General features: G+C 42.0%; 1 long non-coding RNA gene across 1 annotated transcript; it reads right to left on the bottom strand.

Moving 5' to 3' along the window:
* Nucleotides 1–34424: 34424 nt before the first annotated feature.
* LOC134299117 (uncharacterized) lies at nt 34425–55638 on the bottom strand. The gene is made up of 4 exons (XR_010006254.1): nt 55534–55638; nt 54880–55115; nt 40408–40468; nt 34425–36312 (listed from the first exon to the last, which is right to left on the bottom strand). It is a non-coding gene; the product is annotated as an uncharacterized LOC134299117 (long non-coding RNA).
* Nucleotides 55639–72089: the final 16451 nt, after the last annotated feature.

The raw sequence follows: 72089 nt of genomic DNA, 5'->3' as shown, positions 1-72089 counted from the left end.
CTGTGGAAAATGCTGTTTTCTGTATAAAACAATCATGTGAAAATTGTATGTGGAATAACTCCAGAACTGCAAACATTCTTATCAGTCCAGGTTTCTTCTCATCAAGGTTTCTTTACAAGTCTTGACAGAAACATTATTTTCCTTTTAAATAATGTTGTTTCCTGTGCAGAAAATGCTGTAATGGGGATTTGCACATGATTTATCTGCAAAGAAAATATCATTTGCACTACAGAAAATAACGTTTCCATGAAGAAATTAACAGTTCTCCATTAAAATATTGTGTTTATGAAGAATATGTTTTTTTACTATGCAGAAAAGACTATTGTCTACACAAAATGATAATATAGGCAGTACCCAAACACATATCTGATTTACAAAAAAAACCTCATAGTTAAGAACAAGGGTGAGACAACAGTAAGTGAGAAATCTGTCCCAAGGAAGGAAATTCTCTCCTGAAAGAGTTATCATGGGGAAAAAATGTTTCACTGTAGCTTTATCACCAACCCTTGTTTTCACAATAAGCTTTTTTTTTCAAAATCCAATTTTCACAGGGACAGAAAGTGAGGTGAAATCTTCTGAACAGAGACACAGACAGCAAAACAAACTGCACAAGGGCATTAACCCTTCCCTATGCTATACAAAGCTTATATGTGAATATCTATATCTATCTATCTATCTATCTATCTATACACACATATGGCTGGAGTTACATTAAAAATGTACCTGTTCCAACTTACAAACAAATTCAACTTAAGAATAAATCTGTAGAACCTATCATGTTCGTAATTTGGGGACTTCCTTTATATGATTTTTACCTAGAATAGGCTACAAACTGAGAATAGCTTCAGTAAACTGTGTTTTTTGAAAACTTTTGTCCAACAGTGGGAAAAAATCATTGCTAACTTGGAGAAGATACTTCAAGATCAAGTTATGTATTAGAGGATGGCAGGTCTAGAATAACCTTGGCAGGGATGACAGAATTAGCAGATATAAGAAGGAAAAAGGGAATCAGATTAGTAGACATGTCAAAAAATAAAATAAATGCAAATTCAGAACCCAGAGAGTTCAGTGATCAAGTTGCACATAAAACAAAACAAAAAAGCTAAGAAACAGTGTCAGACAAGGAGGCAATAAGAGAGGAACAACCTTGGTGAGGATGAAACAAATTAGCAGGGATGAGAAGGGATTGGAATCATAACAGGCAAAAAGGTGAAGCACAGAATCTAGTCCAGAAAATTCAGAGAGCAAGTTGTACAAAAACCAAAACAAAACAAAACAAACCAGTAGGCTTGCTCAAATAATTCGATTTCCCCGTTACCCGTTATTAATTCGTTATTTTCGTTAGTTTTGAAGCAATATACGGCATTGGTTGTCCACACGTCTGGATATCGCGGTTTCGAACTGCGACTGGCCGTTTTTAGTTATGTCGTCGTTTTTTTTCGTTTTTAAAAAAAGCTTTTGCAAATCACCCAAACTTGTTTAAGTGCACTGGGGCAACCTAGCGTGTTGTTTGCACCTTGTGGCCAATCAGAGAGCACGTTTAACCAGGGGGAGGGGCTGGTAGGACGTCCTGAATGAAAAGAGCAAGCACGGAGCCTCGTGGCTCATTTGCACCGGGAATCTGGAGAGGGTGGAAGGGAGATTCTGCGCAGGCAGGCAGGCAGGCAGGCAAGATTGCTGCGTCACAGCCTCCTTGGCTGTGTCTGAGCTAGAGCTAGGCTACAGAAGACCTGGAGAAAAGGTTGGGTGGGTGAGTTTGGGTGGTGTGGGTTTGGAAACTGTTGGGTGTTTCTTTTTTAATTTTTTGCAAAGGGCCTGTGGGTGTTTTTTTCCTCACGAGATTGGCGTTTTCCATTTTCCCACCCGGCCAGCAATTTTTCTGCTGCGCCATTTTTTCTGTAGCGGGCGGGGTGGGCTTTCTTCTTTCTTTTTTTCAATGCAAAAGGGTTTTTGGAAACAAGGGAGCCTGATTTGGCCCTTGCCTGCTCAAGCAGGGCAGTTTGTCTGTGCCAGGGACGCTGTCTGTGAATCAAAAGCCAAGTTTGGCCTAAGGATTGCACCTCCCATAGTCCTTTGTAGAACTACACCTTTTTGGGAAACAAGGGAGCCTGTTTTGCCCCTTGCCTGCTCAAGCAGGGCTGTTTGTCCGTGCCAGGGACGCTGTCTGTGAATCAAAAGCCAACTTTGGCCAAAGGATTGCACCTCCCATTGTCCTTTGTAGAACTACACCTCCTTTTGGGGAAAAAAGGGAGCCTGATTTGGCCCTTGCCTGCTCAAGCAGGGCTGTTTGTCCGTGCCAGGGACGCTGTCTGTGAATCAAAAGCCAACTTTGGCCAAAGGATTTCACCTCCCATACCCCTTTGTAGAACTGGAAAGTACAGGTATCCCCTTGTAAACGAATAAAAATAACTAAAACTGAAATAGACGGTTTTGCGGCAGTTAATAGACCCTAAACAGAACTCGTTGCCAATCAAGAAACAAGAAATATTTTCCACCACTTACACAACACCTTTCCATCCCCCCATCTGTCTCCTGAAAACACTCCCGTTATCATGAAGCGTTCAGCTGTACGCGGGTCTGGGGGAGCAAGTCCTGCTAGTGGTAAAGCCACAGCCAGGACACTGTGGGGGGCCAAAAAAGTTAGGGTGGGTCCCATCCGTCTTGAACGCCGAACTATGGGAGTGGGTGGACTTGATGAAGAAGCCGGCTGTTCGAATGCAGAAAGTTCACAGCCCTCCACCCGGAGCCAGTTGTCGTATGGAACTGAGACCACAGGACGATCAATGGAACATACAGGTGTAGCCGTCCTGGAACTACAGGTGGTGGATAGTGAGGATATAGATAACCCCACCCCTCCACCTGCTACTGACAGTGAGGAGGAGGTAGAGGAGGTTGTACCATCAAACCAAAAACTTTCTCTAGCTGACGAAAGGGTGCCAACGACTCCTATCTCTGTGGGCGTCGCCACAGTGGCTGTGGGGAGGCCAAGGTCTTATATTTGGGACCATTTCCATGTCCACTCTCAGTGTGCTACTTTGGCAGTTTGTAGACACTGTGGGGCAAATATCAGCAGAGGCAGAGACCTGAGACATCTTGCGACCTCGGGGTTGAGCTCTCACATGAAGCGACACCATCCCTCGATATCGGTAGGAGGGGGAACTGCAAGCCCTTCCAGTGGCAGCCTTAGCACACAAAGTTCTCCTGGTGAAGATGGTGGAAGGCAGACACAGTCCACCTTGGAGGATTGGGCCATTCCATTACCCAGAAAGAAAACGGGGGAAACATTACTCACACCCCAGCAGATAACCCAAAGTGTGGGAGAGATGATTGCCCTAGATCACCATCCCTTCCGCCTGGTTGAACAAGAAGGCTTCGTACGCCTTATGAAATGACTGTGCCCCCGATACAAAATCCCCTCCCGTCACACCTTTTCCAGAAAAGTTATTCCCGGCTTGTACGAGGGCTGTAAGGAACGCATTATCCAGATGTTGCGTAGCGCCATGGGAGGACACATCCATTTTACCTCTGACATTTAGTCAAGCTTGGGAGGAGGCCATTCCTACCTCTCTCTCACGGCACATTGGTGGGAGAAGGAAGGCAGTATGGATACATCCCATCGTTGGGCACTCCTCGTGTTGGAGGTAGTTGATCGTGATCACAAGGCAGAGACCATCTGCAGCTATCTGGAAAACATTATGGGGGAGTGGATGCAGTGTAGGCCGGAAGAAATGAGGAGGGGCTTTATGGTGACTGACGCTGGGAAAAATATGATCAAAGCGGTTGAAAGTTCCGGGTTTCAGAATGTGTCCTGCATGGCCCACTTGCTTCACAATACCGTCAAGGAAGGTTTAAAGAGCCCGGAAGAGCAGCCAGCCAGCAACGCAAACATCGCCCTGCTGATCGAGCGCTGTAGAAAGATCGCGGGCTACTTCCACAGGAGCATCAAGGCAGCCCGGCAGCTGAGAGAGAGGCAGAGCCTTGAAGGCCTCCCGCAACACAAGCTGCTCCAGGACGTCTCAACTCGGTGGAATTCAACCTTTAAAATGCTTGAACGCATGGTCGAGCAGCAGAAGGCGGTACACGGCATCTCCCTCACATTGGTTGCGCCTGTTAGCAAACTTGTTCCTAATAAGTAAGAGTGGGACACCATCTCCCAGCTAGTAGACATACTAAAGCCATTCAAACATGCCACTGAGACCCTTTCGGAATCAAAAGCCCTTCTTAGCCAGGCAGTGCCCATGGTCTTGAGGCTAAGGAGGCACCTAGAAAGACTTGGGGCCGGTCGAACACTGGACTCCCTGGCAGGACCGCTGACACCGCCGGCCCAGGAGGTGGTGAGGAGGTTGTCCTTTGCTGTACGGAAACGCCTTGAGCCACTTCTTTCCAGCAAGGTCCATATGCTGGCGGCCTTGTGTGATCCCCAGCTAAAGTACAACGTCTGCCCAAAAGACTTTACCGTGTGGAAGGCCCAACTAGTTAACCTTGTAAGGGAGGTCTTTGCTGCCAGGGTGGAGGAAACGGGCACAGCGGCCCCTCTTCCGGAAATGCCTGTCACCCCCAGCACTAGCGCTAGTGGCGAGACAGAAAGTCCCGGGGAGCCGGTAGGGGTTTGCCGTAGGGATACGGATCTCCAGCAGCGACCAGGAAACGTTTTTTTTGCAGAGACGGTGGCCATTCTTGCCTGCTCTGAAGAATCCTCTTTGCTGGCTTCTGCTCAAAAGGTAGACTCGGCCGAATGCTCGGTCAACAAGTACTTTGAGGAGCCTCCTGAGATAATATCTTGTGATCCATTGGCCTATTGGGCTTCACGCGAACACATGTGGCCGGATCTGTCACACGTAGCCCGCCAGTTCCTCAGCTGTCCTCCCACGAGCGTGCAGAGCGAAAGGGTCTTCAGCCTAGCGGGAGATGTAGTCACGCCCCACCGCAGCTTGCTGGACCCGCAAACAGTTGAGAAACTGGTTTTCCTGAAGGCCAACCTTCCCGTGTTGAATTTCCCAGATTTGGATTTTGACACCGACGGCTCATAGAGCAATAGTTCTCCTTTAAGCAGCTCTGCTTCAGAGTAACTTTGGCTAATTTTGTGGGTGGCCGGGGGGGGGGGGGGTTGCCCCTTTGGACTCTGTCCCAGAACTCTCTCCTGTAACCTACAATGCTTTCCTCTCTCTTTTCCCTTCCTTTCTCGTCTTTATCATCACTCACCGTTGCTCACTGTTGTTTTTGGTTTCATCAATCACAAGGGGCCGTTTCCCGAATCATTGAATCATGGAATCATAGAAAAGTAGAGTTGGAATAGAACTCATGGGCCATCGATTTCTCCCCCAACTAAGACGCAGGAAGTTTCATTTAAAGCATCCCCGACAGATGGCCATCGAGCCTATGCTTAAAAGCTTCAAAAGAAGGAGCCTCCAACACAGTCCGGGGGAGACAGTTCCACTGCCGAACAGCCATCACAGTGAGGAAGTTCTTCCTGATGTTCAGGTGGAATCTCCATTCCTGTTGTTTGAAGCCACTGCTCCGTCCCGTTGTCTTCAGGGCAGCAGAAAATAAACTTGCTCCCTCCTCCCTATGACTTCCCCTCACATATTTGTACATTGCTATCATGTCTCCTCTCAGCCTTCTCTTCTGCAGGCTAAACATGGCCAGCTATTAAAGCCTCTCATACTGCTTGTTCTCCAGACCCTTATTCATTTTAGTCGCACTCCTCTTGACACTTTCAAGCTTGACCGCATCTCCATTTATCTGCAGTGCCCAAAGTTGGACACATTATTCTAGGTGTGGTCTGACCAAGGCAGAGTAGAGGGGGAGCATGACTGCCTTGGATCTAGACGCTATTCCCCTGTTGATGCAGGCCTAAAGCCCATTGGATATTTGATCTGCCGCAACCCATAGTAGGCTCATTGTTATCTTGTTGTCCACGAGGACTCCCAGATGTTTTTCTCACACACTGCTGTCAAGCTAGGCGTCCAAAAAACAGTCGCTTGGATTGCCATTATCAATACCGAAGTGAAGTAGCTTTCATTTGTCCCTGTTGAACTTAATAAAGTTACTTTTGGCCCATCTCTGTAGTCTGAAGTTACAAAACTTTTTCTCTCCTGTAATACTGACGCTGTAGAGGTAGAAGGATTTTCTGTGGGAAATTAGTCCATAAAAGCCAAGGTAGGAAATGCTTCCTCTTTGAGTTCAGTACGGATTTCATTCAATTCTCTATTTTTCTTTTTTTTGGTCAAAAATTATTTCCCTCATGAGCCAGGACTGTTTGGTCTTCTCCAGATCCTCGGAGTTCCTGTACAGAAAGAGCACTGTTATATTTGATGTGGATACTTCGGATAATCATTTTAGGTGAAGGAATACGCCAGACTCACACTTTTCTGAGATATCTGTCCATCTGAACCTTTGAGGATGTGTTTTGCCACAGGGATTAATACTACACCTCGACTTTGGCCAGCACTTCTCTAAATTTTCATCTTTCACTGTTCCATCGGCTTGAGCGGGCGTGGTCGACGCAGTGGCCACTGGACGGCCGCCTTTGGGTCCCCTAGCCCTCTGCCCGCTTACGCGGACGGCGGCGTTTGCCCGTCAGGGCGTGTGCCTTTGCGGCTGCTTTCGAGGTGTGGCCGCAGGTTACGTCGAGTGCGAACTGCATTTTGCTGGCTTGTTGGTATAACTCAGAGGGTGGAAACATCAAAGACAGTGGGACACCTACGATTTTGCCCAAATTACTCCAAATGTAAACCTTGTGTCCCATCACCCTGAAAGGCTGTGATTGACGCTGTTACTGCGGAACGGCCGCCTTTGGTTGTTCTTGCCCTCTGGCCGCGCACGCGGACGGTGGCGTTTGCCCATCAGGGTGTGTGCCTTTGCGGCTGCTTTCGAGGTGTGGGCGCTGGTTCCGTCTCGTGGGAACTGTTTTTTGCTGGCCTGTTGGAATAACAATAGAAGAGGGTGGAATGATTAAAGACAGTGGGACAGTGTCCCATTCACCTATAAAGGCAGTGTACTCAACGTTGTGGCCGCAGAACGGCCGCCTTTGGGTCCCCTTGCCCTCTGGCCGCGCACGCGGACGGTGGCATTTGCCCGTCAGGGCGTGTGCCTTTGCGGCTGCTTTCGAGGTGTGGGCGCAGGTTCCGTCTCGTGGGTATTTTTTTTTGCTGGCCTGTGGTTATAATGATAGAAGATGGTGGAATCACTTAAAAAATTGGGACACCTTGGCCTTTACCACTTCTCAAAATTGTCTTCTTTCACTGTACCATTGCCTTGAGCGGGTGTAGTCGACAGTATTTGATGAAAATCTTCCGCAGACTCATAAGTAGAGAATCAATCCACTCAGAAACTCTGTTTTGCTATTAAAAACAATTACTTATGTCTTCATGTTCCCTTTTGAATCAACATTTGTGCTTTGTTTCTACTTTGGATTCATTACTACTCCATTACACACAATATCTTTCATTATTGTACTTCCTCAACTTTACTTTAACTGTATACCAACAGAAGTCATTTCCCTCTATCCAGCTCATCTGCTGGAGAACTGTAATAACACCAGAAATACACACAAGTCTTCCCTGAAGTGCAACTCAATGGAAACATGAACCCAACATCTGAGCCTTAAAACCTTCCTCTTCCAAAAAGCCTTAGAGGTCTGTGTGGTCGTTCATTGCCTTGAATTGGTTGCCAGGCCAATAGTATTTCGCACTGCATTGTTTTTTAACTGTCAAACTACCTCCTCTCTATTCAGCCCTCGGACCCGTGCCGTGTTTTTACACCAATGTTTTTTAAGCTGGTAATGCTGTATGCTGACTGTGACTTCAGTTATATTTTATGTCTCATTGACCCAACATTTCCTTGAATACAGAAGAGTCTCACTGATCAAAGCTGAACGGGCCTACCTAAGCTTCAATAAGGAAATATCTTGGATAGGACTGGTAGAAGAGAAGTGTATTACACATCATTATGATTTCCCTAATAAAGCACCAAAAATTCATGTTATACAACCAATGTGACTGAAGAAGCCGTTCAATATGCAGTAATGTTATGTTGTTATTGCTTAATTTATGAATTTGGCTGCAAAATATCACGATATAATGAATCGTTGACTAGTTTTACATAGGCTAGACGGTTTGCTGTCATGGAGTGTGTCTTTGTGTCATGGGTTGTGGGGAGTGGGCGTGGGGCCGGCCAACGGTGGCTGGCCCCCCTGGTCTAAGGGGATTGGGCCCACATTTCAAAAGCATATGTAACGAAAGCATGCCCTTCCCCATGTGGGTTCTGTGGTGTGTGTGTGGGGCCGGCCAACGGTGGCCGGCAACCCTGGTCTGATGGGTTTTGGCCCTCATTTCGAAAGCAGACGGAAAGTAAACATGCCCTTCCCCGTGGGTTGTGGGGTGTGGGCGTGGGGCCGGCCAACGGTGGCCGGCCCCCCGGGTCCGAGGGGCTTAGGCCCACATTTCAAAAGCAGACGGAAAGTAAGCATGCCCTTCCCCGTGGCTTGTGGGGTGTGGGCGTGGGGCCGGCCAACGGTGGCCGGCCCCCCGGGTCTGAGGTGCTTGGGCCCACATTTCCTGGTTTTTTTCTTCTCTCCATGTCTCTGGGATGCGTGCCGGCCAACTGTGGCCGGCCTAGTATTTTAAGGTATGGGCCTTGCCGGCTGTGGCTTTTTCTTTCATTTTTTTTCTTTTGTTTTTGCTGCCTGTCGGCCTTCGTGGTCATGTTTCCCGCGTTGCACCGCATCCCTCTTCTCTTGCGGCTGTCTTTCTTTACCCCTTTCTGCGATATTGCACAGAAGCCTCCTTGGGGGCGGCCACTCTTTCTTCCTGTCGGGGAAGCGTGCCGGCCAACGGTGGCCGGCCCAGTATTTTAAGGTATGGGCCTTGCCGGCTGTGGCTTTTTCTTTCTTTTTTTTGGTTTTTGCTGCCTGTCGGCCTACGTGGTCGTCTTTCCCACGTTGCACCGCATCCCTCTTCTCTCGCGGCTGTCTTTCTTTACCACTTTCTGCGATATTGCACAGAAGCCTCCTTGGGGGCGGCCACTCTTTCTTCCTGTCGGGGAAGCGTGCCGGCCAACTGTGGCTGGCCTAGTATTTTAAGGTATGGGCCTTGCCGGCTGTGGCTTTTTCTTCCTTTTCTTTGGTTTTTGCTGCCTGTCGGCCTACGTGGTCGTCTTTCCCACGTTGCACCGCATCCCTCTTCTCTCGCGGCTGTCTTTCTTTACCCCTTTCTGCGATATTGCACAGAAGCCTCCTTGGGGGCGGCCACTCTTTCTTCCTGTCGGGGAAGCGTGCCGGCCAACGGTGGCCGGCCTAGTATTTTAAGGTATGGCCCTTGCCGGCTGTGGCTTTTTCTTTATTTTCTTTTGTTTTTGCTGCCTGTCGGCCTTCGAGGTCGTGTTTCCCGCGTTGCACCGCATCCCTCTTCTCTCGCGGCTGTCTTTCTTTACCCCTTTCTGCCATATTGCACAGAAGCCTCCTTGGGGGCGGCCACTCTTTCTTCCTGTCGGGGAAGCGTGCCGGCCAACGGTGGCCGGCCTAGTATTTTAAGGTATGGGCCTTGCCGGCTGTGGCTTTTTCTTTCTTTTCTTTTGTTTTTGCTGCCTGTCGGCCTTCGTGGTCGTGTTTCCCGCGTTGCACCGCATCTGTCTTCTCTCGCGGCTGTCTTTCTTTACCCCTTGGTGCGATATTGCACAGAAGCCTCCTTGGGGGCGGCCACTCTTTCTTCCTGTCAGGAAAGCGTGCTGGCCAACTGTGGCCGGCCTAGTATTTTAAGGTATGGGCCTTGCCGGCTGTGGCTTTTTCTTTCATTTTTTTCTTTTGTTTTTGCTGCCTGTCGGCCTTCGAGGTCGTGTTTCCCGCGTTGCACCGCATCTCTCTTCTCTTTCGGCTGTCTTTCTTTACCCCTTTCTGCGATATTGCACAGAAGCCTCCTTTGGGGCGGCCACTCTTTCTTCCTGTCGGGGAAGCGTGCCGGCCAACTGTGGCCGGCCTAGTATTTTAAAGTGTGGGCCTTGCCGCCTGTGGCTTTTTCTTTCTTTACTTTTCTTTTGTTTTTGCTGCCTGTCGGCCTACGTGTTCGTGTTTCCCACGATGCACCGCATCTCTCTTCGCTCGCAGCTGTCCCTCTGTACATCTTTAGGCAATTATGCTAAGATCCTTCCTTTGTGGCGGGCCACTCTTTTTTCCTCTCTGGGATGCATGCCAGCCAACTGTGGCCGGCCTAGTATTTTAAGGTATGGGCCTTGCCGGCTGTGGCTTTTTCTTTCTTTTCTTTTGTTTTTGCTGCCTGTCAGCCTACGTGTTCGTGTTTCCCACGTTGCACCGCATCTCTCTTCTCTCGCGGCTGTCGTTCTTTACCCCTTTTGGGCGATTTAGCACAGAAGCCTCCTTTGGGGCGGCCACTCTTTTTTCCTCTATGGGATGCATGCCGGCCAACTGTGGCCGGCCTATTTTAATGTGTGGGCCTTGCCGGCTGTGGCTTTTTCTTTCTTTTTTTTTCTTTTGTTTTTGCTGCCTGTCGGCCTACGTGTTCGTGTTTCCCACGTTGCACCGCATCTCTCTTCTCTTGCGGCTGTCGTTCCGCACCCCTTTGGGCGATTTAGCACAGATGCCTCCTTTGGGGCGGCCACTCTTTTTTCCTCTCTGGGATGCGTGCCGGCCAACTGTGGCCGGCCCATTTTAATGTGTGGGCCTTGCCGGCTGTGGCTTTTTCTTTCTTTTCTTTTCTTTTGTTTTTGCTGCCTCTCGGCCTACGTGGTCGTGTTTCCCACGTTGCACCGCATCTCTCTTCTCTCGCGGCTGTCGTTCCGCACCCCTTTGGGCAATTTTGCACAGATCCTTCCTTTGGGACGGGGTCCTCTTTTTCTCTCTCTCTCTCTCTCTCTGTACGGGATGCATGCCGGCCAACTGTCGCCGGCGCAGGATGGGGTCTTTGATGCTGAGATAGACATTGGGGTTCGGATCCCCACGGGGATTTTTTCTTTCTTCTTTTTTCTCCATCTTGGACATTGCGGTTCGGATCACAACGTTGATTTTTTCTTTCTTTTTGCTCCAATTTTTCCCACTACCCCTGCCAGTGCTTTTAATGGATACTAACCCTCATGTGTATCTCAGCAGCTGAGCTGCTGCTTTAGGGAAAAGGGTCAGGGGTGTGGGATCCATGCCCCCATGTCTATTTCCGCAGTTTAAGCCCATGCCCTGCTGCTTTGGGGAAAGGGGCAGGGGTGGGAGACGGGCCACGGTGGACGGCTCCCCAGGGGAGTGGGATCCAAGCCCCCATTTTGCCATCAGGCAATAAATCAAACCAACGTCGCAGAAATCTTACATTTCTTGGGAGGGGAGGGGCTTGACCACTGGGGTATAATGGCCTCCAATATGGATGCCTGGGGAAAGTCATTGCGCATAGTGGCAGGCAGCAAAATGTGTCTCTTGGCCAATGGCCCCCAATGCCCTAAAATTTTGACAGATTTACGGGCACTGAAACAATGTTACACAAGTAGAAGAAGGACTTTCACAGTGATGGAACCCCTATTGAATGAACAGGAAATAACAATTCAAAAGCAGGAACAGATTTTTTGCAATTGGTAGTTTTTTTATATGAACTATAAAATTGCACAATAAATCTAAGGAAAGGGCAAACGCTCTGCAATTTAGCAAACAAACAGGGTGGATTGTGTTCTCCCACTGTACCAAATTTGATCAGTATAGCTGAAAAAATGAGAGCAGGAGAGCCCCTGAACTCCCCCCCCCCGGGGCTGTTTTTGGGCGACTGCGAATTAACGAATTAATTTTGAAGATAACGAATTTTTGTTAATTTCGAATTTTTTGGGGGGCAAAATTCGGAAATACCTTCAAAAACGAAACGCTGCCCCCCTCTAGTTTTGAAACGAGTTTAGAATCAAATTTTTCGTGGATCGATCAAGCCTACAAACCAGCTAAGAGCAAAGGAGGTGATGGTGGGAATGAAGAAAATTAGAAGAGAAAATAGTTGTCATTTCACAGTTTTGTGCACAACTTTAAATTGGCATTCACTAAATGTTCTACTTTGTTCACTAAATCCACAACTTTGGATGATCTCCACAAGTTGTGTGGCTAACACTGCTGCATATAGTTCTAGGTATGGAATTGTGTGTCCATGTAATGGCGCCAACTTAGCTTTTCCCATCACAAACCTAGGTGTGGCTGGTCTTCTTGAATTACTTTAAGATAAGTTATTGCTTTATTTGAAGCTGTGTCTGGGTTGTTGACTTGACTGAAACAGGCACATATTTTTGTGGGATGCTGACTTGTTCTAAAGCTATAAGGGAAGATTTCCAATTTTCCCACATATATCACTCTTGTTCTGATAAAGGGTGATCCCAATGTTTTATTATTTGGGTTAGCTCTCGCATCAGAATATTTGCATTGATCAAATTCTGGTAACTTGTGTTCTATGGACCTTAAATGTGCATGGCACATCACAATTTTCCTTGTAGGGATCTGTTTTTTTATCTTTAGGTATGTACTGATATTATATGAATGTTGGTAGCATAAACTGTTTTGTGCCATTGATAGTCTGTAGGATGAATCCAAGAGCTACTAGGTAAAGTCTTTGAGAGAGAGAGAGACAGTCAGTTCTGGCCGAACTGAGGCTCTTGAATATCTATTTCTTCTTATTGTTGCTTTCTTGTATAGTGTTCAACTGTCTCTAAGATGGTCTCAATATTTAACTTTGACTGAATTTGAATACAGTTCCAACTGGACATGCTATTTTGTAGACCCTCCTGCCCTCCTCTCTTCACCTTCCAGTCACAAAAAGGCTGACTCTTCTAAGAAGCAAAAATGCCTTGTCTGCAGCTTCACCACTGAGGGGATTCTAAAAGGGGCAGGACAATGGAGGCTTCAAAAGCAAAGTGGTTTTCTAGACTGACCCCCCAGAATCTGTACATAAAATATTAATTCCTCCAACTAAACTAGCTTAACTAGGGGTAAACAGTGAGGGTCTTCACGGTGCACAACAGTTATATGCCAAATATAATACAACAAGTAGAAAAACAAAACATAAAACACAAATATAAGCTGGTATCCAAATCAAATTAAAACAATTAAAACCATGTGACCATTACATGTGTATTCAAATTAATATTAATCCATCAGGTCATATCAGCTCGTATCTTAGGATGGGCCAAATGCTTGATCCCACAGCCAGGTCTTCAGCTGCTTCCTGAAAGACATGAGTGAGGGGGCTTCCCTAATCTCCCTTGGCAAGGAGTTCCACAGCCGCGGAGCCACCACCGAAAAAGCCCTGTCTCTTGTACCTGTCAACTTCACCTGTGATGACAGTGGAACTGAGAGCAGGGCCTCACTCAAAGATCTTAATCTGTGGGACGGCCCATAGGGGGAGATACGTTCTGAGAGGTAAAGTGGACCAGAGCCATTTAAGGTTTTGTAGGCCAAAGCCAGCACTTTGAATTGTGCCCAGAAGCTAACAGGCAGTCATTGGTGATGCTTCAACAGAGGAGTTGTATGCTCCCTGAATGGTGCTCCAGTTAGTAACCTGGCTGCGGAATGTTGGACTAGTTCCAGCTTCTGAACAGTTTTCAAAAGCAACCCGACATAGAGTGCATTGCAATAGTCCAAACGAGATGTAACAAGAGCGTGGACCACTGTGGCCAAGTCAAGCTTCCCAAGGTATGGGTGCAGTTGGCGCACAAGTTTGAGTTGTGTGAAGGCCCCTCTGGCCACCACTGAAACCTGGGGTTCCAGACTCAGTGATGAGTCCAGGAGGACTCACAAACTGTGAACCTGCGCCTTTAGAAGGAGTGCGACCCCATCTAGCACAGGCTGTAACCCTATGCCCGGTTCGACCTTGCGACTGGCCAGGAGAACCTGTGTCTTGTCTGGATTCAACTTCAATTTGTTCACCCTCATCCAGTCTGACACAGCAGCCAGGCACTGGTTCAGGATTTGGATGGCCTCCTTGGATGCTGGAAAAAAGGAGTGATAGAGTTGGACATCATCCGCGTACAGATGACACCGAACTCCAAAACTCCGGATTATCTCACCCAGCAGCTTCATGTAGATGTTAAACAACAGAGGGGACAGTATTGAACCCTGTGGGACTCCACAAGACAACGGTTGTGGGGTTGAACAGCTGTCCTCTATCAACACCTTCTGGGTACAGTCCTCAAGGAAGGATTGGAGCCACTGCAGAACAGTGCCCCCAAGCCTTATTCCAGCAAGGTGACCCAGAAGGATACCATGGTCTATGGTATCAAAGGCTGCTGAGAGATCCAGGAGAACCAGCAGGGACACACTCCCCCTGTCAAGATCTCTGCGGAGATCATCCACCAAGGAGACCAAGGCTGTCTCAGTTCCAAGCCCCGGTCTGAAGCCAGACTGTGCCAGGTACAGATAATCAGTTTCCTCTAAGAATCCCTGAAGTTGGGAGGCAACCACACGTTTCACGACTTTGCCCAGAAAGAGAAGATTGGAAACAGGCCAAAAGTTATTCCAATTAGTGGGGTCAAGTGATGGCTTCTTCAACAGCATTTTTATTGCAGCTTGTTTAAGGCCAGCTGGAAGTCTGCCTCCCGGAGGGAGTTGTTCAAGACCACCCTTACCCACTCGACCAACCAACTGGTTCCCTCCTTCTTTCTGATCACAAGGGTGTCTCTGCTGATATCATAGAATCATAGAATAGTAGAGTTGGAAGAGACCTCACAGGCCATCCAGTCCAACCCCCTGCCAAGAAGCAGGAAATCGCATTCAAAGCACCCCTGACAATTGGCCATCCAGCCTCTGCTTAAAAGCCTCCAAAGAAGGAGCCTCCACCACAGTCCGGGGGAGAGAGTTCCACTGCCGAACAGCCCTCACAGTGAAGAAATTCTTCCTGATGTTCAGGTGGAATCTCCTTTCCTGTAGTTTAAAGCCATTGTTCCATTGTGTCCTAGTCTCAAGGGCAGCAGAAAACAAGCTTGCTCCCCCCTCCCTATGACTTCCCTTCACATATTTGTACATGGCTATCATGTCTCCTCTCAGCCTTCTCTTCTGCAGGCTAAACATGCCTATTTCTTTAAGCCGCTCCTCATAGGGCTTGTTCTCCAGACCCTTGATCATTTTAGTTGCCCTCCTCTGGACGCTTTCCAGCTTGTCAACATCTCCCTTCAATTGCAGTGCCCAGAATTGGACACAGTATTCCAGGTGTGGTCTGACTAAGGAAGAATAGAGGGATATCCTGACTTCCCTGGATCTAGATGCTATACCCCTATTTATTCAGGCCAGAATCCCGTTGGCTTTTTTAGCAGCCGCATCACACTGTAGGCTCATATTTATCTTGTCCACAAGGACTCCAAGATCTTTTTCACACATACTGCTGTTGAGCTAGGAGTCCCCCATTCTGTATCTTTGCATTCCATTTTTTCTGCCGTAGTGAAGTATCTTGCATTTGTTCCTGTTGAACTTCATTTTGTTAGTTTCAGCCCATCTATCTAATCTGTTAAGATCATTTTGAATTCTGCTCCTGTCTTCTGGAGTGTTAGCTATCACTCCCAGTTTGGTGTCATCTGCAAACTTGATGATGGTGCCTTCTAACCCTTCGTCTAAGTCGTTAATAAAGATATTGAACAGAACTGGGCCCAGGACGGAACCCTGCTGCACTCCACTTGTCACTTCTTTCCAAGATGAAGACGACGCATTGGTGAGCACCCTTTGGGTTCGTTCGATTAACCAATTACAGATCCACCTAACCGTAGTTTTGTCTAGCCCACATTTTACTAGTTTGTTTGCCAGAAGGTCATGAGGGACTTTGTTGAAGGCCTTACTGAAATCCAGGTAGGCTACATCCACAGCGTTCCCAATATCAACCCAACTCATAACTCTATCGAAAAAAGAGATCAGATTAGTCTGGCAAAAAGAGATCAGATTAGTCTGGCATGGGATACTCACCACATCCATAGCAGTATGGGATACTTACCACATCCAGGAGCTCTCACAGAACTCAGTGGCCTTGTTGGAGCAGCTTTACTTACTTACTTACTTACTTACTTACTACTACTTAGGCGATCCCTCGACGTTCGAGGACGATAGTCTTCCAACCTTGGTATCTTGGGCGTGTGTTCTTAGGTGACTGAAGAGACCAATTCTTGACCCGCATATTCTCCCGCAGTGAGGACATCGGTTTCCAGGTGGAAGGCGGTCCCGGTCGGGGTTAGCTTGACGCTCCTTCCTCTTGGCACGTTTCTCCCTTAAGCCCTCCGTTCGTGCCTCTTCGAACTCCGCAGCACTGCTGGTCACAGCTGACCTCCAATCAGAGCGCTCAAGGGCCAGGGCTTCCCAGTTCTCAGTGTCTATGCCACAGTTTTTAAGGTTGGCTTTGAGCCCATCTTTAAATCTCTTTTCCTGCCCACCAACATTCCGTTTCCCATTCTTGAGTTCGGAGTAGAGGAGCTGCTTTGGGAGACGGTGATCGGGCATTTGGACAATGTGGCCAGTCCAGCGGAGTTGATGGTGTAGGAGCATCGCTTCAATGCTGGTGGTCTTTGCTTCCTCAAGCACGCTGACATTTGTCTGCCTGTCTTCCCAAGAGATTTGCAGGATTTTCCTGAGGTAACGCTGATGGAAACGCTCCAGGAGTTTGGTGTGACGTCTGTACACAGTCCACGTTTCGCAGGCGTAGAGCAGGGTTGGGAGGACAATGGCTTTATAAACAAGCACCTTGGTCTCTCTACGGATGTCCGGGTCATCAAACACTCTCTGCTTCATACGGAAAAATCCTGCACTCGCAGAGCTCAGGCGGTGTTGTATTTCAGTGTCGATGTTGACTTTTGTGGAGAGGTGGCTGCCAAGGTAGCGGAAATGGTCAACGTTTTCTAATGTTACACCGTTAAGCTGTATTCCTGGCTTTGCAGAGGGATTAGCTGGTGCCTGTTGGAAGAGCACTTTGGTTTTCTCGATGTTCAGTGAGAGGCCGAGCTTCTCGTATGCTTCTGCGAAGGTGTTTAGAGTGGCTTGTAGGTCTTCTTCTGAATGCGCACAGATTACGTTGTCATCAGCATATTGGAGTTCTATAACAGATTTTGTGGTGACCTTGGTTTTGGCTCTCAGTCTGCTGAGGTTAAATAGCTTGCCATCTGTCCGATAGATGATTTCCACTCCGGTGGGAAGCTTCCCATCAACAAGGTGAAGTATCATAGCGATGAAGATGGAAAATAAGGTGGGGGCAATAACACATCCCTGCTTGACGCCTGATTCCACCTTAAATGGGTCACTTTGGGAGCCGTTGCTGTCCAAGACTGTTGCCATCATGTCATCATGGAGGAGCCGCAGGATGTTCACAAATTTGTCAGGGCACCCGATTTTTTGGAGGATGGTCCAGAGAGTGCTGTGATTCACTGTGTCGAATGCCTTTGCAAGGTCAATGAATGCCATGTACAGAGGTTGGTTTTGTTCCCTGCATTTTTCTTGGAGCTGTCGAGCAGTGAAGATCATGTCCACTGTTCCTCTGGAGGGACGGAAGCCATTCTGGGATTCTGGGAGGGTGTCTTCTGAGACAGGGAGAAGGCGGTTTGCAAGGATTCTTGCAAGGATTTTCCCGGCCGAGGTTAGAAGGGAGATACCACGATAGTTCCCGCAGTCTGTTCTGTCCCCTTTCTTGAAAAGGGTGATGATGGTGGCATCCTTGAAGTCTGCTGGGATTTTCTCGGTCATCCACACCTTTTTAATGAGCTGGTGGAGTTGTTGTATCAGCTCAGGTCCACCCTCTTTGAAGATTTCAGCAGGAATCCCATCAGGACCGCTGGCTTTGTTGTTTTTTTTGTTGGCTGATGGCATTGCTGACTTTTTCCAAACTAGGCAGTGCTGCAAGCTCATCCCTGGTTTGTTGTTGCGGGATTTGTGAGAGGGTCTCTTCGGCCACATTGGAGCTGCGATTCAGCAGGTTCTGGTAGTGCTCTTTCCAACGTAGTGCAATTGATGTTTTGTCCTTCAGAATTTTGGTTCCATCTGATGAGCGTAGGGGCTGTATGCCATGGTTTCTTGGTCCGTAAATGATCTTTGTGGCTTTGAAAAATCCCTGAGCGTCATGGGTATCTGCAAGGTGTTGGATTTCTTCAGCCTTCTTTGTCCACCAGATGTTCTTGAGTTCTCTGGTCCTTCTTTGGACCTCAGCTTTTGCATTGGCATATATCTTTTTCTTGGCGGCACAGTTGGTGTCTCTCTGCCATGTTTGGAAGGCTTTCCTTTTGTTATCAATCAGCTGTTGGATCTCTTTGTCGTTATCATCAAACCAGTCTTGATGTTTCTTAGTTAGGTATCCAATGCTTTCTTCGCAGGCTGTGATGATGGAGGTCTTCAGTTTGTTCCAATGTTCCTCAACATTTTCGGGGTGTTCTGTGGGTAGATGATCTTTGAGTGTTGTTTGGAGAAGGGCTCATTTGGAGGGCTCCCGAAGGGCTTGGGTGTTCATTTTGCGCCTTGTTTTTCTTCGTTGGAGTCTGCGTTTGGGGACGATCTTGATAGTCATCGTGGATCGGATTAGCCTGTGGTCTGTCCAGCAGTCATCAGTACCTGTCATGGCTCTTGTGAGAAGCACATCGCGGCGGTCTCTGGCACGTGTGATAACATAGTCCAGGAGGTGCCAATGCTTTGACCGAGGGTGCTTCCATGATGTCTTGAGCTTGTTTTTCTGGTGGAAGAGCGTATTGGTGATGACAAGGTTGTGCTCTCCGCATTTGGTGAGAAGCAAGATGTCATTCGAGTTGCTGTTTCCGACCCCGTCTTTTCCTATGATCCCTGGCCACAGGTCAGAGTCCCTTCCGACTCTTGCATTAAAGTCCCCCAGGAGGATGATTTTGTCCTCCTTAGGTATCTCCGATAGGATGGTATCCAGCTGACAGTAAAAATTTTCCTTCGTCAGCATCTAGAGTTGGTGCATAGGCGCATATTATGGTTGCCTGTTGGTTTTTGGCAAGGTTAATTCGGAGGGTTGAAAGTCGTTCGTTGATGCCAGTGGGTGCTTCAGTCAGGTGCTTCACCAGGTCGTTTCTGATCGCAAAGCCAACTCCGTGTATTCTTCGCTCTTCTTCAGGCACTCCCTTCCAGAAGAAGGTGTAGCCTCCCTTTTCTTCCTTCAGCTGTCCCTCTCCTGCTCTCCGGGTCTCCTGAAGGGCTGCTATGTCGATCTTAAAGCGTCCCAGCTCCCTTGCAATGAGAGCTGTCCTGCGTTCGGGGCGTTCGCTGTCAGTGTTATCTAACAATGTCCGTACGTTCCATGTTCCAAAGTTCATTTTTCTTTTTTGGCCGCAGAGTGGTGACCCCTCTGGACGCGGCAGTCCAGTCAGGGTAGGAGAGGCAGACTATGTTTAGGGCACCTTTTCTAGCCCCTTCCCCGTGTGGGGTGAGCAGAGCGGATCCTAAAAAGGGCTGCTCAGTCATGGATACAGCTGCCGGACTACTCAACTGCCTCGGTCCTTGAGGTAGAACGACTGAGTCCATATCCACCGCCCATGTGCCAGTCTGTGACTAGGGGCTTCCAGAATTCACAGTCCTGCCCCCGTCGCCACTCGCTGATCGCCATGGGACTTTTGTAGGTTTGTTTTTATTTTTGTTGGAAGACGCCTGTGCGTGATTTTTTTTTAATGTGTGGAGGTCGGTGCACGGCCGGTCAACACACAGTCTTCACAGAGTGAGGTTCCAGCAGTGGTGTGGTTAACACAACGACAGTGGCTTCTCAGTCTGTTGCAGCCTTCTTCCGCCTTCACAGCCGTTGTAACATGTGCCATGTTATCCTCCGCCTGCTCCACCGTTGAGGTCTTTGGGTCTTCGGATTGTGCTTGGTCTGGAACCTCCCCTGCGGCCACTCCTGGGAGTGCATCACTCCAGTGGTTGTGCCCACAGGTTCATCGGAACACGCAAGCCCCCTCACCACGGCAAGGTGACAATCCATCGAGGGGGATTGGAACAGCAATAGAAACATGAATGGTAACCTAAAAATCCACCAGTAGCAATGCGATCTTGGCCCAGTTGGATCATATAGTGGTGCAGTCATTAAAGGTAGGCTTGCAAGACCTTCATACACAGTGCCTCTTGTTCTCTGTCTGTCTGTCTGTCTGTATCTTGCAATTACCCTTGCATATGTTGCCAAGATAATTCTGATACATGCAATCCTGTAGTGTGACACAGCCACCAGTGTCTTTGGATCTCTCACTGTTTCCTATTTTTAAATTAGTATATGGGTGATAATACCATTGACTCCCTAACATTTCATTCAATTCCCCTTTAAAAAATATAATAATCCTTAGACACTTTTGGCTGAACAGCAACCTTATAATTTAAGTTTTTGCCTTGGTAAGAACTGGTGGCAACTCTATTATCCTCATTGCTTCACAAAAGTGTTTATGTACTATTACTGTTATGAGTTAGACGACAGCCAATATAAATAACTCAGTTTATTGCAAAAAACAACACAAAAGAGCCTAAGAAGCAACCAAAAAAGGGCTCAAAACATTTTCTCTTCAGTGTGAAGTAACAATGTCCAAAAAGAACTCGAAAAACCCAAACTCAGGATATAATCTGGATTATCCTGGGAAATAATCCAGATTAAAACAAATTTAGTTGAAAAGCCTGGGAACTTGCTCCACCTGCTGGTTGGAGCTAAACAAACACAGGAAAGCTACCAGCAATTACCCACAGTGACCAATGGCCACACAATGCCCCAAAATGTAGTTAAAGCTAAACCACGTTGTAAAGGAGAAGTCACAGCTGCCACATCCGGTCCGCATCGCTAGGAAGAAGTCACAGGCATCGAGTTCCAGTCCAAGTCATCAGGGAGAAGTCACGGTCATCAAGTTCCAGTCCAAGTCACCAGGGAGAAGTCACAGTTACCGAATTCCAGTCCAAGTCGTCAGTGAGAAGTCACAGTCACTGAATTCCAGTCCAAGGTAAACACAAAGAGCCAAAGCAACGGAGGCAAGCTGACAGGTCCCAAAGCAGTCTTCCAAACACGTAAACAGAGATCCCAAAAGCACCCAACAAACACCTTGCCGATTGCAAGGCCACATTAGCAACAAACTTACTTTTATTTACAAGTCCTCCTTGTAACGCCCCATCCACAGCTGAACCTTGGTGCTGCAAATCCTCATCATAGCTGGAGCCGCCCAACACTCCATTTCCAGCTGCTGCCCCTCTACGATCTCTCCAGCAAGTCCACCTTCTATCCAAACCCATAACTCCCCAGGATCCATCTGTATCTTTTCTGTGCCATCCCTCAAATGTACCACTGCTTGTGGGTTCCTCAAGAATCTCCCGGATCTCCTGAACCTTAGTCCACTCCATCACTTCATTCCCAGAGTCTGACATCCCATCCTCCTGACTCCCAGACCCATAATCCCCTTCAAAGCCCTCAAAGGTATCATCATCAGTGGACTCCATAAGTATTTCCCGGATTCTCTTCCTTTGTTGCTCCTCATCAGAGTCTTGCTCACGAGCAGTTTTCCTGCCTCTTCTAATACAACTAGTAGGATCTCTACTCGAAGACTCCATCACAACACTTACCATACATCAAATTATACTTCCAACAGCCTAGTGGTAACTGTTGTATTGTGGAGTGAGCTGGTAGACACAAGTCTACCACAAGTCGGTACTGTCTTGCAGCAGCTGGAAATACTGAACGCGAAACTTGACCATCTCTTCAAAGGAATTTCCCTGATTGTGAAATATCCTTCTCCTACAGACACTATAACAACTATACCAACCAGGCTTATTAACTTGAATGAGGAATTAAGCACTCCGGAAGGCCAGGGAGGAATTAAGCTCAAGGAGCAGAAGGTAGTCGTCGGATCAGGCCTTGGAGTGACTGGAGAGGAGGGTGGGTTTTTATCTGGGGGAGTGGGTCTGGGGAGGGTGGATGGGAAGGAAATCAACAATGTCCTGCAGAAGTCGAACAATGAGCTGCCCTCTGAATTGGTCGGACAATCTTTGGATACTTCCTGCAATTCTCAGCATCTTTTACAAACAAATAAGGTTGCAGTGGAAGTTTCAGACTCATTATTGAACAGAGGCAGGTGGACTTCTAAGCGAGCAGTCCAGATATCCCTTGCACAAATTTTATCCATAAGCTGGTCGGAGGTAAAGATCAAGACTATCGACTGGCTTTGTAGAGAGTATCAATCCTGGAACCGCTCCTTATCTCTTATCATTGGCTTGGAAGATAAAATATTAAGGGAAAAATTGTTTTTGTGTGGGCCCAAACTGCAACAATGGGGCATCACTCTCAGGAGGGTTCTAGTAGACCCACTGATTCGCCCCCTCGACATCGGGCTGAGCATTGATATTCAAGATTCCCCAACTCTAAGTCAGACTTGTTCTACCTCCCAGGCCCACAACAAGACCCCACTCTTGCTTAGTCACCTTCCTATTCATGATGATGCCAAATCAACTGTCCCCTCTCTCCCATCAGTGGAGAGAAGCTCCTTTTTTAAAAAAACAAGTACCTTTGGAGGCTTTCCTTTCCAGGACAGCTGACTAGTCCCGGTAATTGGCAACTCCACCCAGTTCTTCCATCAGGGGGAAGAGGGCTCTCATGGAGGTGGCCCCATTGAGGTGATATGGGGGAGGAGAAAGCACGGTCACTATCAACCCAGGGAGAAGCGCAACAGAGTTTTTGCGACCCTGGAGAGGTTTAGGTGTGGTAGTCTTCAGGACAGACCCCCCAACCTTAAGGTCCTGCTTCTAAACGCCAGATCCGTCAATGGTAAAACAGCTGTCATCCAGGATTTGATCCTGGATGAGGAGGCGGATCTGGCATGCATCACCGAGACGTGGCTGGATGAGCTGGGAGGTGTGAATCTCACCCAGCTGTGTCCTCCAGGTTTCGGGGTGCATCAACAGGCCAGGGTTGGGGGGCGGGTAGGAGGAGTTGCGGTGATCTTTCGGCAGTCCATCGCCCTGATCAGATGCGCCGTTCCGCAATCCCCGAGGTTCGAGTGTGTTTTCCTGAGGGTGGGAGCCCGAGACAGCTTGGGGATTCTGTTGGTGTACCGTCCACCCCGCGACCCAGCAGTCTCTCTGTCCGAGCTAGCAGAAGTGGTCTCCAATGTGGCCCTTGTCTCCCAACAACTGATAGTTTTGGGAGACTTTAACATTCATGCTGAGACCACATTGACAGGAGCAGCTCAGGATTTCATGGTTGCCATGACAACCATGGGGCTGTCTCAAGTTATATCTGGGCCCACACATCAGGCAGGACACACCTTGGACCTTGTTTTTATTGTGGACGGTGGGACAGTCAGAGTGGAAGAGCAAAACATTCTTCCATTGTCATGGTCTGACCATCATCTGATCTGTTTAAGTATCGCCGTGCCTTCTAACCTCCGCAGGGGTGGTGGACCCATTAAGATGGTCCGCCCCAGGAGACTGATGGATCCGGATGGACTTCTGAGGTCTCTTGGGGATCTTCCTGTCCTGGAGACTGGCGATCCTGTCGATGTCCTGGCTGATCGCTATAACAGTGAGCTATCAAGGGCATTGGACACGATCGCTCCCGAACGTCCCCTCTCACTGCGTAGAATCGCGTCGACTCCTTGGTTCACCGAGGAGCTGGCTGTGATGAAACGTAGGAGGAGGGGACTAGAGTGCATCTGGAGGAAATCTCAGGACGTGTCCGACCAAGCACGGGCTAAAGCCGCTATTAAGGCTTACTCCGTGGCTCTGCGAGCAGCCAGGAAAGATTTCACGACTGCCCGCATAGCGTCTGCAGCCAACAGGCCATCGGAGTTGTTCCGAGTTGTTGGGGAGCTCCTGCGGCCTCCTGAGGCCCAGGGGTTTCCTGATGACTTGGCAACTCGGTGCAGCGATTTCGCGCACCATTTTGCAGGCAAAGTTGCTCAGATACGCCGTGAGTTGGACTCCAGCTTAACTGTGGTCCCAGCGGAGGTAACCGAGGTACCTGTCTGTGCGATCTTATGGGATTCTTTCCGGCTTGTTCTTCCTGATGACGTGGAGGGGATTCTTGGGTCTGTGAGGGCGACCACCTGCGCTCTGGATCCTTGTCCTTCTTGGCTGGTGAAGCTGGCCAAAGATGGGTTGTTGGATTGGTTTGTGGCTATTATAAATGCCTCCCTGGTTCAAGAGTCAGTTCCATCCTGCTTTAAGCAGGCGGTAGTAAAACCATTATTAAAAAAGACCTCGTTAGACCCATCTGTATGTAACAACTACAGGCCAATTTCCAACCTCCCATTTCTGGGCAAGGTTCTGGAGCGGGTGGTTGCTACGCAGCTCCAGGAGTTCCTCGATGACACCGATTTTCTGGACCGCTCGCAGTCTGGCTTCAGGCCTGGGCACAGCATCGAGACGGCTTTGGTCGCCCTGGTGGATGACCTCCGCAGGGAGCTGGACAGGGGGAGTGTGACCCTGCTGGTTCTCTTGGACATCTCAGCGGCTTTCGATACCATCGACCATGGTATCCTTCTGGGGAGGCTCGCCGGGATGGGACTCGGTGGCACAGTTCTGCTGTGGCTTCGGTCCTTCCTGGAGGGCCGTTCCCAGATGGTGAAGCTGGGGGATACCTGCTCGGACCCCTGGCCATTGACCTGTGGGGTCCCGCAAGGGTCTATTCTATCCCCCATGCTATTTAACATCTACATGAAACCACTGGGAGAGGTCATCCGGAGTTTTGGAGGGTGTTGCCATCTCTACGCAGATGACACACAAATCCACTACTCATTTCCATCTAACTCCAAGGAAGCCCCTCGGATGCTGAACCAGTGCCTGGCCGCTGTGGCGGACTGGATGAGGAGGAACAAGCTGAGGATCAATCCTGACAAGACAGAGGCCCTCCTGGTCAGTCGCTCGTCAGATCGGGGTATTGGGTGGCAACCTGTGCTGGACGGGGTTGCACTCCCCCTGAAATCACAGGTCCGCAGTTTGGGGGTCCTCCTGGATTCAGCGTTGACGCTTGAAGCGCAGGTGTCGGCGGTGGCCGGGAGGGCTTTCGCACAACTCAAACTTGTGCGCCAACTGCGACCATACCTCGTGAAGTCTGACTTGACCACGGTGGTCCATGCCCTAGTTACCTCTAGACTGGACTACTGTAATGCGCTCTACGTGGGGCTTCCCTTGAAGACGGCTCGGAAATTACAACTGGTCCAACGCTCGGCTGCCAGATTAATAACTGGGGCGAATTACAGGGAGAGATCTACTCCCCTGTTTAAGGAGCTCCACTGGCTTCCGTTCATTTTCCGATCCCAATTCAAGGTGCAGACCATCAAATATAAAGCCCTAAACGGTTTGGGACCCACCTACCTTCGTGACCGTATCTCCTACCATAAACCTGCCCGATCTCTGCGATCGTCAGGGGAGGCCCTCCTGTCGCCACTGCCTTTATCCCAGACCCGCCTTGTAGGAACTAGGGAGAGGGCCTTTTCTGCTGTGGCCCCCCGTTTATGGAACTCATTGCCCATTGAAATCAGGCAAGCCCCCACTCTTTCAGACTTTAGGAAAGATCTAAAAACATGGCTCTTCCGATGTGCTTTCGGAGAGTAACTGTTACATGCTTTTGTTACGCCCCCATTATTTATCCTCTAGACTGTCTGCTATCTTTTCCTAGTTCCCTGTGGTTTTATTCTTATCCTTTTTCTTATCCTTTTCTCACCCCGAGTTTTAACTGAGTGTCAGTGCGGCCTGCCCTGTTATACTGCTCTTTGGATTTTGTGTTGTACTGTATATGATTCTTTATTGTATTGTTGTAATTGTATTATGATATGTTGTTTTTATATTGTGTTATATTGTATTTTTCCCGGGCATGGCCCCATGTAAGCCGCCCCGAGTCCCCATTGGGGAGATGGTGGCGGGGTATAAATAAAGTTTTATTATTATTATTATTAAGTATCCACTTCTTTTGTTTGATGGCTAATCTTTGCCCATATTACAAATGCTGACTTTGTAGAGGCCTGACAGATCAGGTAAATGTTACTAATGCAAGCATCAAGCTGGAAAACCTGACAAATATAGACAAGCAAAGTCATCCAGAAACAATATAGGACAGTCATCTCCTTGTTTCCAAACCTTATCTCTCAGGAGATTCAAGGGTTGCTTCCACTTGAAATAGCAAACATTAAGGTGTAGAAAAGACACAAGCAGCTAATGGGCAACTTGTCACGGCTTAGTGTTTTTTTACAAGCACGAAAGAGAGAAGGAGAAAATGTATGATTTTAACATCTATCCTATTTGTGTGATTGCTAGAAGAATTATTTATACAATTGAAATATTTTTGAAGAAAACGTTAAAAGATTTTGAAGAACTGACTTAATTTTTTAAAACATAGATTTTTAATTATTTTAATTTGTTTTGGGTTTTTTTGTTTTTTAGGCTATATTTTTTGTTTTAGTTAGTAAGCCACTTTGAATCTCATGTCTGACAGAAAGGTAAAATGGAAGAAGAAGAAGAAGAAGAAGAAGAAGAAGAAGAAGAAGAAGAGCAAATATTTTAATACAAACAAATATTGAAATAATTTTGTAGTACATATGACTGAAAACTGTTTTAAAATAATTGTAATTTTATCTTTCTACTGATGAAATAAAAAATGTATAGATCCAATCTCTCTAATGAAATACCCCCTTTGAGAGTTTGTCTTCCAATAAAGATGAAGTGGACCTATCTTTACATAAGCCACAGCAGATGCCTGATAGGCAGTCAAGTCCTCTTTCAGTCAAGCAAGTCAGGTCAGGTTTTGAGATGGAAAAGAAGCTGAATTAGAGGACCTCCAAGCCCAGGGTGAAAGGAGAGAGTTGGTTATCTGGCTCAGAATACATCATGGCAGATTGTGTGAATAGCTGCATTCAAGGCTTTTGGAGGAATACAGTTATGGAGGACTCTCCCTAAATACTGCCTGGGATCAGAGTATTGGCAGAGCAGGCTGCATATATAAGGAGATTAAATTCCACAGTCACCTTGTTGAGTACAATTTCAGTCTTTTTTTGACAACTCAACTTTTGCAAGTTTGCTTAATGAATTTATGACTCTTGTAATGTTGAACCATTTGGAATCTTGGAACCCTGTCTCTGATTTATGGCTTTCTTGATCCAAGACTGTTTTAACAGTGGATATCTATTGCTTCCATTGCTTCTGCCTTGGTAACTCTAAATCTTGATTAAAATTGAGAGCAATCATAAGGCAATCTTATTTACAAAGAAACACCTCGCAAAAGTAGAGCACTTTTAAGAATATTTTCAATAGTGTTGAAGAGTGTCCCAGTTTGTGAGAGACAAGATGAATACATCATTTGCTGAGACCTCTGAAGGACCTCATGGATCCCAGCAGACGATGTCAGTGTTTTCATCTGGCTAATGGAGGCTTCTTCAGTTTCTTTTTCCTCACCTCCCACCTACTGCCAGCTCTTGAATGGCAACAGCAGGAAGCTGCAGTGACTAAACAGTGAGTCTGAACAAGGAGTTAAAAAGAGAGATTTAGCATAGTTCAATATATTGAACTATGCCACCTCATACAGTATTGGGACAGTGAATCAGAAGGAACATGTCTATGCGATGAGTCCAAGTATCTCCAGATTCTATGCATTTCTACACAGCACAGAAGTAAGTGCTACCACATTCATTTTTACTTACTTTTGAATAAATGTGTTTTTATTCATGAAAGATAGAGAAAATAGAGAGCAAGGAGCTTTACAGAAAAAGACTGAATATTTAATTCAAGGGTTGTAAAACCTCAAGTGAAACTCTTAATTTTAATACATATAAAAAGTACAAAAAGGAAAAGATAAAAGCATAAAGGGATTATACAATAAAATGCTTATTATTCAGAAATAATTAAAATTATGAAAATAAATTATGAAGAGTATAAGACCTCACTTAATGTGAAAATGTGGCATCAAGAGAAACTTTTCTGAAGTTTCTATTATCCCTGACTTTACTTCAGAATGCTTCAGTGTTATTTTGTATCATTCTTGGGGTATGAACATAGGTCATATGAACATAGTATCTTATAATATTTGTCCTGTAATAATGATGATAATAATAATAATAATGATAATGATAATGTCTCCAGTCTACATTTCATTAATAAATCTAAAGGGTGAAAAACAGACAAATAGACAGCACCAGAGGTAAATAAATAGGCCACACCATGTATAATTAATTCATACAACACTTAATGCACAAACAATAATTAAAGCATCTTTCATCTTTGCATTTGGCATTGATAAGATATACTCTCTTAATGATATTCATTTATTTTGCATTTCAATATGGATTTTTTTTATCATTTTCTATAACATTTTGTGGATTTCTACACAAGATTCTCTTATTACTACTTGATTAGGTGAACTCAGAAACTATGAAATGTAAAGCTGTAGGCCAGATTGTACCACCTAGCCCTGAGTCCCCTGTTGGGTGAGAAGGGCGGGATATAAATATTGTAATAATAATAATAATAATAATAATAATAATAATAATAATAATAATATTCTTTGGGCTGACTATATTGAAAGATCTTTGCCTAGTCAGCAGAAGAGCAGAGTGGTAGCAAGCCTTACTTCCCATAAGAAAGTATTTAACAGCTTGAAAACAGCCACTGAGAAGATTGGCCCATTTGTTCTCACCAAGTAGTTGATGAGATGAACAAAATGCATGTATATGTATGAGTGATAAAGAATTATGTACCAATGATTATCGACATACATCTCTATGAGAATATGGCAGCTTCACATAACCTGTTTTCATATCAGTAAACAAAGAGCTAGCAGGTAACACAGCAAGTGAAATGGCTATTACTTGTTCTGCCTACATATAAGGTAAGTGGCACAACTCAATAAATTACATATTTTGTGATGTGGGTGTATTTAATATAAAGCCTTCCTGATGTCATCCTTTGATATATGGGCAAAAGCAATATGGAAATGATACTGAGAAAGCAGCATGGTGTGAGTTTACTCATGCTAGGCTTTAATCTATGCATCCCTGGCTCTAAATGTATGAGTGTTCTTGCATATGATTAAGCTGCTGATGGATTTGTCCAGAAGAGCAAACAGACTACATTCAATTCAGTGACTTTCTATCACTTCAGAAAGAGATCTTTGAGACATTGCAAATGACATTTTACAGTATGCCTATGGGACAGAGACAAAAGCAACAAGCCTTTCAATAAAGCAGTGTGAAGCTTGGCATCACAAAGTAGGAAATGGTGTTCAAATAGTGTAGAACACTAAAATAATGGCCCTAGCTTAAATATATTTGTACGCAATTTTAGGGAGCAAAATATCCTGGGCTGGTCCAGGATCTAAAGAATATCTAGGTGTTAGTGGGGGGACTATTGTTTCTTTGTGTAATTATTCAAAGGAAAACCAATGCTATTGCATATGGCCAGCTCTAAACAAGGAAGTATCCACCCAAACAGAGTAATTATTCTACTTGTGTGGCCCTTTCCTTGTTAAGATATTCTACTTGGGTAGATATTTCCTTTTTCAGAGCTGGCCTCACTAAATAAGGCCCTTTCTTCCCCCACTGGCAATGATTTTCTGTAATGTTGTGATTGGAGGAACTGGGTGGGTTTTTTTTCACTTTCTGGAAAATTGATGGATGGGAACATTGCTATGGATTTATTCTGTAACTGAGAAAATGATGTGTAAGGTGTTATGTTTGGATGGAATTGACTATCCTAGCAAGGAGCAGCCAGGGGTTGACAATTTCCATTTTTCTCTGGTCTGTTCATGTTTGTTTAATGGACTTATTCAGACTCATTCAAGAAAACTTGAAGTCAAAGTTTCTTGCCTCTTGAATTCTCAGCTGTCAAATTGCTGGACTCTAAGAGAATTTCAGTTCTTCAGGCAAATAAAAGCTGGCAAAAACAGTGAAGAAAAGCTAACATGAAAGTTATTGCTAATTCAACCTTGCAAATGAAATTCTCCCCAGCATTGAGAAATGTTCCAAGTTCTGAAATGTGATAAAATGGCTAGTCTGACAGCTTTGGTCAGATGTCCAGGGGTGATCCTTGAATACTAAAAGTGATGAGATAGAAAAGAGTGTGGGTGTAGGATAGGTGATAATGCAAAATCAGATGAGCATCAAGAGGCTATTTTAGAGTTTTCTTTCATTTCATTCACAAGTCCAAAGAAGCAATCCTCTTATATGTTCATGTTATGAGTGATACTGTAGTATTACATTTGCCAACAAATGATCACATCTACTAGTATTCTTTGTCATATTCCAAAAAAAATCTCCAAAATTATTGTAATAAATAATAATACAAATATAATGGCATAATTCTTTGTTAATCAGTGTACGAACACTGAAAATTATGCAGTGATACTTTAGAAAAGGGATGAACATCACAATATGCATGGGCTGTATGCAAACCCCCAGGACATTATATTAACTTACAATGTGTCATTTCCTGCTGCAAGAACACTGTGAAAAGAATCATACCACCAGCAACAAGGAGCGTTTGAGACATTTCCTTCCAAAAGAAGACACTTGGATAAATGGTATGGTGTAGGAGGGAATTCTGGCATCTGCTTATGTCATAGAGAGCTGACACAGAGGCCAGCAATTTTTTCAGGCATTTGTCAATATGTATCTCTTAGTTCAGGAAGATGGTCTGTCTGACTCAAGCTAATAAGAGGAATATGCTGCAGAAAGAGGCAATTAGGTTGCAGATAACACATTTGACAAAAAGAGGCATTTTGGTTACGTATAATGCAATTAAGACTGGTTATCATTCTGCTTTTTAAAAGATAATGTTTGATAATGAATACAGTGAAACCTTTTAACATGAAGATTAATAAGAACATGAACTGGAATTATGGGTAAATATATGAGGAAGAGGTATGGACCAGGCATAGATAGATTTATCCAGTTTTCCAAGATAAAGAACATAATTTCCTTTAGCACTTTGAAACAAATAGCTCTCCCTACCAGCCCAAGAATGCAGGACAGTTTAATTGTGGCATGGGGGGGGAGTGCCACTGTACTTAGCTTCATACAAAGATTTGGAGTATCATCTGCTTGGCATGAAGTCTTGTGATGGCCAGATCAATCAGAAGACTTTCAATGAAATCTTAATTTGAGGTGCTGAGATCCCAGAAATAATGACTGATGCCACAGGGGTTAGCAGGCCTTCTCTCTAAGTCAAGGAACATTCCTTGATTCTGCTTTAAACATTCATTTTCTTTCTTTCTTTTTTCATCACAATGGCATCACCACTACTACCATCATCATCAATCATCACTTTCCTTTAGTTGGGGAGTCCCGTGATTATTGTATAATGTTTAGCTGTTATTTGTCTGTCTTTTTCAAGCACATATAAGCTGTCATCTCTTTATCATTTCCTAGTAATGCATGCTGTGCAGTCACACTTGGTGGCAAGAAAGACCTAGAGAGAAAGTGGAATGCAAAACTTTGGTGGCAGTTGGTGGCTTAAAGGAATATATCTTTAGATTTGGGTAAAAATAGTACACTTCGCAAATATAAGAGCAATCTCAGTATCAAGACACAGCAAATTATTGAGAAAATAAATCTCCCACTCTCCTCCTCCTCCTCCTCCTCCTCCTCCTCCTCCTCCTCCTCCTCCTCCTCCTCCTCCTCCTCCTCCTCCTCCTGCTTTATCTCCCCAAAGGGACTCAAAGTGGCTCATACAAACAACTCATAACAAGAAAAATCTGGTATTGATATTTTGTAGTGTCTCACACATTTTAATATATAACTGCAATATATATTTAATATAACTACAATCCTTTCTTACTCTGGAGGAATATTATATTAAACTCCATAGTACATACTTACTTATGAATAAGATAGTATAATAATAATCCATATGATTTTTTACATGCTATAAGTGAGCTACATTTTGTGAATATAAATGGAATGCTAGCTGAATGTTGAGCATTCTTCATCTGGAATTCCAACATTCAAAATATTCCAAAATCCAGAATTGTCCACATGGGCAGCTGAGATAATAACATCTTTGTTTTCTGATGATTCAATATAAACAGTTTTATGCACAATATTATTAAAATGTTGTATAAAATACTTTCAGGCTATGCATCCAAGATTTATATGACACATATATGAAATATGTGTTAAGAACTGGTTTCAAGCTCCAAGATATCTCATTGTATCCATTTATACCAATGAAAGTATTCCAAAATCAGAGAAAATTCAAAATCCAAAAGATGTCTTATCCCAAGAATTTCAGATATAGGATCTGTACATCTATTTGATTCATTAGAGATAGATGAAAGTGACCCTCAGATAAAGTTTGTTTTGGAAGGAAAGCAGTCTATGTATACTTTCCACATTCTACTTCCAATTCTCCATGTTGATGCCAGAACTGAATTGTGGGCAATTGCAGCCTCCATCCAAGAAAAAAAAATATTTTGCATTTGTGAGATAACATGGGTATCAAGTGTATAATATTATAACTTCTTTTTTACTCTGAAATGCCCAGGACTGGAATGGAAATAAAATTGGAAAACTGGAGTGAAAATAAGGAAGGCCTTCTCAAGTGTAGGTCAAACTGACTGGGAAAAATCTCTCTGGAGCCCTTCTTTTTTGAAACTACTCTTACTCCTTCTAAGACAAGACTCATCTTTTGTCCTTCCATCATAACATGGTCATGTAGAAAATGGTGGGGAGTGTGCGGGCACCTGTCAGCTAAAGGAGCCTTAGGATACCACAGAGGAGGCTTGCACTATGAGCAAGCTACTGGAATATAGCCTGCAATGAACCTCAATTTTTTTCAGCCTCCTGTCAGCCCTCTATTCTCACACCAGCCACTACACGGTTGCAACGGGTTGAGATGCAACAGAACACAACTGAGATTGAGGAAACAGTGGAACTGACTTTGTTCTTTCATTGTTGCCTATGTTCTTCTGATTTTGACACTGGTAATCCTCATTCCTTTGCTTGTGAAAAAATGAGGATCAACTAGGCATGTATGGAGTGAAGGAGCAATTTCCTATGTACATGCATCCTCACAACAGGAATCAGGAAATAGTGTACAACGTTCTTGTATCTTTTTCTACTCAAATAAATTCAGACGTAGGCACACAAGAGTTGTTTTTTAGACTTCTGCTTTACAGCTGCTTTTCAGCAAGCAACCTTTTCCTTTATCTACGACGAATTTTAAACTGTCTGAGATGCAATTTCCTTTATGAATAATTTTGATACAGCTGGCTTTTTGACTAAGCAAGTTTCTTCTACAGTTTAAATGATGTGTGCCCTATGAAATATGGGAAACCATGTGGCAAGCTAGAATCAGATTGATGGAAGCAGGTTATTAATCTCCATGTCAGTTAAGAAATGGCATTGCTTATGTTCTTCAATAAATGGGGAAAACATAATGCACACATTAATTTATCCTCCCCTCCCAACATCTTAGGGTGTCCTTCCTTCAACAAGGATCACTCTTCATTACAATTCTCAATTAAAACCCTCAAACTAGGCAATATTATAGCAAATATGGTATTATGTGTGATTTTTTTTTTAAAAAAAAAGCAGGAGTAGGTAAATTGGAGACCTATATGCAATGTGATTTCCCAAGTCCATTATTGTGCTCCTTAGCCCCTCCACAATCCCCAAATGCCTTTTTTCTGATACCTCCCACCCTCACCAGGTCTTGAATGATAAATGAGACCCTTTGATATTATCTAAGCAGCCACCACTGGTTTTTAATCACATATTGGAGTAACACAGCTGGAAGTTACTGAGGAACCCTAACTTGCACTTTCCAGCTCTGACTTTGCAACGTTTTTCCCAATCCTATATGCATGCACATTGATCCAGGGAAATAAAAAGAGAGTGTGGGGAAGTGGGGATCTTTAAATGAAATTTTATATTATAAGAAAGCTACCTAAATTGGCAAGAGGGTGTATCATACATGAAGGTGCCTTCTTTCAGGCATACCTACAAGAGTTACAAAGTTACTAAAACAAATTAGGTATACTCAGCCAAGGTTTAAGAACCCCTAATGTGTTCACCTGAACATTCCTATTCTACTAATGATAGAGATGGAATTCTGGGTTTGGCTGTTCATGGGAGCTAGGGCTCTGGATATTTATTTTGCTTGATGAAGCTGCTTCTATGTGAGGAAGAGTACCTCAATCCTTTGTCTCCAATTGTCTTTCTCTAACACATCTTATATCGTCTTCATAGAATCATCTCAAAGTTTCCCCAAGCTGATCATCTTCATTGGTCTCTTCATTCAGTAGTATCCCATGATCACCAATTCTTTCATGACACTGACCCCAATAAATGTAACTTAACACATCCTTAATCCTTTTTTAATCTATAGAGGGAAGAATATATCCATCAAGTTGTTTTGCCCAGATAATGGTGAGACTCCATTATCATACACTCCAAATTGCTTTGACTTAATTCCCCAAGGGCAGCAACTCACATAATAATAATAATAATAATAATAATAATAATAATAATAATAATAATAATAATAATAATAATAAGTATCATCATCATCATCATCATCATCATCATCATTATTTATACCCCACCACCATCTCCCAGAGATACTCAGGGCGACACACAAAACACTCAAAGTGTAAATGCAAACTACAACAAGTACAAAACAAAACATAAACATAGTCAGCATAAAAACATACTCAATATAACATCGTAAATTCACAGTACCCCCTAGTAAAAACAATAAATACAGCAATTGCTGTTGGTAAAACAGTAATATTGAATCACACAATTGTAAAGTGCTAAAGAATCTGAAGGTCCTCATATAATTCATTAAAGAATCTAAACATAGTCAAAGGCTTGTTGGAAAAGCCATGCCTTAAGTGTGTGTGGAAGCTTTGGAGGGAGGCAGCTAGCCTGATCTCCCTTTGGACTATTTGGTGTTTGTCCCTGTAAAGAAGTATGATGACAGGGATGGAATCTTTTTGGATCCCACCGCTGCCACCAAATTGCGAAGGATTCAACTTCTACCTCTATGTATTCCACTTTTCAATGTTGTCGCTGCTACCACCTTTGAAAGATACTTTGCTCAAATAATAAGCAACAATTGAAGAAACAGTAACTTGTTTATTTATAGCACAAAGCTTGATAGTCGCAAGAATGTTATATCTTGAGGTGAACGATGTTACTTCTGTACAGTAAGTGTTGCAAGATTTCTCAATAGTTTCTCTGAGCTTAGTATGGTATCAGCTTTATATGACTTGTTTCTTTCAGTTAGGAATACTGTCCTTCTTGAACTTAGTTGATCTGTACACGATCAAACTTGGACTGGGGAGTTTAACTGGTTAACCCTAGTCCTCCTTGACTTAGGGATGTAGCCTCAGCTCTTTAGTTATCCCTACTAAAGGCTCAGCAACTTTAATTTTAGCCCTTCTCCGCTAAAACTCTCTAGCTGCTCAACTTCTTCCCACAATCTCTTCTCTCGATCTCACTCCTTTCCCACTGAACAGAACCAACTGCCCTGGTCAACCGACAAACTCCAACTGCCCAATTCCAACTGCTAAATTTGAATTCTAAGGCTTCCACCAGCAAGGTGAAGCCACGCCCCTTTTCCTGGCCATGCCTTAGAGGCTCCCAGCTTCTGTATAAGAATAGCTGAAATATATAACCTTAAACAGTCAACCTAAACATAGCAATCATGAATAAAACACAATGATCCTGACATCTTTACAGTCCCCATCATTATTATATGTGCTATTTAACATTAAAAATAACTAAATACCAAATCCAGAAGTGGACTTAAGATCATAGAATTGGCAGAGACCACATGGGCCCTCCAGTCCAACCCCCTGACATGCAGGAAAAGCATGATAAAAAACCCTGACACATGATCATCCAGCCTGTTTGCTTTTTTCAACATATGCATGTTTAACAGGCTTTTCTCCAATATTGTGTTTCAAAAGAGGCTTGCAAATTAACAAAAGCATAAAATATCAGTAAAATAAGACCATCACCCGTCTACCCTCCACAGACCCACTGCAGTTACTTGCCATTGTTAAATGGAATTTTAGACTTTTCTAAGAAAATATTTATAGAGATGTGTTAGTTATGATAGCTAGAAGCATAGCCTCTAATGAAACACATCATATTGCATATCTGTTGTGATGAAGAACATGACACTTTTGTCCATTCTTACTCTACTGCTGATCAGTTGTTCAAAAAAGAAATATTTCTAGTCTCTGTGTGTATTCATGGATCTGCTGCTTGAGCAGAAAAAGTAGAAGATAGCACCAATTAATTCTGCCAAATAGCTTTTCCAGCAAATGCTCATATATTTAAGCTTCTTGAGTACAGAAGATTTCTTGTCTTCTCTTCTGTGAATGCTGGCAGCAGCTCATTCTGCTCTTAAGCTTTAATGAATCAAAGCAGCTGTTGATCAAAAAGAAGTTAATAAATGGGTGAAATTGAAAAGAAAATTATAAAGTGAATACCTAACACACTTTTAGTGTTGAACGTTAAATATTTAATAAGCAAACTGAAGTTGAAACAGACATCATCAGTTTCACATTATTTGTGCTAAATAGGCCTTTTTTCTCTCCCCTGCAAGCATGTGAGTTCTATTTTTGAAAGTTTCTGAAGTACAAAAGTTGTTGTTGTTGTTGTTGTTGTTATGTGTCTTCTTGCTTATAGTGACCCTAAGGTCATTTTATTACAGAGTTTGACATCCTATGGGGATTAGAGAATTTGACCTACCAATGTCCATCTAATGGATTTCAGTGGCTAAGAAAGGTTTCAAATCCTGGTCTTCTAGAGTTCTGATCCAAATCCCAGACTACAGATACACATTACTTCATATATGTATAAGCATTTCAAAGAGTATATTTTGCCTTTCCATTATGTCATTACCCTGATATATAAGTTATTTCAGTAACATATTCTCCTGAGAGCTAATCCCTTGCCTCATCCATGCTTGTGGTATATACCACCAAGTGTCAAAGGTTTTAATGGCAAATAATTATCTGCTTCTGTCTGAATTTTCTGCTACTATCTGAGTTTCAGAAACTCAACTGATTCCTAGGGATGAAAATAATATTTAAGAAAAACTCCAAAAAGTGTTTTTAAAAGTGTTGCTTGCCAACTGTGAAACAACAAAATCCTGGATATGAAATAATCTTTTCTCCTCTTAATTCGTGAAAAAATGCACATGGGAAAATAACACTCCTTCAGATAAAATACTTCTGTGTGTGTTAATAGTAACCGGAATCTAGTTGGTGCATTACAACAACAATTTCACATTTGCCAAGTTTACACCTGGTGAGGAAGACATTTCTTGCCAGCTTTGAGCAACTTGGTGTTCCAATGCCTTGTTTCCTTCATGTCTTGTTTCCTTCATGACTGCTATGCATGTCACCCTTTTCTTTCTGTTGCCATCATCTATGACAACATCATTTACAAAAACCTTCTCTGATGTACTTCCTAATTCTGGGGAGCCCAGCAACATTACATAGCTGAATCCTTCTCTGGGTTCAAGCCCTTTGGGTTCAAGTCACAAACCCAAAAACCTTATGAAACAGGAAATAACACTTTCAAACCAGGAACAGATTTCCTTATTCTGAGGCCGATGGGCATCTGTCAGGAGTGGTTTGATGATGTGCTATGATTTCTGTTCCTGATTGATAATTGTCACTTCCTAATTGTTTCTGTCACAAAAACATGTCAAAACTTTATTACACTGTCAGAACTTTGTCTTTGCGCAAGTGACATCGTGCTATAATAGCACATTATGGTTTGCTGGGTGTCTACTGTCCACCAATTTCACAGTTTCAGCCAGAAAAACAAAGTTTCTGAAGTATAACAATAACTTTCAAAGTAAAGACAACCCAATGAAACAGGAAATAAAACTTTCAAACCAGGAACAAATTTCTGAATTTATTAACAAAAGGCTTTTATATAAACTATGAAAAATTGCCAAAAATCAAAGGATAAGGGAAATGTTCTGAAATTTGGTGAGGTAACCGTACTAAATGTGTTTTACCACTGTAGAAATTTTTATCAGGATAGCTCAAAAATGAGGGTGGGATTGTCCCCTAAAGTTCCCCCCTCAGTGCTGTTTTTTGCTATTGCGCATGCGCATCTGCCATCAATGAATTAATTACAAATATTCAAAAGTTTTGGGAAGTTTTGACATTTTTTCTTCAAAATTCGTAAATGACTTTAGAAACCAAACACCAGCGCCCCCTACTTTCGAAGAGAGTTTAGAACCATTTTTTTTCCAGGATCGCACATGCTTAGTAGGCAGGCCAGTGAAGTTCTTTGTTGCTTTTTTCATTGCTCTGGCTTCCATTTCTGTTTCTCGTCCATCCAGGGATTCTTTTACCCAACTCCACTTTAACGGTTATGGCTATATCCTATGTAGTCCTGGGATTTGTAGTTTGGAGACTTAGTAGGGTTCAATAGCAGAAAAGTCTAAATATCCATCCATAAACTACAAGTCTCAGGATCCCATGAAATGGAAATTAAATTGGAACCATGATACTATAATGTTGTACATTTTACAATGTATTTAATAGTCTGGTTTTCATTTGTTTGTTTACCTTGCAAGTGAAAGATCCATGGTCTAAGCATTGAATAAACTTGGTAAACCTGTAATGTTGTAGTGAGAAGGGGCATCATTATTGTGACAATCTAAGCATTGGATGAGGAAAACAGATTAGTTCCCTCTTATGTATCCAGCCGAAAGAGAGGCTCAATTCTAAGAATATGTGTAATGCAGCAATGGGGGAGAGTGATATTATAATTTTATGCTACTTAAAAACTCACACAGAGTACAGCCCTGCCCCCGAACTGAGTTTATCACTAAAAATAACAGCTGCAATATAGAATGAAAAGTCAACATTGGATGGACAAAATGGAAATTAGCAGCAGCTGCAGAAACAGTTTATACAGCTTGTGGAGTTTATCAGTGGAATAAAATACAATTTCCATATTCCAAATTATCCAGTTCGCTTAGTTCTTCATTTTCATTGTAGCCTTCCCTATAGAATCATAAAGGTGCAAGAAAGGTGCTTTAAAACCAAATAGACTTTGAGCAGTCTCTAACAGGTAGAGAAGAGATAAAGCTTCTATATTTTTATCAGTTTTGAGTCAGCCAAGCTAACTTGACCTTCAGCACTGAATTCAACAAATGCACACAGGTGACATATACAACTCCACCTGAAAAGGTCAGGTAAGCTGCTAGCACACTTTTCCTGCTGAGGCACCTGTAGGTAGCTGCTGAATATATTTACTATGTCAAAAGCCAAATGCATTTGTGGCATGAGGGACTTCATGGCAAGAGATGGGGTGTTTTGAAATCTGCAATATATGTCACTTTGGAGTCTATCATGCAGTGGGGATAGTGTGAGTTTTCTTAGGGGAACTTAAGTAGCATCAGAGAAACTGGCTCTATTTTTCAGTCCTGGGCCCTGAGAAGCTTTTTGCAGGTTTGTAGCTGTGACAGATTTCAGAACACATTACTGCCAATCTACTAATGTTTCCTGACACTATTTTTCTTCTTCTTCTTCTTTTCATTCTTTTTATAAGAGACCTAAAGGAGTCAAAACCTTTCAGAATATTATTTTGGACTGCTTGTGTCACAATTCATTTCACTTTCAAACAATTATGTCATTTTGATGGATGGGCAAAAGGGCACACACTCTCACACACACAATTCTGGTCATCATCTGAAGCTGCAATGGTTTACAAGGAAAGTGCTTGTCTCAAAAATCTCATTCTGGAGACAATCATAATTGTCAATCCATTATGGTGCTATGGTAATTAAGGGGAACTTTTTTATTTTAAAAATGTAGTTAAAATAATTTTTCTTCACCCGGTAGCAAACAATGAGATCACCCAGTCAGATGAGTATTGAAAGGGCCACTTTATTATCTATTTAAATTTAGAAACGTTAAGTTTCATGATCAGCAGGATGAGGAGCCCAAAGTGCCTAAAGGCAACCAGTGGCTGCTGGTAATGTTTCCTCTTCTCTCTTATTAATTGACAAAGTTCATAAACTCCAGTGCCAACCACCATTTTGGCCCTGCACCCAGCCAGCCATCAATAAAGGCCTGAAAGACCTTCCCCCTCATATTCCATGATATAAATTTAAAGTGTATCCTGATCAACCTCAATGATAGCCTCTTTTGCAACTCCCTAGGCCCCATGACTCACAATACTGGAAACTTTTAAACAGAGGCTGGATGGCCATCTGTCAGGGATACTTTGATAATGCTTTTCCTGCATGGCAGGGGGTTGAACTAAATGCCCATGTGGTCTCTTCCAATTCTATGATTCTATGAAGCTTAGAGACATGTCATTTACCAAATAGCCATGAAGAAGTGCTTACCATCACCGCCCCATCAATAATATCATCTAGCTGTCAATGAATGTATAAACATTCAACTCCCATACAGATACCGAAAGTCCATTTAGGAACAGGGAAGAGCAAGCAAGAAAATAAATGGGGAAAGGAAGACATATTCTTACCTGGATCTAAGAAGTGACCAGAAGTTGCTTGCACTTCCTAAATGGTGGAAGGGTGGATCAGCTAATGAGAAAAAATGGAGAATTGATTATAGACCAAGCTAGAAGTGTCCTTAACAGAGGAAACTCCGACAACCAACCTCATCACATTGAGAAATTAACCCCGGATAGGACACTTCAGCCTCTTTTCAAGCATGGAGATGCACGGAGCTCATCATATTTTGCAAGCTTGAAAAGCGGCAGAAATGACGTGAAAGGAGGGAACTCTGAACACAGGTCAGCAATCGTGTTCAGAACTCCTGTCTCTTATCACATTTTACTCCCATGTTTACAACTGAAAAGCAGGTGGGATGGGAACCATCATTGTTTCCCATCCTGTTTCATTGCCCAACTGTCAGCAATGGTTTTAACCTGGATCACTGTCTTGTGTATCATTTATTATTATTACAATTCTTTGATGATTAGTCACTTTTGACCATATCGAAACATGTAAAACATACAATATGTACACACTTACGCATACATACAATAAAACCATGTAAAGATACAAAACATCCTGACCTGTGACCTAATAACCCGCTCCTAGACAAATACAGAGTAAAAAGGTTAAAATTAGTAATTTCCTAAGGTAAGGTTTGAACGAGGACAGGGGTAAGTAAAACAAGTGTCTTGTCCATAGTAAATTTTATGTTTGGATTTTGTTAATGACAATAATGTATCAGCTCTCAGCTTCCATCTTCTCACGAATGGCTAGCACTTTTTGCGTAAAAAGGGCCAGTTTTAAAATAGAATTTTTATCTGAACCCTGTAGAAGGATATGCAATTTCTCCTTATTCTCTAAGTGAGTATGATTCTCCAGCAGAGGGTCTAAATAGAGAGATTGAATCCTGGTGTAGTAGGGGCATTTTAAGAAAAAATTTTCTGAGTCCTCCACTTCTGCATCTACCTCACGACACCCACTGGTTCTCTTCGTATAGGTGATATTCTGATGTCTACCTAGCTTGGACTTAATGTTGAGCTGCTCGAATCTAGCCCGGGTAAAAGGTTTTCTAATATATAATGGAAGAGTCAAGAAGAGGTCGGTTTGCATGCCCACGTTGCATTTAAATTTGGCCAGGTATGGAGTGGCTCTAGCTTGCGCTATGATCATAAGATCATTTTGTGCAGCAATGTCGAGGGCCTCTTAGGTATACAATTGAGCACACTTTAGCCCCGAAATTTATTAGCTCGTGTGGGGCAAAACCTATCTTACTGACAGTGTGACCGAGTCTGCTTAGCCATGATGACCACTCTTTGTGGTTTTCTTGTTCTAATAGGCATATGGCTGGGAGTCTATGTGGTTGCATTGGTCTTATTTTGTACCACCAACTGATCTGCCTCTTCAGGATTACTGTGGAAATTGGGGGTACTCCCACCTCTGCTCTCACAGCAGCTGACAGGGATGATCTCTCCACACCTAAGCCAATTTTCAAGTGGCGAAGTTGGAATCTTTCTCCCAATGCCAGATCTTGATCCCCCCATATTTCAGCTCCATACAAAGCAATGGGGAACACCTTGGCCTTGAGAACCTTCAGAAAGGGACGTAAAGATCCCGGGTAATTATGATTACATAATTTATGAATTGCCTGCGTCTTGTGTATCCTATGTGCTTTGATGCAGAACCATAGGATCCCAAGGAAAGAAATTGTTTTAAATTGGTGTCAGTCTCCTTTAACGCACAGTGCTTGGGGCAGGGCAAGGGATTTCTTGGTTTTTGGGTATTGTTGTTTCTCCGGATTAAAAACAAAAAATAATACTGACCTTGTGATTAATTTAAGATGAATATATTGCCAGCTCTTAAGTTTCCACGTGTGAGTGTGATGCAGAGACAGAACATGAAATAGGACTGCTGACAATATAGGAGGGCAATTCTCTACTAAGGTTTTGCAATTTGGCTGGACCACAACCCGTTTTTGGTATCCTAATTTCGATGGGTGCTCGGATCCATTTTTGGGAGCCTCCCAAAATCAGCTAATGGAAATAAGCTATTTTCGGTTTGGCAACCAAAAGATCCAGGAAGATTGGTTGCAAACCAGCCAAAGACCATTTTTGAAAATGGATCTGAGCACAACCCTTAAAGAGATGGTCACCCATGCTTTCCCCTCACCATGTGATGAGGTGGTTTCTTCAGTACTAAGCTACTAACCAAACTTCCGCAACCATGTCTTTTCCAATGCATACTAAAGCATCTCCTCCCTTTGCTACACAGGAATGGAGCAAATTATTTCCCACTAAAACAGGTAAAACCCAAGTTTTTGTTCTAAACTGTAACAGACTATTGGATGATCAGATGTTTGCCCTTGGTATACCCATGTAGAAACAGTTAAATCCTTATCATTGGTTTTCATTTGTGCTTCTTCTCTGACTTTTGCTTCACCAAGCTCACATTAAGGTCTTTTCCATTTGCTCCCTTGCCTCATGGGAGTTGTAGTTTGGTGAGACACTAGTACTATTTGGTAGAGAAAGCGAAAGAACCTGTAAAAGTGCAATTCACATGTTTCCTTAGCATTGAGCCATGGCAGCTAATATGGTTCAAACTGCATTAATTTTATCATGTAGATATATCCCCTGTTTCTTCTGCAGGCCCTTCCAGGTATATCAAAGTGTTGAGAGAAATCAGGGTATAAAATGCCAATTCCTCTAGGGACTTTGTTCCTATTCAACCCCACACACCTGGGATTTCCTGGGGGGGGGGGGGGGGCTAGATGCCAAAGGTGACCCAGGAGGGCATCCAACTACCCTCTCCCTCCCAAAAAAATAGTCATTCTGATGTGACTATAGAGCTCTCCAGAGGGGCCTGCATTACTAGCAGGCCCCTTAGGTAAGTTTTGGTGGAGGGAATGGGGACTAGGAGGGGAGGGGGAGGTGCCATCCTACTCCTCCAGGCATTTGGGAGCCTGAAGAAGGGGGATGGCTGTGGGAACTGACCCCTGGGGCTGTGGAAGCAGTCCTGGGATTGAGTCCCCATAGAGCCTTCACAATTAAAGATATAAACCTTAGCTTAAGGTGTTTTTTAAAACCTGGATTAAACTAAATACAGTTTATTCCATGTTAAAATGGATTAGCCTAAAATGTCATCTGGCTGCATCAGGCTAATCAGTTTTTTAGACTGAATTTTAGGGATGTGTAGAAGGACCCTTAATAACTTTGCCTTTTCAAATTTCCCTGCACCCTTTCCTCTCTCTTGTGTGCTCTCAACCAAGGTCAAATCTCACTGCTCTGTGTCCTTCACCCTCCAGGCCCATCCTTTCATCTCCTAATAATTCCTCCTTTCTTACACCTTGTTCTATTCTTAGCTGAGAAATCTTTCTTTCCTAGGCAGTGATTAGCCACACACAAATCATATCTCTCAGCTGGATGAAACCATAAGAAAAGTTGATAAAGTGCAAGCAAGCAAAGAAAGAGAAGACCAAAAATACTTTTTGGTGTCACTTCAAGTAAACATTAAAAATATCTAGTCTCTTCCAAGGTTAAAATTACATTAATAGGAGAAACCCTTTTGAGTTTACTCATAGTATCTATACTGGATAACACACATGTGTGTATGTGTATGCTTTGTTATTTGGGGTTCTTTATACAGACATTAGAAAGCAAGACAGCAATGGAACAGAGCTGTTGTCTTGTGAAGCTGTAGAAAGAGAAAACTGAGGCTTATTTGATTAATTTGATCTGATTGTAGAAGTATTTGTGTGGATAATGTATTTAATTTGATGGATTGTGGGGGGGGGGAGCAGTAGACTACAAAAATGTTGGTTATTTTTCTTGTTTCAAAAATGTATTGTCCTTGTGGTCTCTTGACATGCAACACAAGGGGAGTTGATTGTTTCACAAATGTCTCACAAGAGATAGTACTATTGATTTTGCATCTCTTTTGCATTTCTTCCTGTGGAGATTGTATAATTAGATTATATAAGTCTTAGTCCAATGTTATTTGCAGTGGTTGAATTATGTTACTACATACTGGTCAATAAAATGGTGTTCAGAGGAGAAATTGCATGGCTTCACCAGTGACAGGTTTAGGCTTAGGAAAACATGTTTCACTCCATTAACTAAATACTACTCAAAATTTAATTTGTATGTTGAATTGGGTCCTAAATACATCTTATAAGCTGCTCCGAGCCCTGGGGGAGTGTTTTTAAGATGTTTTTAAATATGTTTTTAAGATGTTTTTAAATTACTATATTTTAGCCTGTTCTTGTAAGCCGCCCCGAGCCCTAGGGGAGTGGCAGCATATAAGTTTGAATAATAAATAAAAAAATGTTAGTGATTCACGCAAATCTAATAGAACTAAGTTCAAATAGTATAGAATCCCATGGGTTTTAACCAGACTGAGCTTTCACATATAGCATTGGATAAGATCAGTCTGTAGTCTGATGCATTCATAAAATATATGTATGATTTACAGTCTACTTAGACAGACACTTCCTCATTACTTCTATTTACCCATTTAATTATATTACTATCCTATGTATTTATTAGTAGGCAGCTACACAAACTATAACTTAATTATATTAATCTATTCTCAAACAATTTCCATCACTTCCTTACCAATAAATATGCAGTTCTAGCATTTCTTATAGCAGACAGTTAGTATATGTTTTTGCCAATTTAACCTCTCCAAATAACTACAATTATTTGAGGTCTTTACTTGCTGTACAGATATAGCACTATGATTCCATAGCAACATCTCAAATTCTTATGTTTAATATTTGGCTAAGAATCTTAAATGGCCTTCCCATAGTACATATGTCAGGACCCCATAGAATATTGTCATGGCCATTAAAGTGGAAATCACAGTGCTACAGTTTTTATTGTGAAAGGAGATCAGACATTGTCGGAGTCCCATGTTGGAGTGATTTACTAGCAATTAGAATTCTTAAAGATACACAGACATAATTGATGTCATAAATATGTGGAATTTGCATTTCCATTTTGGGTCATGGTGCAACATATGGTTTATACTCAATATATAAGTAGAGTCCCACAAATGAAAACATTCCATTTTGTCCTAAATCTGATTTGGCTACGGTCAAGACATTGAATCAATTGAATCTGCCTATCAATTTGAACTGACCTATTGACCTGTTGTTAATTCAGTAGTTCTGCTCTAGATGGGATTAAACAGATTTCAGCCATGCCACTTAGATGGTGCACAACTATTTGCCTTTACTATGTCACTTTATTCACTGGGATTGCAGAAATAGTAACAGTGATCTCTATAGCACAATGGGACAACATATTTATGCTAGCCCAACTTAATTTGAATATGAGATCCAAAACTGCGTACAATAAGCAGACATATTGGCAGACAACACAATTGTTTGCATATTGTACATATTCAACAAAAAGGTGGTGCAACCACTATGTGACTGACTATACAAGTGTAGATTTACAACAATGAGAACCCCAAAGCATTTGCATTTGTTGAGGATCTCCTCAGTGATTCTTCCTAAGCTGCCAATGCAAGCTTAGTGAGTCCACAACACATAAAGATGTCTTCATTGAGACAGGCATTTAGCAATTGACAGACTGTTTAGAAAGTGGTGTTTCATTGATGGGTTCTGTACTTTTTATCAAGTATTTAATTGCTTCTAAAACATTCAATAACATGTACATAGTATTGTTTAAGACTGTGCTTTGAATTGTAACTTTTTGTTGCAAATGACAGAGGGAAAGAATGAGAAAGAAACTGACCTATTTTAAATGCCGATGGTTGGGGGAGTGAACAGAGAATTAATTGGGACTGTCCATGTCAAATAGGAACAATTGGAGGGTATCTATTGCATGCAGGCATACATGTCTTTCCAAGTTCTCTATTGGAAGTAAACACCAAGATGAGAGTGCAAATGAGAATTGGTAGTATTGACTGGGGTTTCTTGTGCTAGTTAATGTTAATGGTTATTTTGGACTCACTAATTTCAGTACTTTACAAGAAATATGGTAAAGAAATATATTTCAGTACTTTAGTTTGGTGTTTCCTTAGAAGGAAGAACTTTCACTTCACATGTCAGTTTTGTGCTGATAAAAGCAAAACATCACCAAGTTTAGCAAATAATTACACACTATAACTTTTCATTTTGACTGACCATTAAGTGTGAATGCCATGTCACAAAAACATGAACAACTCATAATTAATTTCAAATGATTAAAGGAAGCAATTTGTGGTGGTTACACATCTTTGATGAAATTTCTCAGCTCCTACCCCCCTCCCCTCTATATCTGGGAACATTGTAATAATATTTAGTTTTAAATCATTCCAAATTGTTTCTAAAAATAAAATCAGCAAATGCTAGCATTTCAATTGAATTCCTACTGGTAATTAGATTTTCTATTATTGGTCATTTTGTATTAACAAAAAAATAGAATTGAGTAGGAGCTATCCAATTCAAAATGCCATCTGCATGTTATAAAGTTTGAATCATTTATATCTAAGCCACTGATTAAGGGCCAACATGGAAAATAATGCAAAATCAAATTCCATTCAAATCAGTGAACTTTTCTTCAGATTATTCAAGTAGCCAAAAGCCCTTAAATTTCAATGTCAAAGTGCATCCCCATTATATTTGTACTTCTGCTCCCCCGCCCCCCAAGATGAACTTTGATACTGTATAGTAGAAGTGCCAGCACATTAATCAGGATATCAGCTAATTTTTGTATACTGAGAAAAAGAAGGAAAACAAACTTTCCTACTGTCTTCACATCAATTTTAATTGTCTATACGGTTACAGAAATTAGTTTTCTAATCTGAAAGTTACGTTTGAGCAAGCTGTGTATGTCTAGATGACACTTTTACTTGTTTCTTTGAAGTTGAAATTACAGCTGCAGTTGGAATTGCCCAAAAGATATACACTTCCTTGAAAACCTTTACTTTAAAATATGCACTCATAGATAAAAAAAGAAAGTCTTCTTTGAAAAATAACATATCTTGTTTACTCACAAACATCTTGTATTAATCCACCATGCAGGCACATTTCTTATTAAAGTTCAGTTAAATATAAGATGTAGTTCTCTGTGTATTGAGTGCACAGGGGATCATTCTTAATCAAGAGTCCATATTCTTTAGGTATAGTTGTACTCACTGAAGTCCATAAGTCATACTTCTGTACTAAGTCCAAACAGCAACATGCATCCACCACCACTGAGGTGTAAAAGCAGACAGACTACAAAATGGAGTCTTGAGTCTGAACATGCTCAGTACAATTTATTTATTTATTATTTATTTACAGTATTTATATTCCGCCCTTCTCACCCCGAAGGGGACTCAGGGCGGATCACATTATAACACACATAGGGCAAACATTCAATGCCCATAAACACATCAAACAGAGACTGAGAGACACACACGCAGAGGCAAGTTAACTTTCTTCTGAGGGGATGTTCGATTCTGGCCACAGGGGGGAGCAGCTGCTTCATCATTCACACTGACGGCACTTCCTCATACCAGGTCGTAAATTAGTTAATCTTGCCTCCCCACTTTTATTAGTGGTACCTTATCTCCTACTTGATAGATGCAACTATCTTTCGGGTTGCTAGGTCAGCAACGAGCAGGGGCTATTTTTTATTTTTAATTGACGGGTACTCACCCCGCCACGGGCTGGCCTCGAACTCATGACCTCATGGTCAGAGTGATTTAAGGCAGCTGCTCAACAGCTGCGCCACAGCCCGGCCCCCACATGTCTATAACCCCTCCCACACCAAAGAGGTCCTGTCAAACTGGCAAATCAACATATACATGGAATACAGGTTAGCAAATATATACATTAACAAATAAATAGTGAGAGGTTTAGGAGGTTGATGTTTCCAACATAAACAGATTGCAAGAATCCCATACATCGTTTAAATTAAAAAGGAATTCCTAGTCACTTTGGTTTTTTTTATTATTATTCTGTAGTCGATGCAGCTTCTGGAAGGTCCTGGGTCATAAAAGTTATCCAGACTGGACACAAATGTCCACCCCCAGTCAGCTTTCAGGCTTTGTGGGGAGGCCATTATCACTCTCCCTCCACCCTTGGAATCATTTTTGGTGGAGAATTTTTTTTTTCGTGTCAGGAGCAACTTGAGAAACTGCAGAAATGAAAAAGGGCTTTTCCAGGTGCGGTTGACTATGGAACTCCCTTTTAAGAGTTGCTAGTGTCCATTGCCTCTTTTATTCAGGCCACCTTTTAGAAATGTATGTGTGTATGTGTGTGTGCCTTCAAATCTCTTGTTGACTTATGGTGACCCAAGGAATTTCACAGCGTGTTCTTAGGCAAAGGATACTCAGTTCCTTCCTCTGAAATGTAGCCTACAACAGTTTACTAATTGCTAAATTAGGCCTTGGAACAAGTGAGTAATATACTTTTAATGATATGATTTTAAATTGCTTTAAATTAAATTGTGTTTTAATATTATAATTCATTTAATTGAATTTCAATATTATAACCTTTTGTATCTGTTTTTAATGTTGAGTTCTAGCTTGAGAGACAAGTGAAATATAAATCAATCAAACAAATGCAAATGATTTCTAAATTGTTTGCATTCCATTTTTCAAATTTTGATGTCAAAGAGTTCGCGTATGTCCCCAGATAATTAATTCAAATGTTACATTAACCCATGCATTACTTCTCTCTTTAGAAGCGTTATCATAAAACTAATAGTAACCACAAACCCATGTATCCTTTGGTGTATTACATAACATTAGTAACAATATTGCCCATAATACTTTCTCAAAGAAATGTAATAATGACATTCTTTAAAACATATTGTTGGATGCTAGCAATAGGTTTTTCATTTTCAGAATATCTGCAAAATAATAATGAAGGCTTGAATTAATATCACATTTGGCCCCCATGCTTTCATTCATTAGTGGAATGGACACTCACTTATAATTGTGTTAAACAATAACAGCTAATATTTTTCTCCCTTCTTGTTACCACTGTCGCAACTATATGTCTCATTCTCTTTAGTGATTTAATTTAAAAGATCAAATTCACACCATTTTCAAGAACAGTTTTAGTCTACGTGTTGCATGGTGAGCTACATTACTTTCTGTCAGTAGTATTTGGCTGTGTCAAAAAGTTTTCAGCAGGAAATTTATAAGGCAAGGCTATATGAGATGCCATAAGGCAACATGAGCTGTCACGCAATCGAAATACTTAAAATGAACATTTCGATGATGATTGAGAGCTTGTTTTTCACCCTGTAGAACACGTTTCCTCTTGGGTAAGAATTAAGTGATAAAAACTTTGGTCTTTGTCAAAATTTTGGTTTTACCTCTGTTTATCCTTATGCCAGCAATCTCCCCAAACTTCTCAATTACTTCCAACCATGTCTTGATCTTGTCTTTGGGCTCCTCTATGATACACACAATGTCATCCGCATATGCGCGTATCTTGTAGCTGTTATTTTTTGTTCTTAGCCCTTTCAGCTCCTTGTTATTTCTTATTGCTTCCAGCAGAATTTCTGATGTTAATATAAAAAGTAAAGGTGAAAGTGGGCACCCCTGTCTTGTCCCTTTCTTTATTTCTATACCTTCTGACAGTTGTCCATTTATTATAATTCTAGCCTTTTGATGGGAGTAGATATTTTTTATTGCATTCTAGAAATAGTATCCTGTATCCATTTCTGTAAGGATCTCAAACATACAGAACCAGTTTACACTGTCGAATGCCTTCTCCGCATCTAAAAATAGGAAGGCAACTTCTTTTTGCTGATTTTTTTCGTAATATTCTATTGCGTTCAACAGTAATCTTATATTTTCTTTTTGTTGTCTACCGGGCAGGAAGCCACATTGATCTTCATGTATTCTTTCACTCAAAACATTTTTTAGTCTTTCTGCTAGGATACTAGTGAATATTTTATAGTCAACATTTAACAGTGAAATCGGTCTGAAGTTTGAAACTTTGGAGTTATCTGTATCTTTTTTTGGTAATAGTGTTATATTAGCATTCTCCCAGGTTTGTGGGGCCCTTTTACCTTCTAAGATTCCATTCATTACCTTTTGAAGAGGTTTACTCAATATGTCTTAAAATATTTTGTAATATAGAGTAGTAAGACCGTCCGGTCCTGGGGCTTTATTATTGGGCATCCTTTTGATTGCATTTACTATTTCTTCTATCTCTATTTTTTTATTTAAATGTTCTCTTTGATTTTCTGTTAATTTCTTTATCTCCTGCTCTCCTAAGTATTGGACTACTTTTTCCTTTGAAATATTATCTTCTGAGTATAAATTCTTATAATATTTAACAAATTGGTTTTCTATTCCTTTCTTATCAAAATATATGTTGTTTTCCTCTTGAATTTTGTCAATGCATTGTAATTGTTTTCTTTTATTCAATTTCCACGCTAGCCACTTTCCCACTTTATTTGCGTTTTCAAAATTTTGTTGTTTTATGTATTTCATTTTTTTTCCTACCTCCTCCAAATATTGTTCATCTACACGTCTTTTCAAAGTTTCCAATTTGAAGATAATATCTTTGTTCCTTGGATTCTTCTTTAATTTTTCTTCTAGATCTTTTGCTTCTTCTTCTAGTTTTTCCTTTTTTGCTCTTTTATCTCTGTTCTTCCGTATGTTTTGTTGCATAAAATGCCCTTCAGTAATCATTATTTAAGAAAAGCATTAATAACAACATGGGAGAAATATAAAAACAGATTTTACAGTAAGACACCACTATGGCTCTCCCCTTTAGAGTCAGAACACATGAGGGAGATTCCTAGAGAAAGATGGCTAACATATAAACAACTAATAAAAATTGATAATTACGGAATAAGACTAAAAAAATATGAGGAAGTAAAACAGCTAGAACCATCCATAACCTGGTTAAATTACTGGCAGATCATGGAAGGCTTCAAAATAGATAATCAAATAGGATTTGAGAGAAATGATACAACATGGGACAAAATTTTAAAAATGGAGAAGAAAATTATCAAAATGTTATATCAACAGCTATTAATCTGGGAAACAGAAGAGGTCTATGTAAAAGAAAATATGACCACATGGGCTAGGGAGATTGGACATACCATAAGCATGGAGGAATGGGAAAGGTGCTGGAAAAAAAAATAAGATATACATATTCAACACAGTTAAAGGAAAGCTGGTACAAAATCTTCTTCAGGTGGTACATAACGCCGGAAAAATTAGCAAAAATCAATAAAAACAAGAATGGAGATAAGTGTTGGAAATGTAAGAAAGAGAAGGGAGATTTTTTTCACATGTGGTGGGGATGTAAGTAGGTAAAAAGGTTTTGGAAAATAATACAGAAGGAAATGGAGACCATATTACAAACAAAACTAACCCTAAAACCGGAATATTTTCTACTAGGGCTAACGGACTTTTTCACGGATATAAACAATGAAAAATTGTTTATATATATGACAAGTGCAGCCAGAATCACGATTGCGAAACTCTGGAAAACAGCAGAAACGCCGTCATTAGAACAATGGCTTTTGAAACTGATGGATATAAAAAATATGGACACATTAACACAGATAATTTCAGTAAAAACAGACACAAAAACAGACTGGGACAAATTAAGTAAATATCTCAAGGAAAAAGAAAAGAAAACTGGAAACATAGAAGTAGAAACTGTTATGACACTCTCAGGTTCTTAGAAAAAGGATCGGGAAAGAATTTGGAAAAGTAAGAATATAAATGTTGAGCAGGGGATCTGGAAGGGAATCCAGAGAGAGGAGGGAGGGTCGAGGGAAATCAGGGTTTTATATTTATATATATACATATACATATATATATATATATATATATATATATATATATACACACACACATATATATATACATATATATAAATGTATATATATATTCTCTTTTTTCTTTTTTCCTTTTTTTTTAATTTTCTTTTCTCTCCCATTTATTGTTTGTTCGTTATATTTTACTTTGTCTCTTTTGTATTATTCTACTTTGTAATCACATGCGACTCTCCTCTTTTATTGTATCACTAAAATTATAAATAAAAGCATTAAAAAAATAAATAAAATAAAATAAAACTTTGGTGTGTGTCAATTTGATGTAACATGATACTGATGTCATGTGGTACAATTTTAATGGAGCCCTTCTGACATATTGCATAACTGCCTTGATCTTGAATCTTTTATTATTTACTTCTGCTTTTTGCTACTTTGCATTAACTTTCCAAATATGACATAACGTGTGGGCATGTCCATTCCATTCCCATATCAAGGATCACTGAAACGTTTACTTCTCATATCATGCCCAACACATTTCAGTAGAAGCTTTGTCATGAGTTATCATAGGCATAAGCAAAATTCGGCCCTCCAGGTATTTTGGAATTAAACTCCCAAAAATCTCAGCCAACTTACCGGCTGTTAGGAATTGTGGGAGTTGAAGTCCAAAACACATGGAGGACCAAAGTTTGCCCATGCCTGGGTTATCAGAAGTGGAAACATGTAGGGGTCCATGACTCATTGGAGACCAATGACTGACCATTGGATCCTTTTTAGCTTTGTTCATTTCTTACGAGCTGTTATTATGTGTTCACCTATGCCAGGTGAACACAATATGTTATACAGTACAATGCACTGTACAATAAAGACTGAAAATCTTCATTCACACATTCTCTTCCAGAAGCCTCCTCTAGACTACAGAAACTTCCATTAATGAAAAGGATGCATTGGATGCAACCCCTTCTAAGTATGGCACTACATATTACATCATATAAATTCATCAGGGCATTGCAATAGAATGAAAAAATATAATTAGTTCCATAGTTTCCCATAATGATTGTCTATTTTATGATAAAATATAATATTCCTTTATTTTGACCATTAGTCATTAGATCTAAACATCTAAAAATACACATGGTGATACTGGGATTTTAAAGATTAATATTCAAATTATTCTTCAGAAATTCATGGATGTGAAACTGGAAAGCAGTCACGGAAGATTATTTCAATATATGATCACAGCAGCAAGAGTGCTCTACATGCAGATGGAAGAATTCAAAACTATCTACCATGGAGGAATGGTTGATGAAATGGTTAGATTTAGCAGGAATTGACAAATTGTCTAAACTGATATGAGAAAGGTCCATATAGACCAGAGGACCCCAAACCAAAGTTCGTGGGCTGGATGAAGTCCTCCAAGATAATTTACCAGGCCACCCGCCCTAAACTTTACATTTAAGGTCAGGTAACTCTGCATCTGAAATGGCTCAAAGACACACAACAACAACAATCCTAATTAACTTGATTATCTCATCAGCCAAAAGCAGGGCCACACTTCCAAGTGAAATACTGGTAAGTTTATGTGGGTTCAAATTGTATAACATTTTAAATACTGTATTTAAAATTAATTTATATTTTTGCACTACAAATAAGATACATGCAGTGTGCATAGGAATTCATTCATTTTTTCCCCCAAACTATATTTCAGCCCCACAACAATCTGGGGAACTGTGAACTGGCCTTCTGTTTAAAGTTTGAGGACCCCTGATATGGACATTTCTTCTACAGTGGATTTTTTTTTTTGGGGGGGGGGGGGGAAGAAAGAAATGACTGAACAATATTTGCTTTGGATGAATAGAATTAATAGGATATTAAAAGATAGGATTATGTCAGAATTTTGAATAACTACATGCATTTATAACTACTGAAATGAAAATTGGCAGTTACTTTCCCAGCTCCTTTTACTTTTCTTTTGCTTCTTTATCTTCTTTCTGCTCTTCATTCTTGGACATGTATTCCATAGTATTTTAGTTTGTTATCTTTCCTTTGATTCTAATCTTATTTTTAAACTCTCAATAAAATTATTACAAAAAGAACTAAATATCTAGTGAAATACAGTAGAAAGAAAGCAGGATTCTTGTGGGCAAAGGTGGTCACCATATAAACAGAATTTTGGACTGGACAGGCTGTTGGTCTGATCTTTTTTCTGATACTAGAGTTATGTACTTAAATTATTCTGGCTCATTTGATCATAGAAATAGGTAAATTCTGAAGTGAATGACCCCAGAATTTTAGTAAAATCCAGCTATCATGGGGACCAGCAACTAGGTAAGAACCTTTAAAACAGAATTACAACACAATGCCATGGAATCCTGGGCTTTGTGGTTTAGGGAATTCTCAGTCAGAAAACTCGAGTTCTTCATCAGATTACAAACTCCAGGATTCTATAGGATGTAAACATGGCAGTTAAAATGAAATCGTAGTGTAGTATGTAAGGGAAATTTGGCAATATGACAACAGAGAGCCGGAGAAGAAAATATGTTTTTGATAGATGAGTGCACAGCAAAATGTGCTGCAATAGTTAATAAATTCCCTCTAGAGCTCACAGTATAAATTACACAAGTTAATTTTAAGATCATGTATTGTTTCTGCTGCTGATAGCATTGGTGATTATGCTGGGACTTGCAGAAGTATTAATACTGCTACTTGTACAACACAGAGGCTCATAAACTGTGGCTTTGTTGCACCATTTCCTACCTTGTTCCAGATTGCACTGTGGACACAAGTTCCCTGGCATCTTATTTCTGCACCTGTTCTCACGCTTTTATTCTTCTTTTGTCTGATTTTGTTGCAGAAATGGCACCACACATACGAGTGCCTCCATAATGAGCTAGGCAAAGTAGATGGAGTCTTCAAAGCCACTTCACATACAGAAACCAAACTTTCTCCTCCTCCATCTCCACTTGTCCTGATATTTGCCTTGCAGTGTAGTCCTGGAAAAAGAAAGCAGTTCCTAAGACTTCAACTGTTGCCCTGACAACTGGCAGCTCCTTACATTCCTTGCAAGAGGATGTCTGTTTATCAGTGTTCTCCAATAATAATATTTCAGGCTAAGAAATAAATATAGTACAAGGATGAGTATTATATAGTACAGATCTGTTGCAGGAATCAGTGTTCTGAGCTAGTTTGCATTGCCAGTACAGACCATTAAAATATTTTGGTGTATGTAGAAAACAAGTATCATTGGATGATGTTTAAGTCTTTCTGTCTCCACCATCTCAGGCTTACTGCATTTTCTGTGATTTTGATACCTTTTGAGCAGAGAAGAGATAAGGCTTAAACTTATTTTCTGAAGAAAACAACTTCTGATGACTTAGCACATTAACTGACTTCATTCTTTGTGATGTTTACCATGAATGCTGTTGCTAGATGAAGTGGCCCTCCGTAACATCACCGGATTCACTGTTGCTGGTTGCAGGATTGTTTGTTGTTAGATGTAGTGACCCTCTGTGATGTCACTGGGAGAGATAGGTGGCATATGTATAAAGGGAAGAGAGGAAGGAAGAAAGAAAGAAGAAAAACAAGGGAAAGGAAAGGAGAAGGAAGGGGGTGGGCGGAAGCAGCACCTACAACACCTGGGCAACACTCGGTATAAAGGCTAGTTTTTTCATATAGTCCACCCCACAAAAGACCATGGAAGACACAAAGGATAAATGAATAGATTGAGGTTCTCTTATCCAAAATCAGAAGTGTCCTGGATTTTGGGTTTTAGTCAGCTTTTGCATATTCATATTGAAATATTTTGGAGATGAAATATAAGTTTAAACACAAAAGTAATCTTCTGACACTAATTTTATACTGCATTTTTAATATTCTTGTATGAAACAAAGTTTGTATACACTGAACCATCAGAATTGTCACCATGTAGACAATTTTGAAGCACTTCAGATTTTGGAATTCTGGATAAGAGATGTTCAACCTGTATCACTTTGCCATCCCTCAAATTTGAAGACTGTTCTTCCAACATTATCCTTCTGAATGTCTGGAGGGTTTTTTTTTTCACTCTCAACTGAATACACCTTTTGCTATGTTTATGATAGTTCTCCTGATTTCCATTCTTACAGGCCTTCAATTGAATTTATACTCTTTTAAATTTGGTGCATAATGAAGGCAGATGCAGAAAATGTAGCACATCAATATTCCTTGGGTCTCACCCACATTAAAACAGTGGCATTTTGTGCAATCTTCTTTCTGAGCCAAAGCATTCTACTAACTAATAGACTATACATCCTCTGATAAGGAGGTTTACTTTGGCATTGCAGCCAGGCGTCACAGAAGAAAATTACTACTTTCCTGGCATCTACAGCTAGCAGGGAGGAATGAAATGGAAGGGGAAAGCTGCTCTTTGCATTCATTACACTTGCATGTACCTGGTTTTGATTTGTGAATGCTTTCCCAAATCTATTTCTGGCTGCAGGTTTTTCTAAAGCAATATGTTAATGTGACTTGAAATAGGCAGCCTATACCACTCAGCACTTCTAATGGAGGTGTCTTGGTTTCCTTATTAGCTATTTCCCACAATTTCCCTTTTATTTATTTTCCCACACCCCATTTTAATAAAAAGGCATATATTTGCTCAAGTGATTTGTCATTGGCTGAAGAAATACACATATTTCCATAGTGTATTTGGTATAATTTAAAGCTAGGAAGTAAGCCAAAAGTTCATAGCAAATTTTAATGAAATCCTTACCAATTGCTTTTTATCTTCCTTCACATTTACCATATTTAATTCTTTTCCCCTAGTTGTACTTCTTCCAGGAAAGCTAGAATATATCATTTAAAAATTGTATTAATGGCACCTCTTCAAGTAACTTCAAGCATAAAATAATTCCTAGAAAAAAAAAACATGAATCCATTTGTATATGTGTGTGATGATAGATAAGACAAGCAATGCATGTGTTAACACTTACTGGAAACTCCAGACTCTAACAAAATACCTTCCTCATCAATAGAGTTATCATCTGCTTGCCTTTGTGGCATTCTACTTGTATTTCTGCATGAATATTTGTGGTATTTTTTATTTCAATGAAAGAGTATTTAATAACTTATTTTATTTATTTATTTATTTTTCAAGCTTATATGCCGCCACTCCCCTAGGGCTCAGGGCGGCTTACAACTTGAGCTCCCACTTAAAATCACTGCCTGAATACAGCTACAACTCTCTGGATAGTTTACAAAATTGTGTGTGTGTGTGTGTGTGTGTATTTGAAGGGAGACTAGAATAGTCTTTAGTTTAATAGAATTTAGTTTGTTTCTCCAAGGCATTAATGTCATTGCTCCTTTATGAGATACTATCAAGAACTGCATTACCTATCTGTCTGTCTGTATATCAAGAACTGCACAAATCTCAGAGCATATACAAGGTAAGTTGCTCAAGCAGACAATTAATCCCAATACTTCTTATATACACATGGAAAGAGTCAAAGAGACAAATATGGGCTCTAGTTCAGTATATTACATGGGATAGGAGAGCCAAGACTGGCATCTACCTTCTTTGCCCTCCCCCCTCAAACCAGGGGGGGGGGCATGCTTTATTAATGGCAAGAATTATTTTGATTTCAACTACCATTATTTTTCATATGGATGCAGGGAGTTGTGTTTCAGTTACCTGGCCACCTCCTTGACATTTGAAGCAAGCTTTCAGGGAGCAGGACACATTGATAAATTCCAGCAAGATCCCTGGGGAGGTGTAGATGTTTGACTGTATTTCCTCACAGGTCAAAATCAATTTTGAGAGTCTGCAGACTGATGTTTGCCCACCCATACTCAATATATACAATGTCATCACATTGATGAGGTCACGTGTGGCAATTCGCCAGCCTCCATGGCAAATCAGCGGGGCAGTGGGGCAATATCAGGGCCCCACCTCATGCACAGTGATGCTTCCCTATCACACGTGGAGAAGTATTACCTCATGACTTCTCCCCGTGCTGGCCCATTTGTTCCTTATGGAACACAGGAAGCCTCCCATGTTTTGGCCTCAGTGTGGTAGGATACTTCCGTCCCAGTTGATCCACAGAGCCCTGCCAGAAGTCAGTGTGCATCAGGTGATGGGCAGCATGGAGCTCCATGGATCAACTGGGGTGCCTCACCCTAGGACCTTATGCTGCTCTTGTATGTCTGAAGAGGGTATATTTGTTTAACCTATCCTCTGGATGGCAGGCTAGGTACCTCTGTTTATCAGAAAAGGAACTCAGCTGTAATTTTTTTTTCCATGCCAGTATCACCACTGCCATAATTGCTCCATATTATTAACCTATGAGCCCAATGCTAGATCCCTTGTGAGATTTATCAGGATTCAGGGAGTTAAATCCCTAAAGGACTAGTTACATGAAATATCTGGCATGAGCCTAGTGTTTATAAAGCCTACAAGTTCATAACAAATAAAAGTAGAATGACATATGAGCTGTTGTTGTGCCAAAAGTCACCAGAGGAGATTGTCCAATACGTTAATCTCAGTTCCTATTACATACATATAGCATTAAGTAGTAATTGCTGATTAAATATAATGAGCTTTGTGACTGAACACTCAACTAACTACCACCTAAACTGTTGAAGGGGCATAAAATATTGTTTAGCTAATAAAAATGAAAATGCTTTGCAGGTGTGCATAAAAGACATTGAGAACGACAGGCATCCAAGCAGTCTAATTCAAACTAAAGCACTCTCCCACTCATTTCAAACAAAAAGGAGGAAAATCTGACAGTGACTCAGAATGAAGTGGGAGGGTTGCCTAAATGAAGCTGAAAGCTGGAGAGGGGGACTTTGAAAGGAAGATCAGTTGATTGCTTGAACATCTTTTCAATAAAATGTATTGCTGATACTTTGTGTAACTTCTGGATGACATGCTAGATGCACCTGCATTCTAGAAAGGAAACAAATGTATGCCATTTTATATTGATATCTCACACCAGACAACTTAATTTGAGCAATGTGGAATCATCAGGACATTTATTGATCAGTAAGATTTGTCGCACAGAGGAAATACATTCTCTTTTAGGTGTTCATACTTAGCACGATACTACATTTTCTATGTTTAAATATTTCTAGTATCTTAGATGATGGTAACATGTTACTGATTCCTGCTTCATCTGACACTTAAAAGATAATCCATTTCAATATGAATCCTTATAAATTCATGTGGACATCATTTTTGAGGCACATCAAACTAAAATGGTTTAATGATTTTAATTTTAAAATTTCTTCTGCTGGGTGGTGATGCTTCCCACAGTGGGATGAGTAAGTTGAGGATGTGGGCAATGCAGGGCATGGGATGACAAGTTTATTTATTTATTTATTTATTAATTATTCAAACTTATATGCCACCACTCCCCTAGGGCTCGGGGTGGCTTACAAGAACAGGCTAAAATCTAACAATTTATAAACATCTTTAAAACATCTTAAAAACATCTTTTTAAAACTTCAATAACAGAAATCAAAAGCCTGCCAAAACAGGTGTGTCTTACATGCCCTGCAAAAGACTGATAAGTCCCGTAAGGCACAAACTTCAGGTGGCAGAGTGTTCCAGAGAGATGGCGCCACTGCTGAAAAGGCTCTGCGTCTAGTTGTTAGACACAAGGTCTTAAAACGGGGGACTTCCAATAGGTCTTGGTCCTCAGAATGGAGGGATCTCTGGGGTTTGTAGGGGGTGAGGCGGTCCCTCAGGTACATTGGCCCTAGACCATGTAAGGCCTTAAAGGTAAGTACCATCACTTTGAAAGTGATCAGGTGCTCAATTGGTAACCAGTGCAGCTGCAGTAAGATTAGTGTTATGTGGCATCTCATTGGGACTCCCGCAAGGAGCCAGGCAGCTGCATTTTGCACCAATTTGAGCTTCCGGATCACCGACACAGGAAGGCCAATGTAAAGGGCGTTATAGTAGTCCAGTCTTGAGATGACCGTAGCCTGGATCACCGTAGCTAGGTTGTCCCTAGACAGATAGGGGGCTAGCCGTCTAGTTACTCCACTGCCTACTGGATTCACTATGATGCATGGCAAATCCCCCAACTATTGTCCATAAATTGGACCTCAATGTGATGAGGTCCTGAATATCTTACTTGAAAACTGATACCTCTAAATGAGAGCCACTGCACATGTTCAGGACAACGTTCAATGGTCTGTGAACAAACCCCAGTTCAATCTCACCTGCCCTTTCAGGAGAGAATCCAAGATATAAAATACAACAAAATGCAACATATGATTTGAGAAATAGGTTGTGTCTTCACTTATCAAACTGGGCTAAAATGTTCCAGAGATATTCCAATGCAACCTGGAGCATCCCCAGGGCCCTTTGAATGGTCATATGCCCAGCTGAACTGAGAGTGCATTGGAGCCAACACTACCACTGCAACATCTCTTGCTACAGAGAATTGCTGGTTATGTTGCAGTTCTGGTCATATGGCACTGACTTCTGCTAAAATTCAGATCTGTGTTATCTGGACTCCCTGCAGCAGCTCGGTGGTGAAGCTACTTTATTTTGTCTTTATAGACATGGCTACAGAGATATTAACATGGACATAGAACATGTATTTTGACTACCCTAATCACTATACTGTAAAAGAAAGGAAAAAGCCAAATGCGCATTGAAATGAAATGCGTATTGAAATGAAACAGAAAAAGTGTGGGAAAAATTATATGTAAATCCCAAATCCAATTTGTTGTATATTATGCAGGGATTGACCGATAAAACTCTTTTCAAGCAGACCAGGAAAGAATGATTTTCCTCAAACACCATGCTTTGGTACTATTTATGAAATTACAGAAAGTGTCTCATTAGCACTGTATATTAACATTATCCAAACTATGAAGGATTAAATCTTTGTGGACCAGAGAATTGCATTTATGTGCTGTATCTTCTACAGTGTTAATCTGTCATGGCAAAACTGTCCAATGAGCCCAAGTAGTTTTTGCTAACATATTGTTTTATCAATGTTAGGATCCAGGATAGGGAAAGATATGGACCACAAAATAATTATCAAATTCAGAACAGCTGGTAACACTGCCAGAAATGGTTCAGAGTAGAGAGAGAGAGATCATGAAAACGTAGTGGCACATAATCCAAGTTGTAACTGGCAAGCGAACTAAACCGTCAACATCTGTTACTGGGAATTGCTTGTCTTTTTGAGAGGAAAATAATCTTAGGCTATCCATTGTATCTGCCACAAATGGACAAATGAAAATGAAATTAAAAATTCCATTATCTTTTGAATTTTAGAAGATGGGCCCTTGAGTGACTGAAGGCCTCTTTCTTCATTCACATAGTCGTTTCTGACTCTTTGTGACCTCATGAACAAGTCCACGCCAGAGCTCCCTGTTGTCCGTCGCCACCCCCAGTTCCTTCAAGTTCATGCCAGACACTTCAAGGATACTGTCCATCCATCTTGCCCTTGGTCGGCCTCTCTTCCTTTTTCCTTCCATTTTCCCCAGCATCATGATCTTTTCCAAGCTTTCCTGTCTTCTCATGATGTGTTCAAAATACTTCATCGTTGCCTCTAATATCTTTCCCTCCAGTGAGCAGTTGGGCATTATTTCCTGGAGGATGGACTGGTTGGATCTTCTTGCGGTCCAAGGCACTCTCAGGAGTTTCCTCCAGCACCAATGTTCAAAAGCATATATCTTCTTTCGCTCAGCCTTTCTTATGGTCCAGCTCTCACAACTATAAGTATCTATGAAGAATACCATTGCTTTGACTATGTGGACCTTCATTGCCAGTGTGATGTCTCTGCTCTTCACTATTTTATCAAGATCAGTCATTGCTCTCCTCCCAAGAAGTATACGTCTTCTGATTTCCTGGCTGCAGTCTGCATCTGCAGTGATCTTTACGCCTAGAAATATAAAGTCTGTCATTGCCTCCACGTTTTCTCCCTTCTATATGCCAGTTATCAATAGGTGTGGTTGCCATGATCTTGGTTTTCTTGATGTTTAACTGCAGCCCAGCTTTTGCACCTTCTTCTTTCACCTTGGTGATAAGGCTCCTCAGCTCCTCCTCACTTTTAGCCATCAGAGTGGTATCATCTGCATACTTAAGGTTGTTTATGCTTCTTCCAGCAATTTTAACTCCGGCCTTGGATTCCTCAAGCCCCGCATGTTGCATGATGTGTACAAGTTGAATAGGTAGGGTGAAAGTATGCATCCCTGCCGTACTCCTTTCCCAATCTTGAACCAGTCTGTTGTTCCGTGGTCTGTTCTTACTGTGGCTAACTGGACTTTATACAGATTTTTCAGGAGACAGACAAGGTGACTTGGTATCCCCATACCACCAAGGACATGTCACAGTTTATTATGGTCCACACAGTCGAAGGCTTTAGAATAGTCAACAAAGCAGAAATAGATGTTTTTCTGAAACTCCCTGGCTTCCTCCATTATCCAGCGGATACTGGCAATTTGGTCTCTCGTTCCTCTGCCTTTTCTAAACTCAGCTTGTACATCTGGCAGCTCTCACTCCATGTATTGCTGGAGTCTTCCTTGCAGGATCTTGAGCAATACCTTACTGGCATGGGAGATAAGTGACACTGTACTGAAGTTTTAGTGTTCTTTAGCATTTCCCTTTTTTGTTATGGATATATAAATTGATTTTCCCCCCCAATCTGATGGCTATTCTTGAGTTTTCCATATTTGCTGGCATATGGCATGCATCACCTTGACAGCATCATCTTTCAAGATTTTAAACAGCTCAGCTGAGATCCCGTCATCTCCTGCTGCCTTGTTATTAGCAATGCTTATTAAGGCCCATTCAACCTCGCTCCTCAGGATGTCTGGTTCTAGTTCACTCACCACACCATCAGAGCTATTCTCTAAACTATTATCCTTCCTATATAGATCTTCTGTATATTCTCGCAGCCTTTTCTTGATCTCTTCAGCTTCTGTTAGGTCCCTGCCATCTTTGTTTTTGATCATGCCCATTTTTGCTTGAAATTTCCCTCCAATGTTTCTGATTTTCTGGAAGAGGACTCTTGTCCTTCCTATTCTATTGTCTTCTTCCACTTCCATACATTGCTTGTTTAAAAATAGTTCCTTGTCTCTTCTGGCTAACCTCTGGAATTGTGCATTTAGTTAGGAATATATCCCCCATTGCTGTTTCCTTTTGCCTTCCTTCTTTCTTGGGCTACTTCCAGTTTCTCAGCAGACAACCACATTGCCTTCTTGGTTTTCTTTTTCTTTGGGGCGTACTTTGTTGCTGCCTCCTGAACAATGTTGTGAACTTCTGTCCATAGTTCTTCTGGGACTCTATTTATTAAATCTAGTTCCTGAAATCTATTCTTCACCTCCACTGCATATCCACTAGGAACATTTGTGAGATCATATCTAATTGGTCTGTGTATTTTCCCCATTTTCTTTAGTTTGATTCTAAATTGTGCAATAAGAAATTCATGATCTGAACTACAGTCAGCTCCAGGTCTTGTTTTCACCAACTGGATGGATGTCCACCACCTTTGGCTGCAAAGGATGTAGTCAATTTGATTTCGGTGTTGACCATCTGGTGAAGTCCATGTGTAAAGCCATCTTTTAGGTTGTTGGAAGAGAGTGTTTGTTATGCACAGTGAGTTTTCCTGGCAAAATTCTATCAGCCTACGCCCTGCTTCATTTTGTTGTCCCAGACCATGCTTGCCTGTGATCTCAGTTGTCATTTGACTGCCCACCTTAGCATTCCAATCTCCTATAATGAAAATGATGTCTCTTTTAGGTGTATCATCTGATAGGTGCTGCAGATCCTCATAGAACTTATCTAATTCTGCTTCTTCAGCAGCTGTGGTTGGGGTGTATATTTGGATCACTGTGATGTTAAACGGCTTGCCTTGAACTCGAATTGAGATAATTCTATCATTTTTTGGATTGTATCCAAGCACTACTTTAGCAACTTCATTATTAATTATGAAGGCTACTTCAGTGTTCCTCTTGTCCGCAGTAGTAGATCTGGTGGTCATCTGTTGTGAAGTGGCCCATTCCAGTTCATTTCAGTTCACTGACTCCCAGAATGTCTATCTTTAATTTTGACATCTCACCAATAACCACATTCAGTTTGCCCTGGCTCATAGATCTTACATTCCAGGTTCCTATAGTGTGTTGATCTTTAGAACATTGGATTTGACGTTCACCTCCAGAACCATCAGCTGTTAACCTTCCTTTCAGCTTTGAGCTAACTGCGTCATCACATCTGGGGCTAGTTGGACTAGTCCTCTGCTCCTCCCCAGTAGCATTTTGACCATCTTCTGACCTGGGAGTCCTATCTTCTGATGGTATACCAACATTTCTCTGTTTGTACTGATCCATTTAGTTTTCATGGCATGAATACTGGGATGGGTTGCCGTTACCTTCCCCAAGGATTGTATTTAGTCTGACCTCTCTGCCATAAACTTCCCATCTTGGGTGGCCCTGCACGGTTTAGCTGATGGCATCATTGAGGCGCTCAAGCCCCAGCACCACATCAAGGTAATGATCCTTTGCATGGGGTTGAAGGCATCAGGAACAAATAAATTTGTTACATGAAATGAACACCACATCCTGATGATGGTTAGTCAGTATACTCCAGATAACTAAACAAATAGCATATCCTTTCTTTCAGAGCAGAACTATTTGAAATGTAGCCTTATTTTTCTTTTAAGAGTTATGTTGTTTAATATTATTTTAATTTATCTGTATATATGCACTTTGCATTTCAAAGATGAAGAACCAAATAATTTCACAAGTCAATTGGATGATGCAGTAATGTTTTGTACTGAATGTTTGCCATTTTATTTTGGAGAGAGGGTGGGTTAAAAATAAAGTTGTTGTTATTATTATTATTATTATTATTATTATTATTATTATTATTATGCAAAATCAAATGATGTAAATATATTTGCAACTATTAAGAGTTATGCCACTTGGAGGCAGTGGATATAACTAGATACATGTATCATATCATCCATGACACATTGTATTCTGATGGTCACTGCTTCTAAACATTATTTTATTTATGATATATAGAGAATTTACCTGGTTGAGCTTAAAGAGAAAGGTGGAGTGGCCCAATCATGTTTTTTTTAAATGTATTTACTCAAAGTGCAGCTTCTCCTACTACACACAGGCTTAGATCTAATTTCCAATTAGAAATTCATAAATATCCAGACTTGTGATGTATTTCAGTTTATAATGCCAATAACAAAAAGAATTAATTTGCTAAAATCTCTAAAATGTTCAAATAAAAATATAAAAGAAACAAATTCTAGCATATATAGAGACATGCTTCAACTAATGGGTGGATGAGCCAAAAATGTGTACCACAAAGTGGAGTTCAAGTGTGAATCAAACTGAGCCTGCAGGCGATTGCTTGCAATATGTGATCTATTTCTCTCTTCTCCCTTATCAGTGTGTTTAGTTTTGCAAAGCCTCCCTCGCTCTTAATCGAGGGAATGTTTTGAAAAGAGAGACACCCTTGCAAGTCAGGAAGAAGAAAAAAATAAATTCATTAATCTTATGAAAACATTTTCCCCTGAAATATTTGTTAAACTCTCCTACAGATATATGGGCATTAACCCCTTGCAATCTTTTGCAATCTCTATGTACCTTTATATTTGTATCTATCTATATACATTAATTTTATATATGAATTTCCCCTCATATGTTTGCAGGTCTTTGCAAATCCTTTATACATATAGATCCATGTACCTGTGTATCTGTAGCCATACATATACATTATTTTGATATATGAATTTACCCTCATATGTTTGCAAGTCTCTGCAAATATCTATATAAAGAGAGATGTCTGGATAGATATGAATATATTCTTACCTACCTATATATTGGGCTTGGAAATATTACAGGGGGAAATGAACACACAAATATATATAGACATGTCTAGATAGATATGAATATATATGAATATATATATATATATATATATATATATATATATATATGGCTTGCAAATATTGTAGGGGAAATGCACACACGCGCACACACACAAAGGGATTGGCAAATGTTTCAGGGGGAAATGCATATGTGAAATTAGTATCTATAATTATATATCTATATCTAGCTCTGCATTGTTTATATAAGCATTGAATGTTTGCCTGTTACTATTTTGGAAGCCGGCCTGAGTCCCCATGGGGAGATAGGGTGGGATCCAAATGAAGTATTATTATTATTATTATTATTATTATTATTATTATTATTATTATTATTATTATTATTAGGTTATTGTTGATATCATTTTTGCCCCTACTTTTCCACTTATAGAGTTAGTTTATTGCTTTTCTTTGAAATACAGTAAATATTTAAAAACATTTAACCTACTGATGCTTCGATTAATGACATTTTATTGGTATCTATTTTTATTTTGAAATTTACCCGTAACTGCTGCATTTCCCACCCTCGGCTTAACCTCGAGTCAATAAGTCATCCCAGTTTTTTGTGATAAAATTAGGTGCCTTGGCTTATATTCGGGTCGGCTTATACTCGAGTATATACAGTACTTGTTCCTTTCAAATACAGGTGTCAACCAGGAATGGATTGGAACTCTGCTTCCAAAAGTGGACAGAGATATGTTCCTTTATGCAAATATGCAATTTTCATATGTACAACTAGTTTGAACTCCAGTATCCCTAAAAGTAAGATGTACTTTCTCAATACAGGTATTTAATAGGCTTGTCCGATCGATGGAAAAAATGTTTCAATTCTTGTTTCTAAAGTAGGGGGCGCCGGCTCTTCGATATAGAAATTATTTCTTAATTTTTCACCCAAAATTTTTGGATATTTCCGAAAATTCGTAATGTTTCTAAAATGTTTCTAAAATGGCAGACGCGCATGCGCAATTGCCAAAAAAAAAAAGGAAACCGGGGGGGACTTTTCTGGGGGTCTCCCGCCCTCATTTCCTGAGCTATTCTCATCAAATTTGGTACAGTGGGAGAACACATTCCACACTCTTTGCTCAACAAATTGCAGAATGTTTCCTGTCTCATATGATTTTTGGCGAATTTTCATAACTTTTTATAATACACTATTTTTCAATATTTGAAGAAACCTGTTCCTGGTTTGAAAGTCTTATTTCCTGTTCAATTGGGTTCTTATCACTGTAAAAGTCCCTCTTCTACTTGTGTAGACTTTGGATTAGAAATGCAGCACACGCCAAGCAATGCCTTGACAGGATTGGCAACGTCCTTTGGAAACTATAAATTGCTGTGGACCCTCTATTGAATCAAATCAATGTCTGACTTTGTGATTGCAGAAATAAAACTCAGCCCAAGGCTTGGGAATAGAAATGGAGCGTGAGGGAAGCAATGCCTTGGCGGGTGCCCCACGTCCTTTGGAAACTATTTCTTCCAATGTACCCTTTAGGTTTGAAAACAATGTGTGTCTTTGTGATTGCTGCAATAACACTCAGCCCGGGGGCTTGGAATTACAAATGGAGCGGGAGGGAAGCAATGCACTTGCAGGAATGCAGACGTCCTTTGGAAACTATTTCTTCCAATGTACCCTTTAGGTTTGAAAACAATGTGTGTCTTTGTGATTGCTGCAATAACACTCAGCCCGGGGGCTTGGGATTACAAACGGAGTGGGAGGGAAGCAATGCACTTGCAGGAACACAGACGTCCTTTGGAAACTATTATTTTCAAGTCCCCCCCCCTTCAGGATTGCAAAGAAGGGCTGATGTGGTGATTGCTAAATTCCAAAAAAGAAAACAGAAAGGCAAAAGGTCTCCCACAGGAGTAGATGGAAAGCACCCCAAGCTCAGCACTAGCAGGGACGCAGACGTCCTTTGGAAAAAAAAAGTTCCCTAAAGCCAGCCACAGCAAGGACTCTGCCCCAAGCCCCCAGCCAATTTCCCCCCCAAAAAACACAATATCGAACCAGCAACAACAGAAACACTCTACCCCCAGTTAGCCCTCTCTCCCCCAAACAAGCAAGCAGCAGCTTCCCAGCGCACGCCAAACACCCTCTCTCCTCGGTATCCCAACCCAGAATGGCTTGAGTCGGCTGCGGTTGGGGATTTTTATAGAGATCCTCCACGTGGACACGGAGGATGCTAGCCCCCACCTTTGGCAGCCATCGTGGATGTCACGACCCAGGCTACAGAGCACCAATAACCATACGCAGAGGCCAGATTCTAACTAATATCTTTATTAAGGAAATATATAAGGTTAATAAAAACAAATGTAAAAGTTAGTTCAGAAGCGGACCTTTCAGGAAAGGTCAAAATTAGTCCAAAAAAGCAATGTCCAATAAGAAATATTATGGTCCAAAGTTGTAATCCAATAACCGAAACACTCACTTTGCCAGGCAAAGTGAGGGGAGATGACAAGGTCCTTTAGTCCATAAACTTGAGTAAGGCTAGGAAATAACTTGATACTTGAAACAAGGCTTAAAACGTGGAACAAGGTAACTAGGAACAAGAACAAGGTCCGTGGAATAACTTGGTAAAATCCGTGGAACAAGGCAAGGATTGGTCCTGGGAAACAAGGCAAAGTCCGTAGATAAACAAAGGCTGGGAAGCAAGGCGAAGGCTGGAAAGCAGGGCTAGGCTTGAGCAGGAGCGAGGCTTGAATCGGAGCGCGCTGTCCAGACACAACTCGCTCCGTAGGCTGACGAATTGACTCCGCGAAGTTACTACGCGGGTAAAACACCTATATAGAGTCTAACTTTCCCACCGAAGCAGTTCTCTGGGAATCAGAAACGAAAGCTAAACTCTGAGACCAGATGTTAAACTCCTTAAAGATTCTCACGAGAAACAGTCTTAATTGGCTACATTCTTAGCCGCAATTCTTGCACTCCTGCGCGAAGCTGATTCCAAACTTCTCTGTTGTTTACAAAACTCCCGGCGCAAGAACACGGGAGAAGTAGGCTCTGGGCTTGTTTGACATACTTCTGGGAGACAACTTTCTTGCAGGTGCAGGGTTCCCAGATCTGCCTGGGAAAGATCTGGCTGAGAGGAATCCAGTTCAGACTGGGAAGGTAAAAAACCCAAGTTTTCATCTTCATCAGGAATTACAATGTCCTGAGCAGGACTACAAGGCCCATGGGTCATCACACTATCCCCCTCCTCAAGGCCCCTCCCAAACTGGGGCCCTCTCCCCGAGGCGCGAGGACGCGGCTTGGCGGGATAGGTCTGATGAAAGCGACGGGTTAGCTCAGGAGCATGGACAGTGGAGGCGTCTTCCCAAGAGCGCTCCTCAGGGCCAAAACCCACCCAGTCAATGAGATATTGTAGGCGGCGGCGGTGAAAGCGAGAATCCAAAATGTCCTCAACCTCGAACTCCTCCTCCCCATTCATCAAAACAGGAGGGGGGGCCGGTTGGTCTGTATCAGGACGCACACCATCCGCCGGAAGGAGCAGGGAACGGTGAAACACTGGGTGGATGCGCATTGAACGCGGAAGTTGGAGTTTGAAAGTCACGGGGTTTAATTGCGCCACCACTGGATAGGGGCCAATGAAACGGGCATCTAACTTCCGGCAAGGGCGGTGGGAGGGCAGGAAGCGAGTGGACAGAAAAACCCGATCTCCTACCTTGATTTCGGGGCCCGGCTGGCGGTGTTTGTCAGCGTGGCGTTTATAGTCCTCCTTGGCTTGGTCCAGTTGCTGGAGCAAAAGTTGTTGCACCGCTGTGAGTTCCTGCAGCCAATCCTCTGCTGCGGGAACTTCTGAAGTTTCAATGACAGGGGGAAAGAAACGTGGATGGAAGCCGTAGTTTGCAAAGAACGGCGTTTCTTTTGTAGAAGCTTGAACTCCATTGTTGTAGGCAAACTCAGACAGTGGTAACAGAGAAGCCCAATTGTCCTGTTGGTAGTTTACATAACAGCGAAGATACTGCTCCAAAGTGGCATTGGTGCGCTCCGTTTGCCCATCTGTTTGGGGATGATGAGCTGAAGATAAGCGAGAGTCTATGCCCAATAGTTTTTGTAGCGCCTTCCAAAAACGAGAGGTGAATTGAGATCCACGGTCTGTGACTAAACTCTTGGGCAATCCATGTAGTCTGAAAACATGTTGAAGGAATAGATCCGCAGTCTCTTTGGCCGTGGGGAGGCCTTCGCAGGGAATGAAATGGGCTAACTTGGTGAAAAGGTCCACCACCACTAAGATCGTGGTGAATCCACAGGAAGGTGGTAGGTCAGTGATGAAATCCGCAGAAATTATTTCCCATGGGCGAGATGGGGTAGGAAGGGGGTGTAAAAGCCCCGAGGCCTTCTCCCTTCTTATCTTGGAGCGCTGGCATACTGGGCAGGTGTTGACATATTTTTCCACATCCTTGCGGATCTTGGGCCACCAAAAATCCCTTAGGATCAGATGCATGGTTTTAAATAGTCCGAAGTGTCCTGCTGGTTTGCTGTCATGACACAGACGAAGCGCTTTTTCCCTGCCCGGTCCGGGTGGGATATAAACATGATTTCTATAGCAAAGCAGCCCATCCTTAAGCGAAAAAGGAAAATGCAGACCTTGACGAAGTTGATCCTGCGCCCAGGCATCTGCTTGCTGACTAGCCCTGATTTCTTGAGCACAGATGGGCCCTGGAGTAGAGGAAGTTGAACCAATGGGAATGGATTTGGTGTTCCCCACTGTGAGCGTGGCAAAGTTCTCGGGTTGTAATAGTTGGGATTCAAAGGTCTCCTTGCGTCCTGCAGCGTATTCCGGTTTACGTGACAGGGCGTCTGCTTGCTTGGTCTGGGCTGGGGTCACATAATGAATCTGGAAGTCGAAACGTTCGAAGAATAAAGCCCAACGTTGCTGCCTCTGATTTAGTTTGCGGGCAGTTCTTAGATGTTCTAGATTACGATGATCAGTGTGGACTTCAATGGGAAATTTGGCCCCTTCTAGCCAATGTCTCCAAGTTTCAAAGGCTGCCTTTATGGCCAGTAGTTCTTTTTCCCAAATGGTGTAATTCCTCTCTGGTGTGGTTAGTTGACGAGAGTAAAAGGCACAGGGATGGAGGTGATCTCCCACCGGTTGTAAGAGTACAGCCCCAATTGCCACATCAGAGGCGTCCGCTTGCACAACAAAAGGGGTTCCAGGATTTGGGTGCTGTAGAATTGGCTGGGAGGTGAATAGTTTCTTTAGTTGCTGGAACCCTTTCTCTGCTTGATCAGTCCAGCGGAAAGGCTGCTTTCCACGGATGCAGCTAGTGATGGGGTCGGACCAGCGGGCAAAATCTGGAATGAACTTGCGGTAATAGTTCGCGAACCCCAAGAAACGCTGCACCTCTTTCTTGTTAGTTGGCGCCCGCCATTCCAATACTGCTGAAACCTTGGCTGGATCCATGGAAAGCCCTAGAGGCGAGATGCGGTAACCCAGGAAATCTACCTCTTGTAGATCAAAGGCGCATTTTTCCAGCTTGGCATAAAGTCCATGATCCCGCAATCGTTGTAACACCATTTTGACGTGGTTCTCATGTTCTGATTGTGATCTAGAAAACACCAAAAAATCGTCCAGGTAGATTATCAAGAACCTGTCTAGATAGTCCCGAAAAATGTCATTGACAAAATGCTGGAACGTTGCGGGAGCTCCGCATAAACCGAAATTCATAACTCGGGACTCGAATAATCCGAATTTGGTCTGGAAGGCGGTCTTCCACTCGTCCCCTTCCCTGATGCGAACTAAGTTGTAAGCCCCCCGAAGATCCAGCTTGGTGTAAACCTTGGCTCCTCGAAGCCGATCCAGTAGATCCGAGATTAAGGGCAGGGGATAGCTGTTCCGCTTGGTGATATTGTTCAATGCTCTGTAGTCCACCACCAAGCGTAGTTCCCCTGACTTCTTCTTCACAAACATCACTGGGGAGGCGGCTGGGGATTGAGAGGGTCTGATGAATCCCTTGCGAAGGTTTGTCTCTATGAATTCCCTGAGAGCTTCTTGCTCTGGTTCAGTCAGGGAGTAAAGATGCCCTCGCGGGATCGGGGCCCCCTCCACCAAGTCAATGGCACAGTCATAAGGTCTATGTGGG

The sequence above is a fragment of the Anolis carolinensis genome, chromosome 5 (assembly GCF_035594765.1).
Source record: "Anolis carolinensis isolate JA03-04 chromosome 5, rAnoCar3.1.pri, whole genome shotgun sequence".
In the NCBI taxonomy this organism is placed as follows: Eukaryota; Metazoa; Chordata; class Lepidosauria; order Squamata; family Dactyloidae; genus Anolis; species Anolis carolinensis.
Note: the sequence above shows the minus strand (reverse complement) of the source record. Positions and strands in the feature narration are given on the sequence as shown.